This window comes from Onychostruthus taczanowskii, unplaced genomic scaffold (assembly GCF_017590055.1).
Source record: "Onychostruthus taczanowskii isolate IOZ18803 unplaced genomic scaffold, ASM1759005v1 scaffold24, whole genome shotgun sequence".
In the NCBI taxonomy this organism is placed as follows: Eukaryota; Metazoa; Chordata; class Aves; order Passeriformes; family Passeridae; genus Onychostruthus; species Onychostruthus taczanowskii.
The window spans coordinates 3,898,151-3,969,050 of NW_024499684.1; the positions used below are offsets into that span (position 1 = coordinate 3,898,151).

Genomic DNA, 70,900 nt, shown 5'->3' on the forward strand with positions numbered 1-70,900 from the left:
GTGGTAAGAAAGAACTGGATTTTTTGTAATAAGAGAACAAATAGCAGTGGATGTGATGAATATTAACAACTTGAAGTTCCTCTGTTTGTGTGCTTTAAAATATCCCATGACATGTAAGTGCCAAAATAAAGGTGTATTGTCTGATATTTCACTGACTGATAGTTTCAGTCTCCTGCTGTTTCTGTCTGTTTTGGGGGAGATTAAAGATCCTGCATGATTACCAGGAGAGGGAAGGACAAGTGTGTGTCTGGGGGTGAATTGCAGTAGTCCTTTTTTCCCAAAAACACACAGGAACTGTGAATGTGGTAGAGTCCTAACTCTGAGAGATGGATGAGGGTAGGCACGGTTTTAAGAGTCACATTTGTTAAAATTTGTGTGATCTGTTACTTAAAATTTTATATTGCATTGCCCAAAAGGAGTCACAGAAAAAGTGTTTCCCCTCATTACTGCGTTGATTTTGTGCCTGTTGTGCTGCTTCACATACAGTGAGGATGCTTTTTTCTTTGCAATGCCTTTTTCTCAGCAAAAGAGATTTAGCTCTCATGAGGAAGGTGTGGCTATGTAGAAATACCAAGTCCAGGATTTTTACTTCTTTCTCAATGTCTGATGTCAGATGCAGGCTTAAAAACTTTTCGTTTCTGAAGTGTGGAAACTCACACTCAGTAATTTAAGTACACAGGTGCAGGGTGGTGTTTTTAATTAGCTGCAGGCATTAACAGCAGCAGAGCTGAAGTTAGTGATTGGTGCTTTGCCAGTTACATACAAACAGAACTGTGCAGGGTTCTTGATGTCCATCTGGGACTGCAGCAGGAGAGTTTCTGGATTTTCTGAGCAGGTGGATCTCTGAAGGAGGACGAAGGTGAAAGTACCGAGGAAGGTGAAAATCCCATTCTTGCCAACAGAGAGAACTGTTGGTTCTAGGTGACACCCATCATGTTGTGCTGTGAGCCTTCAGGGGCTGATGGAGCTGCCTGCAAAGTCTGTTGTGCTCAGAGGTGGTGGGTGCATGAGTGACACCAGGAGGGTACATTGAACCCAGCTCTCACATAGCACAAGATACTGAAACACTTCTACTCATATGGGGAACAATTGTGGCAAGTTGTTTATTGTTAGAATGAGGTTGTTTACCACAAATCTCTCTTTAAATTGCTGTAAATCCATAAATGCATTCATGATATGTGTTGCCACCTTTTCCAGATAATTTTTTCCTAAACCATCAAGGCATGTGTGGCAGGAACTGAAAAATAGGGTGTAGTGGTTTAAATGAGGACTTCCTTGGTATTACTGGCTTCTGTGTGTAGCTGATACAGAATTAAGGTTGTTTGCAAATCGTTTTATAAAACAAGATTAATACCTGCTGTTGAAGTGCTGAGGTGAAGGCACTGCCAGTGAATTACCTGAGGCCTTGGCCAGAAGGTTTATGAAATGGTGTTTTATGTATTTTAGTTTCCAGTGTTTTATCCCTTTGTGCTGTTATTTCAGAGCTGTTTGGACCAACAAGCTCATGTGCGGCCTCACCATCTTACAAGTTGACTTTTAACTTAAAATTCTACAAGAGGCATGTAACTAAAATAAAATCCCCAGTTTGAGGGTCTGCAGACCCCACCAGACATGGACCTGCAGCTCAGGAATAACTGACATTTAGAGCCTTGTGGCACTTCAGCACCGAGAAATTAAATGTTGCTGTGTGTTCTTAAAGTTACGTTTTCTGACAGTACAACCCTTCTGCAGCTCTGTGTCTGTTTGCGTTACAGTTGGTGCAGAACAAATGTTTACTTTGTCCAGAATGTTTCACCCTAGTCTTGTTTCCTTGCAGCTGGAATGTTAAAGAGATTCACCAGGCTGCCGACTATCTCAAAGTAGAAGAAGTGGTCACTAAATGCAAGATCAAGATGGAGGACTTTGCTTTTATTGCTAATCCCTCTTCCACAGAGACATCCAGTATCACTGGGAATGTTGAAATGAACCAGCAGACCTGCCTCCTGACTCTCCGAGATTACAACAATCGGGAGGAGAAGGAAGATGCTGCTGCTGCAGAGCTGGTTCCACCACAGGCAAAGAAAGCAGCTTTAGAAAAGAAATCTCCTCAACCCAAAAAGCGAAAGAAGAATTTCAGCCCCCCCAAAAGCACGGAGAATAAATCCCTACACTATCAGAACGAGGTGGCTGAGAACACATCCTTTGAGATGTTTTTAGATGCAAATAAGCTGGCCACCCACATAACAGAGCAGGCTGCCCAGGGCAGCGATAACACAGAGCTGCAGCTGGCAGCGGTGGTGGAGAGCGAAACGCTGGCGGCACAGGATATCCTGGCCCAGACCATGGCAGCCAAACAGAAACGGGGAAAGCCTCAGCAGAGCTGTGCCCTGAAGGAGCACTGCATGTCCAACATAGCCAGTGACAAGAGCACTTACCAGCTGGAGAGCTCGGGGGAGGAGCTGGACCAGAAGTTCTCCAAAGCCAAGCCGGTGTGCAACACCTGCGGGAAGGTGTTCTCCGAAGCCAGCAGCCTCCGTCGGCACATGAGGATACACAAAGGGGTGAAGCCCTACGTGTGCCAGCTCTGTGGGAAGGCCTTCACCCAGTGCAATCAGTTGAAAACACATGTAAGAACTCACACAGGTAAGCCACTGGCCGTGTCTCGTGGGCTGTGGAGGCCTGGGATCACACACAGCCTGGGAGCGCGCGACTAGAAACATTCTGACTTCTTCCTCTTGAAATTTTGTCTGCTGTCGCTGTGCATGCAAGGGTAGACCCAGTATCCCGATAACATGAAATGTTTCAGCATTTTTCAGTACTAAATCATAGTTCCAGTAGCTAGAGAGAACTTTATTAGTCTGAACATCATGATTTGTGGAGAGACTTAGGAGAGCTGGCTGTCCTTTAGCTGTGTGGAGTGGTAGAGTCACAAAAAACTACTGTCAGTAGAGCAAGAAAAGCGAGCTGTACTTGATATAAGAATTTCTGTTGCTTTTTTTTAAACTTTAAAACTTAATATATGTTTGAGAACAAGAGTGGGGAAAAAATTCAGTCTTATAACTTGTCCCATAGGGTCTTCAAAAAAGGTAGGAGGTTGGTTGAATTACTACAACATTTGGGATTTTATTTCATAGATGTGCAGCTGAAATGTGTGATGGTGTTATAATCTCTGCATTCAGTAACATTACCAGGAGCTTGTGTCATATCAAACATCCAAGAGAAATCACTTAGGAGCACTGAAACATTTTAATCTAGATGTCTGACTTAAAAACATGATGAACAACTAATTCCTGGAGCCTGGGAAGATGCAGGGGGGAAGTTCTGTTTGTCTTTCCATATGTCCTGTATGTTGGAAAGCTCTGAGCAGAGATCACAGTTTTTCCAGGAAGCTGTGAAAATGTAGGAGATGTTGAGGAACAGCTGCAGGAGAGCACCTTGCTCTTCCTGTGACGTAGGGAGAGACTTTCAAATTCTGTTAGCCAGGGTCTAAGCAAAGATTCACACACGAGGTGGAGCTTGATTGCAGGATTCAGGGACAGTGCTGGTAGGAATGCTGGCTGTACTTTGTACCTCTGAGGGTATTGTCCTGGGAACTTTTGCAAGAGTAGGGAGAGAATTCCATGGTCTTGGTTGCTCAATGGCATGCTAGATGTCTTTTACTTTTGAAGTCTTTATGAACCCTGTTTACTCATGAGATTTGACTGTGCACTGCACAGAGTGGCAGAGAAAGGCATTTTTATACTTTCTAGGACTGCAAAGTTGCACAAGCCCTTACAGGAGACAATTCACCACTAAGAGAATGTAAATAGAGAAGTACCTGTAGCATTCTGTAGCAGACATTAATGAGAAATTAGGGAGCACTAGACTGTATGTTGAAGACCTGTTGCTGTTGGACAAGCCAGAAAAAACAGATTTTCATGTTAAATATTCAGAATTACAAACAGACATAATCAGCAAAGAGTCTGAAACTGAAGTGGCAGCGTTCTTAAAATAATGTGGAGAAGCTGGCACTATTAAAAACATTCTTACTTTTTTTTTTTACCCAAACATAATGTGTTAAAAAATAGTCCTGTTATCCTCTGTGTTCTAGCACGTTCCACTTCAGTGGACCGATTACAGGATTTTCCAAGATGTTATATGTAAGAAGTATTAGAACAGACACCTGAGCTTTGGTCAGGTCATGAATTGCAAAGCTTTCTTATGTAAATACAGAGAGCACGAGGGTGTTGTTTTTCACCAGGGGAGAAGCCATACAAGTGTGAACTGTGTGACAAAGGCTTTGCCCAGAAGTGCCAGCTGGTGTTCCACAGCAGGATGCACCATGGAGAGGAGAAGCCTTACAAATGTGATGTCTGCAACCTGCAGTTTGCAACCTCGAGCAACCTGAAGATCCATGCCAGGTAGGCACAAGTGAGATCCTGCAAGTGCTTATCCTTGGGTTTATTGAAACAGAACCATTTATTCCAGTGTGAGTAAGAGTTACAAATGAACGTGATTTCTGCTTCTTTTCTCATGGGACTTCTGTCACAATGCCTAACAGAATAATTGTATGGGTGTACTTGCTCATTATGGAGGAGATTTGTGCTGGATGAATGTACAGCCTGATTCTGGTTCTTCTTTTAAACTATTTGTAGCACCAGAGAGGAGAGAGTTCTGTGGTGGGAAGTGAGGGTTCTCACTGCCGTCTGCATGGGACTTTCCGCGATTTTGGCAGGAGCAGGAATGATACTCCCATGTGAGGAATCATCATCTTATATTTCAGTACCCTAAAGTGCAAAGCATGCCGAGTTCCCGTGGTGCCTGTCACCTGAGCAGGGCCTGTGGCTCAGTTCAGCACCCGTGGGAGCCACGGGTGCGCCGTGCGTTCTGCTCGCAGGAGCCGCGCGCTCGCGCCACGCTCGGCTGTCACCCGTCTGCTGTAGCCGGGAGCGGTGGCAGGAGCAGCGGGGGACAGGGCCCTCCCTGCAGCCGTCCCCGAGGCCGGGTGCTGCTCACGGCCGTGTTGTTGCAGGAAGCACAGCGGGGAGAAGCCGTACGTGTGTGACCGCTGCGGGCAGCGCTTCGCCCAGGCCAGCACGCTGACGTACCACGTGCGGCGGCACACGGGCGAGAAGCCGTACGTGTGCGACAGCTGCGGCAAAGCCTTCGCCGTGTCCAGCTCGCTCATCACCCACTCCCGCAAGCACACAGGTACGGGGCGCTGCTGGAGAGGGGGGCACGACCCAGGAATCCGCCTTGGGATTGTCATCCAGCTCCTTCCTCGTGTTGTTTTGCCTCTGATTCCAGTTTACCCACTCCCGCAAACACACAGGTACGGGGGACTGCTGGAGAGGGGCACGACCCAGGAATCCACCTTGGGATTGTCATCCAGCTCCTTCCTCGTGTTGTTTTGCCTCTGATTCCAGTGGGGAGCGCTTTGTCCCGTTGGACACTACCTCTGTTTCGTTTCGATTTGTTCTTGATGTGTATTCTGGTTTATGTATTGAAATAACAACATGTGTTTCCTTTAGGAGAGAAGCCATATATCTGTGGCATTTGTGAAAAGAGTTTTATTTCCTCTGGAGAGCTCAACAAACATTTTCGGTCCCATACAGGTCAGTTTTCAGACAAGCTGCTTCCTGCACCATAAATTATAATCCACTTTTACACTTTTGCCTTTAAAATACACTGTATTGGTCTGTACTTGAAAGTAGAACAGTTCCTTAATTTATGTATCTCTGGGTTAACATAATGTAAAGAAAATATTCATTAATTTTTTTAATTGCCTTCACAGTAGTATCTGTGCCACAGCGTAGGTGCTGATGTATGATCCAGGCTTTACTTAAGATGTTTGGGTCTTCTTGCTTTGTTTTAAACTATTATTCCAGAAATAATTTTATTCTAACAGAGGCACAGACAAAATAATAGTTGCAAAGTTGTATTTCAAAATAGAACATTGAAATTTGTTATCCTGTGTCTCTAACCGTATTTTTTTTTCAACATCAAGATTGTTCTCACTGCCAAACCAATTTTTTTCAGGTGAAAGACCATTTATCTGTGAAATGTGTGGAAATTCTTACACAGATATAAAAAATCTTAAGAAGCACAAAACAAAAGTTCACACAGGTGAGTTTGTTGTGCAAAGAAAAGTTAAGAAACCACATCAGGCTCTTTTGTCTTCCATGCTGAATAAATATTTTTGTTCATCCAGGGCTAAAATTGGAAAAGAAAGGAATTTTGGATAGTAGTTGTTTTTAGGGCCGAAAACATCTGTACCCAGGTCCTCTGTCCATCCTTGTGTATTGACCATAAATGCCTTGCCTGTGTCATATGGAAGAGGGAATAAATGGTGTCTGTGTACATCTGGACTGGGAGGGAGAGGGTGAGAAAATGATCCATGTGCAGAGACAATGTGGAATTTAGAAAAGCCCCAGTGCAGCAGGAAGCCAGTGCTGAGGGCAGGGCAGCACTGAGTGTGGAGAGAGCCTGCAGAGCTGGAGGGGTGATCTGGGAGAGCTGCCAAGGCAGGCCAGGTCTTGTGGAGAGACAGCAGGCAGCCAGGAGTGCCTCAGCCCTGGAATAACAGACTTTGGAGCGTGCTTTGGTAGAGGAAGGGTCAGATATCTGATGTGGCTTAGTCACAGAGCCATCCAGGAGCAGTGGCTGGCTGCGTTCCAGCAGCAAGGCAGCAAGGAACCCACTAAAAGGGTTTCAATTAGGAATAGAAGGTAATTTTTCAAGTCACTGGATAAAATCTGTAATGTATCCAGCTGGAGTGGAGTTAAGAAATGTAGTCTTCCAAAGAAGTTTACAGACAAATGTTACTTTGTACACTGCTGTTTCAGTTAAAGGAGAATGCTTGGATGTGGCTCTGGTTCTGAGACTTTCTGGGGTGCAAAATCTCAAGGAAACTTCCATGATTACATTTTTTCCAAAGATACTTTGTTCACTGTGATGTTAAGGGTTTGTTATCTTCTGTATCATGCCAAGTAGAGATCAGGTTGGAATGCATCATCCTTCCAGTTGTCACGCTATAAGCAGCAGCAGATGTGATTCCCAGTGTTTACACTGTACTTACAGCTGGCCTGGCTTTGCAGCACATGGAAGCACCAACATCCAGCTGCCCAGGCAGCCATTGGAAAGGGAATTCACAGAATCTGTGAATTTTGAACATTTCTTTCTGTTTTTTTTTGTTTTGTTGTGTTGTTGTTGTTTCCGCAGGACCTGAAACTTCTCCTGATTCTACTGCACTTGATAATTCTTTCAATGAACAAGAATCCATTCAGAGCCAGAAAAGTCCTTTATCAGAGTCCATAGATGTGAAGCCCTCTGAGATGTCTTTAGCACTTCCTCTCCCCATTGGGACTGAAGACCATCAGATGCTGCTCCCCGTGACAGGCAGCCAGTCCCCTTCATCAGAAACATTACTGAGATCTGCTGTGACAGGATATTCAGAACCTCAGTTCATTTTCCTGCAGCAGTTGTACTGACAGAACAGTGCAGAGCCATGCAGGTAGTTTGGTAGTGAACTTGGAAATGTTTGGTAAGATGAACAAAAACAACCAGTTGTGCTCTCTGAATTGGATGTGTTCTTTGTTTTTCTCTGTGTAAAGACACCTGTAAGGCATTTCCATTGTGCAGTGCTGGATTGTGCTAATCTACAATCAGATTTCTATTTGTGATTAACACTGATTTCCAGGAGATGATTCTGGCAACACACCTGCCTTAAGAATTCTCTGTTACATATGTTAATGTACTTTGGAGTTCTCTTCTCGTGTTCCTGCTGGTTTGATGTGTCACAGTGTCATTTGAGAACAGATACTTTAAGCCATAGTTGATAGTTTAGGAAGATTAACCCAGAGGCATAGGGAGAAATCATAATTCGGATGTATTAGTAAGCCTGCACTCCAAGATGCTAGAATGGTCCATGGTGAAGGCAGGTCAGTGCTCTGCTGAGGTGCTTGCATAGATTTGCTGCTGGCTGCCAGAAGTGCCATCTTCAGGTGGAGCCTGACCAGAGGGAAAAGTTTGGGTGTATTTTCCTGACAAGAAAGTAAAGGAGGGTTAATTTTTGTCTGAAGTGTAGCAAGTGGGAGGGTCCTAATGGCATAGATACTCCTGGGTCTTCTTTCCAACAAATTGCCTTTGTTTGATTGCTAGAAGTGAATCCAACATTGCTGTATCTTGTCCCAGATTTATTTTTCACATCCTTAAAACACCATGGGTTTGGCACAAATAGCAACAAAAGGAGAATTGGGACATGCATGTTGTAGATGAGGCGAAAAGATGCAGTGAGTTAATTAGTGAGGCATGAATCAGAGTTTGATAATCCTTTTTTTTTGCTGTAGTGCTGCTTCTTGTGCTAGACAGGAGGTACAAAAGAGGAGATAAATCCGGCCCTTCACTGTGAAAATAATAAGTGAACACTACATGAGGAGGCATTAAAGAATAATACAACAGAGCAGATTGATATTCTTCCAGGAAAGGTTTTGTTAGAGTTTTACTGATTTGTTTTAATTGAAGTTTTTTGTATTGCTTTACCTCTCATGTCACTTGTCCACAGTAACTGCACAAAACTAGTACCTAGCAAGGCCCAGGTAAAGACAGGCTTGATACTAGCAACAGACATATTTAAAAAGCAACATTTTCATGTCTTGGTAGGGTCATAAAAAGCTAGGTGACATTAGAAGTACTTTTCTACTCAATTTTTCCAGTTTGTGCCATTAACAGTTGTAAGCATTATTTAGGTAATCATCAAACAGTAATGAAACAGTCATGCTACTGTACCAACAATGCATTTAAAGCTGTCCTTTGTTGGTTATTTACTTGGTGCTAGCATTTATTTCCACCGATGCCTTGTGTCCAGACGCTGATAAATAGAAGAGCGTAGAAGATACCTCTGAACTGATTCCGTTCTACATGGAGTAATAATTAATCTGCACCTTAATTAAACAGACTTGTGAAAATTTTCTTGAAGGATTTCATTTAAAGAGTCTGAAAATTTTCCCTTGACTCCTGAGTGTGACTGTCTTTTTTTTTTTCTCTCTTCCTCCATGTTTGTATTTGTAAAGTAATAGCCCTTCTGCTGCTTTGTGTTGATCTTGGTCACATTTTATGCTTTAATATATGGTAGATCTGCTGATGAAGCCTACCATGGCCAGCAGGAGTACAGCCATGTCCAACAGGAACATTCCTAATGCAGGAATCTCTCATGCTGTCCCCACTGGAGGTAGTTATTGCAGGGCCTTTAATTTCCCTGCTTGTCTGTCCCGCAGTGCTTATGAACAGCTGATGTTCATAATGCTGGCAAAAGACGAAGGATAAAGTTCTCTGGTATTTTATTTTTGGCGTTTCCCTTTGTCTCCCCTCTTGTCTCTTTCAGCTTCTGTTGTTGGTGTAGCCCCTGAGGGATTCCTCAGCCTTTTAAGACTGAAGAACCACAAAATCGGGACCGTGACTGTGTGTAGCTTGTACTAAACTTCCTCTTTGCTGTCTCTCTCTGAAAGTAGAGCAGAAATCTTGGGATAGACGTAGGTTTAGTCATGAATACTGAGAAAGAAAACGCTGTACAACTGATAACTTGCATATTTAAACAGCTTTGGAAGACAAATTAATAATATGCTGCTGGTACCTGAGGAAAAGCAGCTCAGGATAAACATCCAGGATAAATGACCAGGAGAGAGATTAGCTCTGGAGGGAAACCTAAACAATAACTACATTCCTACATAGAAAATGCATTCCATAACAGTGTTTGTTTGGACTGGTTTTATATTTCTAAAATTATAGCTTATTACTGTATTCTTAGATTTCAGACTTTTTTAAAAAATACAGTGCTTAGATTTATACAGGATTTGTTTAGATACTTATAACAGTAACAGTTGCTTTATTAGTCATTTAGTTTTCTTTATAGACAAGAAGATATTCATTATTTTTTACAAGACAACAATTTTAACCTTTCTTAATAGAATACACAGGCTTGTAGTTTTGTCTTGGAGCAATAATTTAGTAACCTGCACTCTTGAGTCCCCATCTGAAAATCTTGATTTTTAGTCTCATCTTTCGTGAAGATATCTCAGCTGCTGAGGTATGATCTCTACCAACTGTATTCATTTACTAGAATATAGATTTTAAATAAATAAATATATATAAATATATATATATATATATATATTTGTAGGTGTGTTCAGGCTGTAGGTCTGAACCTACACCTGTACCTTTTGCCAATAGATGCATGGAAATCAGCTGCACATGTAAGTCCTAGGCTTAAGGGTTCTGGGTTCATTTTGAAGTACAAGGCTTGTAACAGTATTGGTAATTTCTGTAAGGGATTAATATGGGAGAGCATGAAATCTTCTTAGGCATGTGTCCTTGCAGAAGAAAAGAAGGAATTTCAATAATTCTATGAAGAGTAATACAAAGAATATGATGTTTTGTTACGCTGCTGTTTCAGTCAATTTTGCACTGAAGTTGGTGCAAGTTTTGCCTGAATAGCTTATGTCTCTGAATTGACTGTTTGGAAATATTTAGGTGAGAATAGCTCCTTGTATCACATTTACTTCTAAATTAGTGCCTCTAAGTAGGCACAAAGCATGACAACCTTTCTGAAATCACATGCTACAAAACAATGTTCAAGTACAGACAAGTCCCACATGAAGGATTTCAGGACTGTGATCCCGGAGAGGCTCAATAAGCCTTGCAGAACTAAGTTCAGATAAGGACTAATAAGTGATGTTTTGGTTAAATTATTTTTAAAGTATCTGCCATGTATATACAATTTTTCCTCTGTTATTTGTATATACCTCAACTCTCAATTTTATAATCCCCTGGGAAGGGAGGGAGTTGTACATATTTAGCCTGAAGTGTTTTATGTTAGACTTTAATAAACTTGTTTTATAATTTTCCCTCACCTTGTGTCTCCTGTTTATAACTGCAAGGGGTAGCAACAAAAGCAGGAGGGAACCAGTCAGACACAACCCCTGTCACTACCCTGGCTCAAGGACCATGGGGGCCCCTGGAGCACACTGTAGGATTTGGGGGACTTCTGCAGCACCCCTGCCCTGATGGATCATTCACTTGCCTTCATTTGCCCCCCCTCTAAAACTGGGGGCAAAATACTGCCTTTCAGCAAGGTAGAGTGAGGTCTAAAAGCTGGAAAAATGGTTTTCAGAGCAGGATTATGCTTGCTTTAGCCTTTGAATAACTCAGAAGAACACGGCAAAAAGAATCTAGCCCATGTAAATTCAGTCATTCCAAAGAACACAAGATACATCTTTTAAGAATTTCAAGGTCAGAGGAAGGAAGAAATAAGTCTCTGGCACGGGCTTCTTTAAGCAACACAGGTTTTGCACAAATAATTGTTTTAGTTTCCAGGAAGCTGTTTATACAGAATTTGGTAGGAATTACTCTGCAGCCCTTTCTTACAAAAGAATAGCAAAGAAAACTGTAAAACATGAGCTGTTTTTATGGATGTTGTCAGTAATGAAGAGGGCTTTATGGGCTGAACAAGTTGCTGTTAAATAAGGGTTCAGATAGAGTGCAAATACTTCAAACACATACACCAGCACTTTTAGATGCCATTTTACCTGATATATTTTGACTGTGATATTGTTGCCATCTTATCACATCACTAAAACCAAAATACTGCTGTTGGTAGAGTTGGGTACCTGTTACCACCTCAGATTAACAGATGTCATTCATAAAAGTAAATTAAGATGTAATTTGAGCAGTGAAATTAGACTGAACTTCATATATCTGACAGGGGAAAGAAAGATAATGGGAAAAAAATACCTGCCTGAGTCTTGTAGAGGTATTTTTAGCAGGAAATTCTGTCATCAGTGTGTCAGTACTGACACTATCAGAGTGGCACCTGCAATGATCCAGAGCAGCAGTGCTCAGAAAAGTACCAACACAGGCTTGTCTAATTATTTCAAAATTTAGGAATTTGGAATTATTTTAGGAATTTAGGAAAAATCTAAACATAATAATCTACATAGCAGATTATTCTCAAACCATCATGTTTGGAGTATCCCCAATTTTAGTTCTTGTTGCTGCATCCTTGCTGCTGAACAAGAGTTAAAATACAAGGTCCTCTCTAGAGCTGGGTGTTCACAGGGTGATGTATGGACTTTGTGCTCAGCACAGTGACTGCAGGCTGGGAGGGCCCTGTGCAGGTGTGCAGAACAAACATTCCTGCTCTGGGCTTATCCCTGAGGATACCAGGAGCTCCTGGAGCAAGAGCCTGAGTAATTTATGTTTGGGGTTGAGGGCAATGAAAAAAAAAACCAAACCACCCAAACAACAACAAACCTCCACCTACACCTGCTCTCACAACTGCCCTGGTCATTTCAACTGGGGAAAAGGTGTCCAATGTCTTCCTGTTCCTACACTACCACAGTGATAATGCAGAGTCAAAACAGCAGCAGTTACACTGCTGCTTCCCAGCTATTTGTGCTGAAATTACTTTCTTACGTTTCCCCTCGTGCTTTGATATTGCACATACAGTCACAGATCATTCTGGTACTTTATGCTAACATTTAACAGGTACATTTAGAGGGGCAGAGGATTGCATTCACGAAAGGCTTGCAGCAAACCTCTGCTGTCCTGCTAGTTGACTTTTTCTGTTTAGGAACATAAACTAAGTCACTTCTGCAGGAATGAGCACTTACACAAAGTCTGTCCAAACCATTACACAGTGTTTATCATTACATGCATATGTTGTTTTACTCATGTGTAGGAATTGCCACAGGGCTACAATGATACAAATGTTTTTAGGCAGTTTTCATGAGATGAGAAGAAATTACAGCATCAGATTTGGTGGTGGTTTCTATTTGTAGCATGAGAAACAAGTACATGCTACAATTTAATCAAAATTCCATGTATATCCCAGCAAACAGGGTTCACCAGCTTTAAATTCTAGCATGGCTGTGGCTTAATGCTTAAGTTCACTTACCTTGGTTTAAAAAAAGTCACTGCTGGAAGATCAAAAGGATGCAATTGCTAAGCAAAAGGAAAGTTCATGGAGAACAATTCCAACAAATGGATTTACCCAAAGCTCTCAGCTGCAGCAGGAATCTGTCTCTGCAGGACACCTGATCTGCTGCCCAGCAGGCATCCTGGGTGTTGCTTTTGTCAGTGCGCTCTGCCTGGCTACAAACCTTTTCATAGTTACAGACTTTTAATAGATGGAGCATGATTTAGCAACAAAGTTTGAGGTCATTTGTTTGATACTTTCTCTCTGTTGCATTTCAAGCAGGGGTACATTCCTCCTAGACTCAAACCCCAGAGAAACAACACGCAGCGAGTGTGATACTGACATAACCTATTTTACTAGAAACCAGGTAGGGAAAGCTCAGGCTCGGGGAGTGTCCCGGGGCGCAGCCTTGCTCACAAATACTCCGAGACCGCGACGATTTCCAGGCTGGCGTTGGCGGCGCCGGGGGCCACGGTGGCGGAGCGCGGGCTCCAGTAGCGGTGCTTGGCCAGCCCGTGGGACAGCTCTGCCAGGAGAAGCTGCCCGTCCACCTCGTAGGGAGCCACGTCTGTGCAGTCCAGCTGCAGCCGGCCCACCATGATCAGCTCCGAGAATGCCTGGAATGGAGGAAAGCGGGGATTATACGTGCGGTGCTTCCTTTGGCCCTTTTGGTACTTCATCCCTTCAGAGTGCTGACCTCCAGGGAGTCTCATCCCAGCAACACCATATTATAAGCACATTAAAAAGCCCAAATAAATCAAGTGTCTTGTTCACAAATTACTGTAGTCTTCCCAACAATAGAAAGATAAATTGGAACAATCAAACCCCAGCCTTCTCAGATGAGTTCAGAGCTGAACACTTACCACACAGGTGCTTCTATCAAGTTTGTTCCCCCAGATGTAAATATGGGAAAGTGTCATGTTGGAATGCATTGCCTGTGCAAGAGCTACAAGTCCTTTGCCAGTTATATTATTGCTTACAACAGACAACCTAGAAAACAGAGAAAATGTGTGCCAAACCATAGAATTCCCATCTCTTAGTTAAAAATAAGAATCTAACTATGATTTAGTCTTATTGTTATATTTCATACATATATAGAACTTTTTAATTTAAAATATAATAATTTATTTGTATCAAAGCCAGTCCTACTCTAATATCCTCTTCAGATTGCCAAAGGCAGTTGGCTTCTGGATTTACTCTATTTCTCAAAGCACTTTCCTGACTCTTGCAGCCAGGTTGTTCACTACTGAGTTCTTCAGTGTCAGTGACTTTGCTGCATGGTGGCCAGGTCTCATCTCTAGTCTACTTTGAAGCCCAAACCTTGGCATTTATCCAGGCTAAGCTTTGATCTTTGTGGAGTGGCAGTTATTTTTATATTAGTGAACCTGCAAGGCTTTCAGAGGCACCTCGCAGCCGCCACCTCCTCAGTCTGCTACTTAAAACTAATGGCTTCAGGTAACACCTTTGATCAGCTTTCATGTCCTGCCGCCGGGGGTTTAACGCGGCTGCAAAAGACACCCTGATGGAGAGATTACAGCTCTTCTGGGTTCACCCGGAAGCGAACTTAAACAGAGGATTTTCTTAAGTGTTGGAAGATCAGAACCAACAAATATAGTGCCTTATCCCAGCGTGGAATCTGATTATCTCAAAATTCAGAAGGCCTACAGCTCTTGTTTTCGTTTGCGCGCCACAGGGACCTGCGCTTCAAAGAGGCAGAAGGAATGAACAGATCAAGTGCCTCACCTCTCGCTCTCCCAGAGCGACTGTGAAAGCTGTGAGAGCTCTGAGCACACCTGGGGCTCACCTCCAGCACCCCAGGGCGTCTCACAGGTCTTGGAGCACCTCACATGGCAGCAGACACCGATACTTAATAAAGAAATCCCATCCAATCTCTCATGGGTTTTTTTCCCCAAGAAGGAAAAATTGTCTAAAACATTTGGAACTTCCTGACTTTTCTATTTTGATCAAGATGAAGACACAGAGCTGAGATGCCTTTCAGCCAGTGCAAAGTGCAGGTTGCTTACCTGCAGTGTGCAAATACTTACGCCTTCAGAGTCCTGTTCCGCATTGCCAAGGCCTCGCTCAGGTAAATGGCTCCAACATCTTCTATTCGGTTTGCACTGAGATCCAGGATCTCCAGGGTTTGGTTCTTTTTTAGTAGCTCTCCCAAAAATTTAACACCATCACAGATTATGTTATTACTGAAAGAGAGATGCACCTTTTTTTTGTTTTTTTTTTTTTTTTTTAAGTTGCTAAGAAAATGAGTTTCTAATGTGCCACATTTAAGCACTCTCACCAGCTAAGGTCAAGGTATCTCAGGCTGGAGTTTTCATACAGGGCATCACACAGTCGCTCTACACCAAAGTTTTTCATTTCATGCTTGCTCAAATGTAGTTCCACAAGAGAAGAATTACTCCTCAACATCCGAGCTATATGAACTGTGGTCTCTTCCTAGAAACATACACTAAATTTTATTAAGCTGGACTTTAGGATAAGATACAGTTGTGCCTCAGTAAAAGAGAGTTATGCAACTAACTGCAAGATCTGGTCATCAGTAGTGTTCTATTCTGTATATTGTATAAAAATAACCAAAAAACAACATGTTATGATAAAGCTAAAAATGAAAAAAAAAAAAAAAAAAAGGAAAATTACTTTAGAGATATTTGCAGTTTTACAATACTGTCTATATCCCTGCAAATATAAGTGAAGCATCAACATTTAATTATGTCTAATCAGTTTCCCTCTCTGCTATTGCTCTTTAAAAAATGGAATATTTGAGTCAGTCTTTGCTAACATTAGAAAGTATTTTGTAATGATGCTAATTATTTCATACAAGAATGAATTGGTCAAAGTTTTTACTTGATCTTGGAGATCTTTTCCAACCTTAAAGATTCTGTTAATTGTATGCAAAAGAAACAGGACTTCTATGGCAAAAAATATGTCCTGCCACTCTAAGGCAAAGGAAGTTTGTTCAAAGTTGTCCTGTTTAGTTGAGAAATTAACTGAGTGAATACTGTGAGTCAAAAATAAAGGAAAACCCAGAAGCCTCAGAAAATGATAGAGCTGAAGGTAGAAACAATGACAAATAGAGTCTCTGACAGTCCAGACCAGGTCCTTACTGTTTCCAATAGCAGTAGTTTAAATTGACTTCCAGTGCTGGGTTTAGGCAGATCAAGCCCAGCCTTAGAAAAGAAACAACTAAAATCTGTTCAAACTGTGAAATGGACCTTTGGGAATTGAGGAGGATCTGGTTTTCATAACAGTTTAATTTCATTATCCTGCCATCAGGAAAGCACTGATCCTGTCCCAGACACCTGAGAACTGCTGCCACCTGTACCTAGCTCTGCCATGCACACAGCCATGCACACAGTGAGACAGCAAAACCACTCAGCCCAGAGAATGTGGGAATTGCTGCAGTGCCTTTCTTCTTTAGGCTCAGGTAAGCAGCATCCTTTGTGCTCCCCCTCGTTTCCTGCTACACAGCATGGCTCCCTCAGTTTGCTGAACAGTGCAGGAAATTCCATTTTCTAACAGCAGAAGGAATACTTGCTTCTCCAACACCAGCCCCTCTCTATCAGCCCATTTTTTAATAAATATATCAACAAAGAAATTGTTAAACATTTAACCTTCCAGTTAAACAGGTGCGGTCAGTGACTGCACAAAACTTGTTACAGAAAAATATTCCTGCAACCATTTTCTCCAGTTTGTAAGGAATTCCAGAGAGCTGATGTCCATAAATATATCAGTACTCACTTGACTTATGCCCCTCTCTCTGAGCTGACTCCACAGTCACTCACATACCTGTTGGCTGGATAGCAAAGGACGATTTAGGTTTATGGCTTTGAGTGATTTGTTCTGAGTCAGGGCTATAGCTGTTGCTACCAGACACTGCAGGCCCTGGAAATGAAAAGAAACTCTTTAGAGAAACCTGTTCACTGTATAGATCAAGCTACCAAATTGCCATTGCTATTATTTCTGCCTTCATCTACTCTGGAGGTAGAGAGATGGGACTACAACAGGCAACTGCTTACAGACACTTAACAGATTTTCTGATAATACCAATGCCAACTGCCTATAAAATAGCAGAGTGAAATTAGACTAAGTAATACAAATGACTTGGCAACTCAGAAAATAAAAAGCAAGAATAATGGATCTCAAAAATACTTGTCCATTCAGTTGATCCTATGTTTTGATTTCCCTGATTCATGAAGCAAAATCAGCTTATGTGTATTTCCCTAATATTTATCCACCAGGTAAATTCATATTTAGTATGAATCAGGCAAATTTAGATTTTTTAAAATATCCTTCTAATTAGCCCCTATTTTATTTTTATGCTACTTTTCAAGTAGGCTGGGCTGTACCCAAAGCCATCTCATTTTAAACCAACCCTATCAACTCCCTACCAAGCACACACATACCAAGCTTTTGAATAAATCCTACACTGCCTACACTTCCCTCATTCATGTATTCATGACACCTTCACACTTTCCAAGGGCTATCCCCCCTTCTGGTTCAGAAGCAAATTCGGAATTTCCAGGAGAAAAATATATGCTTTTAAAAGCAATCCACAACATCCTGAGTCTCCCTGTGCAGAGTGTAGGAAGTCTCAGTGCCTAGGTCTAGGAGGAACCACATTGTCCAAGAGTAAATTTGGTGCTTTTCTACTCAATTCTGCACTGCTGTGCTTATGTCCTTTATGGGTCAAGCTCTGAGAGAAGCAGCAGAGCTATGGGATGAGTGACTTTCAGGGGTTTCAGCACTGCTCACTTTAGAAGGAAAAGATTCTCCAGGGAATGAGAAGTCCATTCTTCAAAATGAATTATAGAGGACTTAGCTCAACAGAAATGAACAGCAGAAAACCTCAGAAAATGTGCAAGCAAAGCATTTGAATTCCTAGAGAGACACAGTGGCTCTAAAATATCCCCAGTTCTGGCTTCACAGGTGCTTTGTGCATTGTGCCTTTCCAAGCACACATTGCAGTATTGTATATTCTGTTACCTCTGGCTGTCACAAAATCAATGACAACAGATGGCATTTCCCCCTAATTAAGCACTGCAGGACCCTTGTAATACCCTTGAAAGACTTATGTCTTATTGCTGATAATTTTACTGGGTTACTCACCACATCACAGTCTCCAAGATCCAACTTCTCTAAGGTTGAATTAATTTTTAACATTGAGGCAAAGAACATCCCACCTTGGTTTCTTATTTTGTTTCCAGTCATTCTCAGGTGCACAAGACTTTGATTGCTCTAGACAAAATTTAAAATATATTCCTTTAAGATGGCCTGGAAAACAACATTGTCCTGTTTTTTTTTAATGTGAATTCTGCTGGTTATCACACAGAGACAAAACAACCTTCCAGAAGAATTGTGTCCAAGTGATAACACTGGTTCAGCTCTTGGCTCAGGCTCCCCTCAGTGGCACCACATATGAGAGTCTGAAAGCAAAACTCCTCTGTTTGAAAACTTTTGTTTCTCCCAAGTTCATGAATTTCATCACACTCATGAAAATAAACCAGGCAAATATTTCTTCTTAAATTGGCATCTGAGATGCAAGTTGCCTTAATACTAATTTAAATCTGGTAAGCCTTGTATGAGCCCAGCATTGTACATCTACTGCACAGCCTTAGTGTTTTGGAAGCCTGTCAAATTTAGTTGAAATCAGTTCAGGGTTCAAAGACTGTGAAGGAGGAAGAAAGAGCTCATGTGGGTCTCCTTTCACAAACACAACAAATCTTACATACAAGCCTCATTTCCTTGGGAAACCACATTAAAAATAACAAACTTGGGTTGGTGGTGCTGCTGTAAGGCAAAGTTTTGAAAACATGTCTCAGACATCTTGAATCAAGACAAATATTGATGTCAAAGTACAGGCAAATTTAATTTATTTTTTGGGGGGAAAAAAGGAAAAAAATGATGGCATTATATATCCTGTAGCATAGTAATTTTCACACAGAAAAACCCATCTGCAATAGTTGTGCTTTTTAGACATAGACAATTATGCCTTTTTACAGATAATGAAGTGTTAATGGCAGCACAGTGCAACTTTCTCTTGTGTGAAATCTGATTTCTGAAGTGTGCCTTGGGAAAGCAGGCAATCCCTGTGACACAGCAACATGCTGAATGGAGCAAAGACAGAGGCTCCTTTCAGCCAGCTCTGACGTTGGCAGCACAGCCAGTGCTGGTCATCAAAAGCAGAAAGATCAAAGGAGATGCCATTGCCTAAATCTCCCAGGCAAATACTCACATGGAGTGCTCCTGCTATCAGCTCTGCCCCACTTGTGCCAATGTCATTGAACATCAGGTTCAGATACTGCAGAGAGGAGTTTTCCTTGGGAAGAAACAAAGCAGGAAGCAATGAGATATTTTTGTTGGTTTTTTGGTTTGTTGGTTTGTTTTTTTTTTCCCAAAACACAGCTGTATTTTCCAAAAAGAAGATATACATATATCTTTGCAGCATTTCAGGCAGTTCATGAGTTGGAGAAGTAGTTAAAGAATGCCAAATTATGTCAGGTGGTGAGGGCAAGGCATAAAACCTGTCATGGGGAGGGCCCTTATGGGGCCTGGGGAACCACCCAGGAACCCTGTGCATGAGGCAGGTGGCCAAGCTCAGATGCACAAATTCAGGCATTTTGTGAACTTAACAGTGCCCCTCAAATTCTAGAAACACAGGCACAGGGTGACAACTCGCTATTTATCACCTATATCCCAGTGCTTACAATGACAAAAAGGTTGCATTAACATTCCCTATGTTTAGACCTATAAAAAGGCTAACAGAGATTATAAAATAGCTGAAACAAAGGCCCTGGCACACTTGACACAACCATTACCCCCTTTGTTGAACTGAACTGTGAGCCTAAAAGCCCCACAGTTTATTCCATCATTCTTTTCTCAGGACCCTGCAGCCAAATATCCAAAGGCCTTCTACCAGAAATTAAAAATCTCCACAGAGAATACAATCTGAGGTTCTAGTAGGACAGATTGGGATGTGATAGTCAAAGTTATTGGAATTTTGCCAAACCAGCTCATTTTTGTCACCAATACACCACATATAAATATTACTATAGACAAATAAATTACAAGTTGCTGAAAGATAAACATCTCTTGGCACCTGGAGGAATGTTGCCATGGTCTTTGCTCCAGCATCAGTCAATAAATTATAGGCAAGATCCAAACCTGAAAAAGGTGAAGAATAAGGAACATGACAGATGCATATCTACATTGAACTGATCTCTGAACAAAAAGAAACAAAGATGAACTAAGGCTGAAATCAAGACTGCTCATGTTTTGTTAGCACAGCCACGTCAAACACACAGGGAATAAACCTTACCTGTGACAAAGGCAGCTTGGCCTAAGACAGAGACAAGAACTCCAAGATCATCGTCTGTAACTCTCGGCACAGGCACCAGATGATTATTTCCAGCTAATTTTAATGTAATTCCTTTTGTACTTCTGCAGTAACACAAAAATGTAAGCACGTGGGGAGAAGTAAAATGATAGAGACAAATGAATTTTCTCTCCATATCAGAGGTGTGCCATGTCTGCCCTCCCTGTCTCTGCTTTGGTAGCACCAGCACAGGTGATTTGATCCAGGCAGTACCTCAGCACTGCCCTTTCTGAAAGCATTGCTCAGCACTGAAACAGGAACCACCAAGATGAGGGGAAGGCAGATGGAAATAAAGATTATGTCAGAGGTTACCTCATCATCTTCATTTTACTTGCCCTCTTTCCTTTATTTACTTTATCCTGCCCTCAGGATCAAAACCTGACACAAACCATTTCACTTGCTCAGGTTTTTTCCCCCTAAAGGGCAATTACTTTGATCCCAGCACCGTCCATGAGAAGAAGCAGTACCCAGACCCCTAATGAGACAGAATTTAGTTGGTTAATGACTTGGCAGGATTCAGAGACAACTCAGGGAAGCATGACCAGCTGGAAGGTAACTGAATGCAGCTGAGGCTTTTTAAACAGGAGTGAGACACAAAGAAGGGAGTTAGGATGACTAAACACTGGGTTTGGCTTCTTTAGGGGACAGAAAGGCACCGTCCTGTGTATTTTTCACTTTTTTTTTATTTCAATGCTTGTAAAGCTGCCCAGAAAGGATGTATAGCTACAAGCTTCTGCCAAGATGATGTCAAGATGAGTCAAACCAGAACTTCAGCAGTAAATGTTAAATTTGATTTGCGTTTAAGCCTGAAACTGTATGAACTTTGCCATTTTTCAATTCCTCATCCTGCTACCCCATTTAAGGCTTTCAGAAACATCAGAAACACCCCGTTTGTTATTTTCTTACATTTCTTCATTTTTATCAGCTTCTTGAAGCACGCGAGCAATGAAGGGGTTTTCAGGCTGGTTCAAATTTTGACAGGCCTGCACATAACACAGGTGAAGATCAGGAAGAACCGACATGACCTGCAGGAAAACAAAACCAAGTGTTATTGTATCTTTTTGGCAGCCTAGCAACCGGGAAAGATCTGCATAGCAATACAATGGGCTCCGTCTGGAAAGGGTTTGGAGTAACAGATACATAAAAAGCATGAGGAAAACGGCGGGTGTGTTTTCTATGTGCTGTAGTCAGTTAGAGCACCGTGCTAATTATACCGAGGCAAGCCATTCACTTCAGAGTTTAACTTGATTATTCTTCTTCCAGCTCAGCATATTCTGTAATAAACTCAGAGACAAAAGTATCTGAGCTAACAGAGAAGTGATCCTGTGGCAGCCGAGCCCCGCAGGCCTTACCTCAGCAATGCCCACCTCTCCTCTGTCCCTAGCTCAGCCTGCGGTGACCGGCCCGCGGTGAGTCCGGTAACCGGGCTGCTCCGAGCCGAGCTCGGTAACGGAGCCCGTTCCCAGGGAGGGTGTCCCGGAGCCCGTTCCCAGGGAGGGTGTCCCGGGCCCGTTCCCAGGGAGGGTGTCCCGGGCCCGTTCCCAGGGAGGGTGTTCCCAGGGAGGGTGTCCCGGAGCCCGTTCCCAGGGAGGGTGTTCCCAGGGAGGGTGTCCCGGGCCAGCAGCAGGAGGGAGCCAGCGGGGGTTGCCAGGAGCCCCCCGGGATCCCTCCTCAGTGCGGGGCTGAGCTCCCGGTGCTGCCCAAACCCTGGGCACGGAGTTGGTCTCCGAGGAGCCTTTGCAAAGCTGTCCATGGTTACACGGATCAGCTGTTCCTTCAAAGATTCCTGTGCTGGCACTTTCCAGCAAATAAATCCCTCTGGTGATTTCACCGCCGCTCTCCTGGGCAGGAGGGGGTGGCTCCATTTTCCTGAGCTGCAGCACTGCCAGGAGCTGTCTGCGCTGGGTCTGTCTCGTAATCTCCTGCACAAACTCCCCCCAGGTTTGAAGAATCTCCCTGACACGAGGGCGCTCAGACTGTCTGGACAGCCTGGAGGAGATCCCACACCAGCTCTGCTGCTGGCCTTCCCTTTCCCGTGTTTGTGTGAGGAACACCACATTACACACTGCACCCGCATCCTCCACCAGGTTAATCAGAGTCAGGATGCTAGATCTGAGTGAAAAATGCTTTGATGCTTTTCCTAAAGGAATGCTCACTATGAAAATTGTATTTCTTCCTTTGTTTTACTTTTTATTTGATTGATACCTCCCTTTTGCACAATCCAAGTTCTCCATTACAGCCAAGTGTCACTTTTGCCTACACAGTGAGAAGGGACATTGCACTGGTGCACACCCAAGCCTGGGTTCCTCATTATTGCTGGCATCTCAGTATTCAGGCAGAAAAAAGCAAGAACGTGGAAACACTAACCTTCGTGTTGAATCATAAAGATGGAATCCTGACTGGAGGGACTGCTGCAGTTTTTCCACATCTTTGTTTTTCTGTGTACACTGGGAAAATAAGAGCTGCATTTGCACAGAATCAATATGTCACAAAGTGAGCAAAGGGCAATTTAAAAATGGATGTGATATTGTTAATATCTTTAACTCCATGAACATTTGCTGTTCATTTGATAATGAACAATTATGCACCCTTGGGCTACGGTAAGTCCAAGAGTATTCATAGACATCCTTACTTTAGGGCTCAGAATACACTTTCCTTTTTATTTAATGCAATGCTTTTTTCCCAAGCATTTTTTTTTCCACTGGTGCAGTTTTCTTCTTGAAGGTTGCATTTACAGAAGTAGTAATTTATGCAAAAGACTCAGATTTCATTAATTTAAATTGCTCTCTGCTGCACTGTGCATACAAAGGAAATGAAGAAGCAGACTAATGTTTCTGCTAAGAAATAAAATTAACCCATAAGAAATCTTTCCAGCACAGGAAACAACATAGATGTCTTTGCCAAAATTTCTGCCATACTGTGAGGTATAATGTGACATTAATGAGCAGAATATTCTGTGCTCATCTATCAACAGTAATGCAGCTCCACAGAATTTTCTTAGGAGATTTCTTCCCTAAAAACAAAATTCCAAAGATTACTATTTAATTGACGTAATATATCTTTTTAATGACTATGTCTAGATACCTGTGGAGGTGAAGGAACTGAACATTTTAAATGTTTTAGCCTTTCTGAAAATAAATTCAGTATCTTTCAAAAGGAGATCTTTCTCCTGGAGTCATTAGAAATATTACAGCTGGGACAAGATAAAGGAATTCAATGTCTGCCAGAAGACATAAACAAATTGCAGGCAGGAGTAATAGAAGGGGCAAGATCTTGTTCTGCTGCTACATGGAAATTTCATGGACTTCAGCTGATCCCAAATGCAGGACTGAAGGGACTCTTAATCTCTTTAGGTACATGGTGCAGCATCAGGCCAGAACTGTCAGAACAGGAATAATATCAAAGCTCAGCATGTAAAGCTCATATTGTCTCTCTGTGTTTAGAAATGATCCCAACAATATCACAGTTTATAAACCTTACTTATGCACTTTAGCTCCAGAAATGATCAGTACCTTGTTTAGGAATATGGAGTAGGATTCCAGACAGGCCACACACTTCTACCAGGACCTGCATTACCATCCTGTCTTACAGAGGTGTAAAAAGCAGTTTGAAAGTATCTTCACACTTTGGCAAAACTGTTCACTGATGTTTCAACAATCTGCAGTTCCAGCACTTTGAATGACTGCAAGCTTCACTGCCTCAGTGGTACTGCCCATCTCTGACATGGCTTGGTGACAGTTTGGGATGTGTCTGGGTATGGCAGGCTTATTTGAAAGCAGTGGGGTCTGCAGGATGCAATTTCTGCCAAGATTCTGGCTCTGACACATCAAACACCTTTGTTATTAAAAGAACCATGACAAACATAATATTGCTGTAATTATTGCATGTCAAATTTATGTGCAACCATGTCTTTGCACAGCACTTGACAGGCAGATGGCTGTTTGTCCTAGACACAAGATGTCCTTGTCTAGTTTTTATTCTGTTCTGCTCAGCTACCCTTTAAGCCCCTGAGTTTCATTTGCAGTGTACACAGAGCACCGAGCTGGACTGGGGCCAGCCACTGTGCAGGTTAAAAATGCAGAGTGGGTGGGAGCAGAGCCTTTTGTTTTGTTCAACTGGCTGGAGAGAACTGCAGTCCTGCTCTCCCTCCCCTTGCCTCAGGGAAGGTGGTGAATCCTGAGGGAGTTGATGAGGAACGAGAGTTCCATCTCCAGGTAGTGCTCTCTGAATCTGCATCCAGGGCATGGAACTAATTTCTGTTTGGCTCTTGATTGATACTGAAATCTCATTAATGTGCTCTCTGGCAGGAGAGAGCTGGGACTGCAGCAAAGTGGGATGGCTCTGTTCTGATTTTCCATTTCACTGGATAACTGAGGCTGTTTTGATTGTTTGGAAATGTCTAACGAAATGTTTTCACCCTAAGTGAAGGCAAAGAGGAACAGAGAGAAGGATGAATCAGAAACTGCCAAGGAAATCATTGGAAGAGAGATTTCTGGGCAGATTGGCAGATGCACAAGATATTTAGAGGAGGTGATAAAAGAAACAAAAGCTTTTTAGTGGCACAATTATAATGACAGAATAATAAGAGGGCAAAGACTGAGCAGGGGGATCGGGGCAGGGGAGAGTTTGCCAGCAATGGGTCTGTCCTGGGCTCTGGAGCTGAGAATGAGGAATCCAGCTATGAAAGAACAAGAAACCCTGGCACTGAACTTGAGTTCAGTTAGGAAGATTTCAACAGAAAGTGGACATTAAAGGTAAACTGGAGAGAGAGGTTCAAGAGGCAAAGGATTAATTCAGAGAAATTCTCACGGAACAGATAAAAGATCAATTTCCCAGTTGGATCAAAGGTGGATTTGAGGAGGAAAGTCACATGAAGACAAGTGATAAAGAGAACAGGTTGGTGAGATGCTGTTAAACAGACATGATGGTTTTTCCTCATTAGAACAACTGTCCTGGCTAAAGTCACTGCTTGAAAATCCCTCTTGTTAGCCCTAAATGAAGCAGGGGCTCTTTGCTTTATTTCAGAGGTTTAAGATCCCACACAGCAATTCCTTGCTGCCCCTGACCAAGAGATTCTGGTTCAACTCACATTCCTCAAAGCTGGAGGAGCCAAGTGCACTTTTCAAGTGGAACCAGGAAGTCCAGGGTGACTCTTGCATGAAATCATGTATTAAATGATCAATAGGTACCAGCACAGTCAGCTGCTGGTTATAGCCCTGAACAGGAAAAAGCTGATGTTGGAAGGGTTGCGTGAACTGAAAGCTGACGATTGATCAGCATCTGCAGGGGAGAATTGCTGAGGGGGGCCTTAGCAAGTTAGGAGGGTGCCACTGAATGATCCTGTTGTGCCTCTCCTCCAGGAGAGTGCTGCAGCATGTAGAGATGCTCAGAGCTAATTGAGCAGTACTTTATCCCTCAAGCTGCCTCAGGATTTCTCTAAGACTCCTCACTCAGTGGGCAGATCTAATATCTTTACTTCCTAAAATACCTTACCAATGAATAATCCCACTGCAGTCCTGGAGCTCACGTGTGGGTTAACATGCTCCATGACACAAGTGACTGTGCCAGAATTTGGCACTCTGTAACCAAAATTCTTGTTAAAGTAGCAGGACATGTCTCTGATTTAATGTACCATAGCTTTTTCCTTGCCCCTAAGACTTGCAAAGACACCAAATAAGTGTTTCTTACCTTGATTTTTTGCTGATTCTCTACACAGAGATTCATCTGATTCACCTACACTATGAGATGGCATCAAGGGCCAGAGCAGAGACAGAACAGCTCCTTCTATATTCTCCTTGCTGGACCAATCTATAATGTTGAGTGGTTGGGATGGACTCCAAATCACCCACTTATGATTTAATTAATTCACAAAGAGGCGAAAGTTTCCGGAGAGAAGAAACTAACATTTTAAACATGGAGGTTTCAAGTATTTTCACATTAGAGGTATTTTCTGAGGCCACATTCACACTGCCCACCCACCTGCATTAACACAAACCTCAGCCCTGCCCTCCATGGCCAAACCTGCAGCATGTCCCTGTGAGCCAGCACTGCTCTGTGAGCAGTGGCCTTGGCAATATTCACAGCATGAAGATTGAGTAGTGTAAGCGTGGCCCAGAGAATCTGAAAGAACATTATGAAATGGAATGATCTATGTTGCAGAAGGTCAAATAACAGCTTTATATAACTGTGAAACTGTTTCAACAGATTATTAAAAACTGCAGTATTCTGAGACACACAATGCTTGGTTCATGTGCTGCTCCCAAAAGGCCTTCCAGACCCCTCCAACCTTCATCAACAGTCAAAACGAATGTTTCTTTTGTTGTCTTGATTAAAGCCTTCCATTTGCTTCCTCTGGGACTCTGAAAGGGCCCATCTTTGCATGGCCAGCTCTGCCAGGGCTGGCAGCTGTGTCAGTGCTGCCAACAACTCCCCAAACCATGGCCCACAGTCCCGGCAGGACGATGGCCGGAGGCTCACATCCAGCTCTGAGAGTTCCTTGAATGCTCCTAAACCTTGGCAGAAAACAGCCCAGCCTTCGTCAGAGATGTTGTTGTTATAACTCAAATCCAGCTTCTGCAATCTGGCTAAATGGCCATCTTGCCTCAGGGATGCTGCAAGAGATGACAAATACAAACACAATTAATAAATCCTGGTAACTGCTTTAAAAGCTTCTCAGGAAAGAGAATGGTATTTTCATACCTCATTTCAGCAGTCAAACAGCAAGATTTAACTCCTCAGCAACATAAAACCACTTGCTGCTGATCTCAAAAAGACAGTTTTATAACAGCTGAAGGAGTTTACAACATGTAAAGCACAGGCAGTTCAAAAAGAACAAAGTACTGAGTGTCAACCTGAAAACCTTGGAGTCAGTTGGAAGGAGGTTACATCAAGTGCCAATTGTAAGAGGCAGACAGGCTTTACAGGGAAATTTGGAAAGAGGAAAGCAAAACTATGTGAGGCTGCATGACTGACTACAACAGCCACCTCTCACTGTGGGAGGGCCAAATATACCTTAAAGATGTCCTTAACATATGATTGGCAAAGGAAACACCCATCAAGGATGATGGTTTTTAAAGCCAAAAGTATTTTGGCTTCACCTCACCAGATTTCACATTCCAGGGCCTTACAGTTGTCACACAGCTATTGCCAGTGTCAGACACTCAAACCCCTGAGTCAGGTCCACAGAATCATGAGTATAAAATCAACAAGTTTTTGAAAGGATCTTAGAATTTATTCCTTTCTCAGGTTCCTGTTTTCCAGTATTTTTTAGCAGCTGCTAAGAGGTGGGTGAAAACGTTTGTGGTTTAATTCTCCCCCAGTAGTCTGACTCCAGAAACAAACCTAATGGTTGGGAGCTGGTAGTGCCTGTATTCCTGGCTGTCAGCACAGACATTTTCTCTAAAGTACTGAGCCATAAAACAGTATCCAAGCAAAATAAAACTCCTCAGATGCAGCTTTTAATATTTGATATAAAAAACTGATGAAAACCCTACATTTTCTAAATTATGCTATTTTTTGTTGGTTGGGTTTTTTTCTTTTAGTATTAATAGATAAAAGTGCTTAAATATTCTTTGCATTTTAGCCTTTTCAGCTTTTCCACTGGGCATGTCCAGGACACACAGAAAAATGAAAACCCTTTTTGGGAAAAATACTCCTGTATTTTCCATGTTTTCATTTGATTCATGCAAAAAAGTGCTCAGCCCGTGGAACAAGCCCCTTCTGAATTGTGGTCTAAATGCCCCAGTTCCTTGAGTGCTAGTAAATACCATGTTATACTTACTGAGAAGTGCCAAATCTTCAGCCACCAGGTTACAGCTGCTCAGTCTTAACACTTGAATCTCCGTTGCAAGCTTTAGTGCTCCCAAAAGCAGCTTTAGGTTCCCACCAACGCACTTATTCCAAGAAAGGTCTAATATCTCCAGTTCAGGAAGGTGAAGGGCAGCCTCAGCTGAAAAGATTAAGACCAGCAACTTCTGCTTACTAAGAGAAAACAACATGGCCTCAACAGACACCTCACCTGCAATTCACCCATAAGATCCTAACAGCCTGATTGCTTGTGCTTAAAATGAATTCTTTTATCCCAATAAAAGTCATTAAAAAAAAAAAAAGGCTCTGCCTATAGAATCTATCAGGACTCTATGGAGAGGGTTTTTTGTCTTTCTATTCAAACTATTGCCTTGGCCTGTTGCACAGCTTTCTTTTAAATGATTTTATATCAATTTAAAGACAGTGATTTTTTTGCTGTGAACTCACAGTTTAAGGTGAGATGCTTTGTATCTTTTGACCGCTCTGATTTCCATGGTGTCACTCTTACATAACTGTAGTGATATAAACATAATACTCTTTCTGCAAGGTCCTCTAAGGACCAGCTTAGCTTGCTGCTGCTTCTGCTGGAGGCAGTCAAGTCTTACTCCAGGTTTAATGTCAGGAGTAAACAGTAGGAAAGAGAAGTGCACAAGACACAGTAACTGAGAAATCCCTCTGTACTATTTCATGTGCCATATGGAACACCTATCAAAGGCCACTAATCCAGAGATTTGCAATAAGTAGGCAAAAGAGGCTGAATTTACATATCCTGTGTTAGAGTGGACTTTTCTTCACAGCTGTGCAATATCTTTTCCACCCCTGCAGTCATTTCCTCCATTGCCCCATGCTGAACTCTACCCCAGAAAAATTCTACTGAAATTTTCACCTGCAGTGAGGTAAAACACCCTCGGTCAAAACTTTACCCCACTGTGTGAAGTGTTATATCCAGACTATGATTACAGCATAATATAAAATCATGTTTTTCTTTTTTCCCCAAAAATTAAGGAGTATATAAAAGCTCACTATCAGACAAAGGACTAAGAGAACTTCATCCCCTCAGGTATATTAGAGGAAGACATACAATTCTCTTCTCTTGCAGCCTGGTCCCACAAAGCACTGATTTCATCACAAGTTTTTACTCAGGACCTGAGGTACAATGTAACCATGATCCTTGGAGTTCAGCCAAAGGAGAAGGGAATGCTTTGTCCTGCAGGGATACACAGAGAATGGGCACACTTTAAAGAAACATTCTTACCTAGTGATGAAAGGGACTCTTCACCTAAGCCACAATTGCTGACGGTCACAGATCTCAGCTTTGGTAAAAACCTGAGCTTGCTCAGAAGAGGATCTGATGAGAGTCCTACATTTTTATTTGAGGATAAATCCAGCTCCTGAAGATTGGAGAGTAAAGGTATCACCTGGGCTACAAAAACATGAAAGATTTATTAGACAGTCACTGATCCATAACAAATATGTAGTTGTATAGCTTGACATAATTGTTGTGTAGCCTGACATGATTTCTTTTCTTTATAAATCAATCCAAAAGTCAAGGCCAGCCAAGTTTTTACACCCAAGTTCATGGTGAGTAATATTTTAGACCATAAATAGCCTTGTCATTTTCAGTAAAACTGTTTCAGAAGTATTCCATACTGTGTGGAAGGTTGTCAGAACATGGCTTCCTGGAAATTTTCTAGGTGAAGTAGGGAATTTCCAAATCCCTTCATTGTTAACTGAAACTTCTTTGTCTTAATGTTATTCTCTATTATAAAATAAATTAAGAATAAATTGTGATTGATATTACTAATACCGATTATTTCCTAAAGCTTCATCATCATCATCAAATCTTCAAGTTATCTTCTTTGTCATGGAAAACAGGAGGTGGGCAATATAGGCTTTGAGTCACGGGATTTTTTGTTGTTAAGAGTAAAAACAAAGTTATGATAACAAAGAGAGAGAAACAAACTGTCTCACAAATTGATTGGGAAATGCCTTTTTCTTCATAGTAGTGTTTATAGCTGCATCAATTCAACCTGGAGAAAGCACACAGCATCAGCAATGCAAGATCTCCTAAAATCACCCTCTTCTTGGTGTGCAGCTCACCAAGGAGGTTTTAGGCAGTTATGTTTCCATGCACATACCCACCATTAATCCATCCAGCTTATACCACTAGGGGCTCTGCCCCTGGATATTTCCTAAATTATTGATTATCCCAAAAAAGCAGTGTTTGGTGGCAGTTCCCACATTCCCACTGTGGGTCTGAACCACTGCAGATTCAGGTCCTCAGTCCCACATGGGATCAGACACTCTGAGATTTCCTTTTGTTCAGCAAAAACCCCATTCCATATTGATCAAGAAAGCTCTCACCCACACTGCATTTTCAGAGCTGCCTAACAAAAAATGTACTGAGCTCAGCTCTTGTGCCAGGCAGAATCTTTTATGTCTTTGAGATATTTTCAGAAGACAAAACCAAGATCCTTAATGAATTTCCTCAACATGTCCTTACACAAAACAGTCATGTCCTCTTCTGTGACACAGCACTGGTGAAGATCAAGGACTTCCAGATTTTTCAAGCTGGCCAAATGAGCTGTTGATGCTTTAAAGCCACCACCAATCTCTCTGTTACACGAGATGTCTAATTTCCTTAGCTCTGCAAGGTGCTGCAAAGCAGTGTCTGAAATGCAAAAGGGAACAGGTTGGTCACTGGCTGCCACAACAGCCCAGGTCAGGGCTTTGGCATCTATTTACTTCAACGTCAAAGTCTGCACAAGGTATTGCAGGCAAAGCTCCTGGGCTAAGCTCCAGTGTATAATCACAGCAGACATTCAGTAATGCAGCAAAGCTCCCTGTCCATGCAGCTCCATTCTTCTCCGGGAGAGCAGGTGAAGGTGAGGCCAGCTCATCCCTCACATCCAGTCAATCCTCAGCCCATTGCAGAAATTACTGCTGGATGTGCTCATTAATGCCAGTTGTATTGCCACATCCACTAGGGAGAGACACAGATAACAAGACCATTTCATGTGGCTTCACTGGACACTTTAAGTGGTAATGGTGAATTTGGATTTCCTTTGGAAAGCAGGATTAGCTTGTTAAAAGTTAGCTGCCTGTCTATGTTCTTGTCTATGTTCTATCAGGGGAAAGCTCGTCCAGGGAGCCACAGCCCTGAAATGTGTCTCAGATAAATGGTGTGGACAGTGGCTCTCCCCACTGAATTTCACAAGCTTGAGCTCAGGGAAGATAAATTCATCTCCTGCTGAAAGGCCCTGTAGACTTTTACCAATCATCAAACAGCAAATCATGATTGCCCATTAATACTGCCGAACCATCAGCAAAATCCCACCTCATTGCCTTTCCTAAATGGTTTTCAGAGGTACAATCTACTCAGAATGAAACTTTTCTGAACATAAAGTCTAACCTAAGCCCTGGAGGCTGTCTTGCTTTAATCCACACATGTGCAAGTTTAACTCTTTCAAGCCTGGCACGTTTTTCAGATCCTGAGCAATAACCTTCATGCTGCATCCAATGTTTTTGTTGATAGAGATATCTAATATTTCAAGGTTTGGGATCACATTTAGAAGTTCAGCTGGGAAAAGAAAAAAAGAAAAGAAAAGAAAACCAGAATTGGTAATTGTCTAGAATACATACAAGATGAACCCTAGAAAAATACAGCACCATGATAAACAGGAAGATGTGGCCAGGGTTTGCCTGTCAGTGTGGTTTAGACTTCCTAATTTTCTGCTCTACCTAAACAACACAGTAAAATAAAGACTGGATAGGAATAATGAAAATCTGTGAAAAATGTTTATAAAAATAAAAGTGGAAAAAATACAGGGACTCTTAGAAAAATACAGAGGAATAAAAAGCAGAAATACAAGCACAAAAAAAAAAAATTCTAATGAAAATACAGAGGAATGTCTGTTACATATGGGGCTCCTCCTGCAGTGGAGATGAGAGTCATGGGGCTTCTCTTTACTGAGCAAAAACCTTTTAAACACACAATGAGATAAAAAGACCACACAGGATTAAGCTACAATGGTGAGAGGACTGAAGGGAAGGATGGGCAGTGCTTGCCAACTAAGCCTAAATTCCCAATCCTCAGATCTGCTTTCCAATCCCATGGCTAATTACATATTCAGCTGCTTAATTTTGAGCAAATTGTGTTGGAAATTCTGGCACACATTTTTTGCTGAAGGTCTCAAAAGATACAGAAACCCTGGGCCACTGAGGCAGCCAGACTGTGGTTTAGGTCTTCTCAACCCTCCCTCATATGATTAGAGAGAACAACTTTATTCTTTGGAAGGAAGTGCACTAAATCCCCACATCATAAATACTGTTATAATGCAGAGATTGAAATAAATTAACTTTTCACTGATATTGAACTCAATACAGTCATTATCTAAGTCAAATAAGTTCCATTTTTGTGAAGCCAGCCTCAGTCCTGCTCCATGGACACACCAAGGGATTCTCCATCCTTTGCCGTCAGGTTACAGTCTGTAATTTTCAGACATTTTAATTTGCATCCTTCCTGAAGTTTTTTTGTCAGCAGTGATAGTTTTCCACCTATGTTACTGTTCCATGATAAATCCAGTTCTTCAAGCTGAGAAACAATTTCAAATGCCTCTCCTGCAACAGAAGTCCAGAATGAGTCATCCCATGTATCAATTTCAATGCAAACAAAAATACAGGTTTGGAATATATTAAAGAGGAAGGTTAGCTACTTAATACTCAAATTACTTTATGATGAATGTGTTTCCAGGAAAATTGATAAATAAATGAATTATTGCTTCTGCAGCAATGTTGTATAAAATCTCACATTGTCTGAGGAGCAACATAGATCACAAGTCATTGTCACAGTGCACACAAACCTGAAATTTATTCAGGTTCCCAAACCCTCATGAGGCTGTTTGGCCTGTGCTGGGACCAGAAAGACCAGCCTAGAGGGAAATCAATACAAGTGACAAGTCTGAATTTACTGTCCTGTAGAGTTCTCCTCTGTTTTATTTGGCAAATTTCCAACATCCTCTGTACTGCGTCCACAGGTCATTTTGGAGGGAATGAAAGAATTCCTCTCACAACTATTTCTGAAACATCAAAGTCTCATTTCTGACAGGAATTTCTGACTCACTTCATAAGAAACCAAGATGAGCATTGTTTTGACTCAAACTAACTTTCCCATGATTTCAAGGCAGACAGAACTGACTTTTACTACATTCAGAAATATCAGCCTTGGCACACCTGCCAATGTGAACTGTGTTAGTGCTTATTTGAAGTACTAACATCCTGCTGTAAAATCCAGCTTCCTAACTTCCTTTGTAGAGGAGGGAGGCAGAGCATATTTGCATAAACTCATTCCCAAAAAAGATCAATTAATCAGGCCATATGCAAATGCAATTTCAAAGTGTCATACACAATTTTTTGATCTAAAGTCTAATAATTGACAATTATATTTTAACAGTAATATCCTTTCATGTCTGTGTGGTTTTCATAATTAATTTTTCACAAAAGATTTATAATAGAAAAATAATTACTTCTGTAAGTGAATATCAGGGTTTGAGAGGAAAGGCCACATATTAATTCTTATTTTTGCATTTATTTTAAATTATTGCCTCAGTGTTGAATACTGAGCAATGCTCTACAGTTAAGAAGTGCAGCATAGCCTGTTTCTGTTTGACATGAAGACTATAGCTTTCCAGACACATTTTCCTCCCAGAAGATAAATAAAGGAATATAACTCCAGGAATTGTTTCCTATCACCTTTCACAGTCAAGCTCTGAGCAACACATAGAATAGGTTGATATTATGATTATACTTCAGACATTGATTTCTAAGCAGGATGTGCTGAGTCCACAAGAGGCCACATTTCTGCAGAGAAATGTGGACAAGGTCACACAGCCAGGATTGGCTTAAATACACAAGTTGTTTTCAAAATCACAGGCAAAATCAATGCAAACTGACTGTTGCTATTCCACGTGTCAAGGGCATCGCATTTTGTCTGGAAATTCAAGTTCTGTGATCAATTTTTTGTCTGTTCCAGCAGAAGCTAAACTGAACTGGGAAGGAAACAGCACTGAAGAACCTGGCAGAAAGAATCAATTGGAAAAATAATCAATAAAATTCAGAAGGAGAAAAAAAACCCCAACAAACAAAAAAAAAATCTATGAGAAGGGTTTGGAAAAGAATGAAATAAATTTGAAAATAGAAAATTAAATACAGATTTCACACTCATCAGAGACAGAGCAGTTATTTTCACCAGCTTTTGTAGAAATGCTTATTTCCTCCCCAAGAGATTGCATGACTCACTTTTGATCTACCACCATATATGTCACCTTATTTCTGAACCTTTCCTGGAAAAGGCTTGGACATGAATGACATAAACAAAGCCCAGCTTCACAACTCAGACCCAGTTTAGAACTTACAAAATAAGCAATAAGTTTTATAATTTCTAATTGATTGTGTTTGCCCTTCTTTTAAATACAAACCACAGATCCATTCTGGAGTAAACTCCAGGCCCAGAGGTGACTCTGTGCCAGAACCTGACTGTGCAACACCACCTTAAAAACCTTTCCATCTCACACTTTGCAGAAAGCAGGGTGCAGGCACTCCAAGCAAAGAAGCAAGCAGAGGAATAAGCTTCTCCTAGACTTGAAAGAAACACCAATTCATAAAGCTCTGAGGTAGCACTTCTGGTTTAATTCTTCTCCCAAAAGACCACTGGGTTTTCATGATGAGCACTGACCTGTCCTGCAGCTCCAAGATCTAAGCTGACCCTATTGTGATTGACCCTGCTTCTAGGCAAAAAAAAAAAAGCAATCCAAATTAAAAATATTCTTTCCTGCAAATAGGACTGGATTCTCTTCCCTTCTGAGTATGAAAGCTTCACACCCTGTGGAATGAACTCTGCAGAGCTACCTAAAGGTGTAAGGTGTAAGCCCAAGTTTCTACTGTTTCACAGCAGGAGTTTACTTTGCCCAGTGTGGAAGCAGCAGGAGTAGGATGTAGGAAGAGATGAGATGGATTACATTAGCCCCAAGCTGTCTGGAAGTAAATGTGCATGAAATCCTGTACCTAAGGAGATGACATCCTCAGCTGTCAGCCTGCAGTTGTTAAGTCGGAGGATTTTTAACAGGTTCACGTGATGAAGATGGGCAGTGAGAGCTTTCAAAGTTCCTCCAACACAGCCATTCCAGGACAGGCTGATCTCTTCCAGCTCTGGGAGAAACGGCAGTAAAGAAGCTGTAAGGAAAGAAAAGAAAAACTTTTCTGTCTGCATGTTTCTGCACACCCTGGATATCACTACATCTTAATATTGAGAAGTTTTCTACAACCAATGCAGAATTATAAAGCCATGACAATTTGTACCTCACTTTTCTTATCTGTAGCTCGAGCATAAGGACATTCATCTGCTTCACAGACCTGGATGATTTCTATATTTATATATATTACATAATTGACATAATTTATTAATTAATACTTCTCAGGGACCAAGGACCATTAGATGAAATGTCAATATGGCCTGTATAAAAGACAGGGAAGGGAAAAGAGGAGAGGGAATAATGGAACAGGCAAATAAAAATTAAAGAAATACATGAAGTGATTAGTTGAATAAAATATGCATTTACCCAACTCTGTTATATCTGCTGCACTTAGTGCACAATTATTTAGATCCAGATTCTTGCTGCTGGGTTTCTTTCCCAGTTTCTCCATGAACTGGTTAAATCTCTGCTCACCAGATGATGACTCTGCTTCAGAAGTGAGATGTGAAAGTCCATCTGAGCAACAAAGAAATAGGGCCCTGGTTATCTCTACCAATAAACACAAGGTGTAAAACCTCCCTGAGGCTGCCAGGTGAAGACTTTAGGAAATGAATTAAATCTGGCAATGAAGCAGGCTCTATTTTTCATCAATGTGGATCAACATACTGACTGATAAAATCACTATAGATCAAATCAATACAAAAGTCCTCTTGCATTTTCATACATCTGTGTAAGGTTGTTCCTGCTTTTCTGGGCTTTGCAAAGCAAAAAAATACAGAAAATAGCAATCCACTCTCAGTAGCTGCCCTCTTATCATTTCCCCAAACTAATCCAGACCTCTTAGGACAAATGATGGGGTTCTAAGCTTTACCTTCCATATCCCTTTGAAAAATAGTTCCATTTTCTCTGGAATGGATGTAAAGAGTATCCTTGTGTGTGCAAAATAATATCCATGAGGTATTCCCATTCCCTTCCCCTCCTCCTGCCCAATGCCAACTGATAGGAAACATCTGCTCCTGCTGTCTTCAGACTGCTTTAGCAGGACAGCAGGACAGAGACCCATCTTAAATAGAACAGGCCAAGCTACTGCTCAAAACTTGGCTCTGAAACCAAATAAGCTCTGGAACTAATGAGCTGACTTCAGCACTGACTCTCACATTGCAGACCAAGAGAGAAGTCACCCAAAGCTTTATCCTTCCTCAGCAATGTGGATCTCACTCCTTGCTTAGCATCCATCAAATCAGAGGGTATATCCTTGATAATGTTCTAATCAGAAGTAAATCCTGGCTAGAGGATAAACTGCAGGCAGGAAACACAGGATTTTGGCTAGCAAGAAAACAGCTGATTTTCTATGAAATTAAAATATATACACATACACACGTGTTTCATTATTGTACCAGCAATACCTTCTACAGAGAGATCTTCCTCTTCACTCGGATCATCAGCTCCATCATTGCTTATTTCTGTTTCTTCAATTTCCCTTCTGTCCTTGCCTTCAGATTTCCCAAAGTCAAAACCTTTGAAGAACTGTTTGATGGCTGAAGGCTGCTCTTGCCTTTTTTCAGGAGCACACTTCTTTCCTTGGAACTGTTTTATAACAAAGTCAAATGGGGAACTCTTTGGGTTGTTCTCTTCATGTCTATCCTGGCAGTTCTGGTCATCTTTCAGGGGATCAGCAGACAGAATTAGTGTGAATTACAATTAGAATTTAGTAATGTTTACTCTTGCTTACCTTTTTTCATAAGGGCAGATGCACTGAGAATTTACCACCATTGCCTCCATCCAACTATATATCATAGCCACAATACAAGAGTTCAAGAGCAGAGCACTTACAATCACAAAAAGCTGAGGCAATGTTCAAAATCTGGCATGAATGTGTTGCCACAGCTGCATTCCTTAGAAATACAAAAATGGTACAAACCAATGTACCTTGATGTGCATGCACAGTTACTGAGCTGTAGAGCAATCCTGCTTTCCCTGGCTGTGATTTCCTGCTGTAGAGAGGCATTATTTTAAACAAAGACATACCTGTCTTTTCCATTGGTACACCTGAGGTTCCTTCTCACACTTTTCAGTTTTTACAGCACTTTCAGGGTTTGTGGGATAGGTGAGCCATGGTATGCAAACAAAACCTCCCTCCTTTCCTTAACAGGAACTTTCCGTGCAGTTTTCTCTCACAAGTTTCCGTCTTCATCAGTTTGACAGCAGCAGCTCTGCACAAGTGGTTTGTGGGCTCTTTCCTGATATCTCTATTCCTCTGTACTCTGTCCCAAAGTCTGCCGTTCCTGGGGCTGAGAAGTCCACCCAAATGCTCCGATCATGTCCCAGCTTAGATCGCTCTCAAGGCAGAAATCAGGAAGCGGCAGCAAAATCTTCGCTACTGCTCACAAACCACTGCATGCCCCGGAGACAGCTGTTGTTAGAAGAGGCTGAGTCACCGCAGAGATCAGATTACAAGAGTACCTGAAGAAAAGCTCTTTGTTTTCCCACCCCTTTTGTCCATACTGGTCAGCAATAGTGCTGAGGCACAGCTCAGTAAGAAAAAGAGAGGAATGACACTCCTGATCATTTTAGGAGACCCAAGAGAAGTCACAATCATCTTCTGGGCAACACCATGATACAACTTTACAATGCAATCATTGGACACACCTTACGTATACCTCAAACTCCAGTACACTTTTTTTGTCTGTCTGTCCTAAAGTCTGATTTCCTCAATGGTGAACATCACAATTTCTGTCTTAACCGTATGCATGGCCATTTATGCTGAATCTCTTTAGCCTTGATAATCTTTTTCAGTCTATGAAGTCTTGTCTTTTGCAGGCTAGACCAGCCAAACCCTTCTCCCCTCCTGTGGCAAACTCTCCATTTCCCTTATCATTTCCTGCTTACCTTTGTCTGCACCTGGTGCAATATAATTTATACTTCCTCAAACACAAAGGACCATCCACTGTCTGTATACAGTCTGTATACACTACAGACATATGCAAACTGGAATGATTCTGGTGGGGAATGATAAAGCTGGTAAACAAAAACAGCCTGAGGAAGAGCTTGACTCAGGGTGAAACTAGACAAAGGATTCAGACAGGGTGGAATGAGGCACAGGGTGCTGCAAGGAGTCAACAGGGTAAGATGAGAAAAAAAGTGAACATCAAGAAAATCCTCTTGTATGTGAGAGGAACCATGCTGGGAAACATTTACAGCAGCTAGAAATGCACAAAACCATTGTGATCAACCATCCTTCTCTGCAGAAAAGGAGGGCACACTTCTATTCCCAAACAGAAAGGATCTCCAAGTTGACTTTAGGGTTTTCTGAAATCAGCATCTCACTACAGAGCTGTATCCCCATTAGGAATTTATACTAATTCAGGTGTCCAGGCACCTCAGCTATGCAGACAATGGAAAATCCCAGCATTTCTGTTGGTGAAGAACTGAATTTGTCAGTTCTTCAACTGTGCTTAACAGCAGAGTGACTGGGAATGAAGCAGAGACCAAGCAACCAGTGTTTGTGACCATGTCCTGGGCTCTCCTGGCCCAAGACTTCTCAATGCCCACTGCAGTTCAATGACAACAAGGAATGGGAATATTTGATAATCTCTGTTCTTTGAAACTGGGGAAATATTATAGCATGTTAAGCACCAATTACAGTGGTTAGGCTAGGCTAACTCACACGCTCTGATATCAGTATTTCAGGTGATGTGCTGCCAATTCAGAAGTTCTTTCACCACTTGAGGCTGTTGAGTGACAGTGACAATACCCCAGGGCACTCTGACAGCATCCCTGTAATTCCATCAGAAGGGAAACACAGTGACCTGGTCTCCTCTTCCTAAAAAGCAAATCCTTACCTTTTTTTTACATCAGCTATGAAAGAAGAAGTGCCAACAGGATTATCCCCCCAAAAAAGCAGGCTAACAAGAGCGAGGTGGCTGCACTAGGCTGCAAACATGAGCAGCACTTTGCAACAGGCCCGGGCTGTGCTGTGAACATGCGATACATCACAACAGCCAGGCCCAGCCATGCCCTGTTTGCTGCTCTGTCCATCTCCTCCCTCCCACACTTCTGAACAGGTGTCCTGCTCCTGTCAGAGCCCTGAGTCTGCGTCCTGCAGCGTGTCATGGACAGCACAGGGCAGGCTTAGCTTTTGGAGTTTAAAAATAATAGACGCCTTCCCCTTTCTATCCAGTTAAATGGTCTGAGACCATCTGCCGAGCGCTCAGTGTCACACTTGTTTATATCTACTCTTCCCTCTGTCTAGACCTGGGGCAAGGTTAGGAACAGAACCAATTTTGGAACAAAATAGTTTAAGTTGCATCCCACAAACCATCCATCGGGGAGAGATTAATGTGGATTTTTGTACTTTGCCTCATTGTGACTCCTTAATCCGGCATATATTCCAAAGAAATAATGCCATTAGAGGATTAGTGCCACAAGTTCATTTGAAAAAAAGGATTTGCAAACACTGAAATCCTATATTCTATGTGCTTAATCACCGAGTATCATTTTGGGGATTTCCTCTCCCTTTAGCAGTGTCTCTTTCAATGAAACCCAAGCAAATCAGCAACTCTGTTTTGGATGGCCCTTATTATCCACTAAAGGAAAACAAACCCCAAGCATTTGGTTAAAATAATACAGAGTCTAAACACCCTGGACTAAACCCATCCTTGGTGTTGTACAATCACAGTTACATCAGGGAGGCACTCGGCCCAATATTTATACAGAATGTAATGATTTGGGATATTTATCTGTCAGAGATTTTTGATTATCTGAGTGCTGCAGCACTTAAAAACACTGTGACCTTTGATTGCTTCCATGGCAGTTCCCTTCCCCAGCTTTGCCTCTGCAGGATACTCTTGCTTGGCCTGATTTGTTGGGGAGCGTGGAGCAAGGAATTGGTGGGGCTGGAAAAATGTTCATTGCCCCATGGTTGACTTTGGCAGTTCCATGTGTCACACTCTTGGGCTGTGCTGACTCAGAACACACTTGCCAGGAGCTGCTGCCAAGGGAGGGTAAGGAAGAGTGGCTTGGTCCAGCACCAGGTTTGCTGCCCTCATCTTTCCACAGCTCTCTCTATCCTCTCTCTCCTGCTCTGTCCCTTCCATTCATCCTCTGACTTTTATCCCTCGTAACTGAGGCAGGGGAATTCAGCCTTGCCCATACAGCTGGGAATCCCTCAGCTGACACTGATGCTGTGCTGTTTGTGCCAAACATCTGTATCACCCACTAATTTGATGCTGACTTTCTTTATAGCCAGGTGATCCACAGAACCACAGGGATTGGCTTTAGGACCAGAAAAATCCTTCAGAACAGACTGCACACACAATGGGCTGGAAGGACCATTCCCCAGGGAATGCCTGCCTGACCTGAAGGGGCTGCACACTTGGCAGGACAAGGCCAGGTTCAAGGCCAAGTTGGAAGGGCTTGGAGCAACCTGGGAGAGTGGAAGGTGTCCCTGCCCATGGCAGGGGGTTGGGACTGGATGAGCTTTGAAGTCCTTTTGAACCCAAGTCATTCTGGGATTCTGTGATAGTCTTGCAAGGTCTAGTGCTGGATGAACTGGTTGTGTGCAGAGCTGTGTGACAACCCCTGTTGTCACTGATTTATTATAGCTGTAAGAATCCCAACCTTTGCATATTCCAGCATAAGCAGCTAAACATGAACTGTAGAATCCTAAACCATATTTTTTTATCAAAGCCAGAATTTACATTACTTCCTATTAAATATTGACAACAAGTAGATTTTTCCAACTACTAAGTCATATTGAATTTGCATTTTGAATTCCATAAAAAGCAAGACTTATAGATCTATTGCACAAAATGTACATTTATGCACACAGTGCAGATACTTTTAACATTCAGATATCAAGTTACTCCTTTTAAAACTGAGCTACACAAATGCAAACTTAACTTTCAGTCTCTATTACAATGTACTAGACTGATAGAGAAGATTTTCAGTCTGGAAAATTCTTTTTGGTTGAACTTCTGCCAGGATTAATCCCCTTTCAGTTAATCATTTACATGAATGGGCAATCTGCAGAGTTCATGCAAGGCCTGCAAACTATATTAATTACTAGAAACCTAATTACAAATCAACAGAGTCACAGGATCAGTGGTACCTCCATACGGTACCATCTGGTACAATGGAGCTGGATAGTTCAGCAAAACTCCCCATTCCATTCTGTGGAACCTCAACCTGAATGTGTGTTGCCAGAGAAAGCAAGTTTATGCAGATATAGGAGCTGGTTATAAAGCATTTTTAGGGCCATCCTTAATGACAGCATCCAATCCCTGTATTCTGATTGCTGTTTCAAAAGTGACTTCCAAAAAAGTATTTGTTCAACACTTTTCTTTTTGAATGTGATACTAATGCTGTCATTACTTGCCTTTGCACATCCAAAAATACCCTAAATTCATACAAAAGATAATGAAAAAAATACTAAACAAGCAAATATGAAAATGTGTCCACCATAAAATCCTTAAAGGTAGTACCTTATGTGTACTGTGATTTGCTTCACTAATTATTACTCCAATTTAAAAGCTATGTTCAGAAATTCCGTAAATGACAGGAACATGGGACAGTGCAGCTTCCATTAAAATTTAATTTTACCAATGTATTTTATCTTTCAGCAAATGGCCAGTTTGAAAGTTTTGAACAAAACCTATCAGTCTTGTTTTATACCCTGTTAGCCAAACAAAAATTCAGGTCTTTAAAATCTCAGCTTTTATGGTTTTACATCCAGACTTTCTAAGCCATTTGGATGCAAGGTCACAAAAAATCCAGTATTCTTTCCACAAATAATGTTTGATCAATTGACTTTTCAAAGGAATTCAAAGGAATTTTCAAGGGTTAGCCATATTTCACCCCTGAGGTTCACTCATTGGCTTTTGGAATTGAGATCAGCCACACTAAGTAAAATTGAGTAGCTTCAGTTTTACCCAAAGTTTGGCTCCAATTCTCCGTGATTAATTCCCAGATTTCCCTTGGGAATGAGCGAGCTATGTAATCCACCTAGTCTCCCCAAATTCTCTCAAGAACAGTAGTAAATACAATGTTTTTCCACTAAACAACCAATCATGTTACAACCTGTCCCCTTTGCAGTACCTGCTGACCTTGTCAGTGTGATTTAGTACAGGACAACACCAAAGGTGGGCACTTTTCAGGGTCCTGCAGCTCAGGAAGGAGCAAAATCATCTACCCTGCTACCAAGGGATTGGGGAAAAAATTAACTCCCAAGGAGTGTTCCAGCTTGAAGGACATTCTGCACAGCCAGTCCATTACAGTGACACTCACACAGGTTTGCCTCTTCCCTTCTCTGGTTGGTTTTCAATTTCATGTGGACCAAAATCCCATTTGTAAGGCAGTGTGTCACTGTGAAGTCTGGTGTTTGTTTCTAATCCTAGGACACAGCTTCAAGATCATTCTTGACCTGGTCCCACACTTACTAACCCATCCATCAGACCACCCCCTCTTTACTTTGCTTCTGGCAACTGTGCTCTTCTAGATTAGACCTTTCTGGGGGAAACGTGGAAGGAAGCAAGGTTTAGCAAAAGAATCTGCTATGTCTGAACACAGATTTCATGTTGGAAAAGGGCTGACCTGTGATAAATAAGCCATTTATCAAGTTCTGTCCCTGTCCATTTCATGAAATCTCTCTGTTAAAGTGCACATAAGTAGATTTTTATCTTGCTCCAGTAAACATGATAAGAAGAAACAGGGATTGTCACTCTTTCACAGATTCCTCACTTAGGACAAGACAGCATTTAGAAAGAATGGATTAAAACCTGCTTAGGCTCTAGTTTAGCAGGTTCTCTACTTCTACAAATCCATTCCAGCACTGCATTTTGGTAACCAACATAATTCTTGAACTGTCTATTAATTATTAGACAATAAAATTGTCTAATACAATTTTTACCTTCCATCTTGAAGACCATAAATCCTGTCAGCTAAGCTATGTCTGCCATAGATTTTGTCAAAAGGGAACAAAAGGGCACATCCTGGTACTTCAGGAATTGTGAAAGATGGGTAGCAGTTGACATTTCTTTGGAAATTAATCGAGAGAATATCTTTACTCTTAATTCAGCTTTAGAGTAGTACCCAAACTGCCCAAAGCTCATTAATTTCTGTTCATAACGAATTCCCTACATGTCTCTCTGTCCCTCCTGTGGTGCTCTGCCATTTTTCCTCAAGTGAAGACACCCAGCAGGAACAGGAATGCTGAGGGATCCAGACATGCTCTCCTGCCTCATGCCTGCAACATCCAGGCAAGAACAACTTGCTCTTCCCTGCAGAGGGACACTGAAGCATCTTCATGAACTGTGTTTGTCACAGTTCACTACAGCACACACCAATCCTGCTTCTGTGCCAGAATCCAAGGGCTACGTGCCAGAGATCTTGTGAAGCAGAGTTTCTCTCTCCAAACTTCCCTCACTACGTAAAACAGGAAAAAAATAAATATATAACCTTATTATATTGGGTTTGTTTCTACCTCAGAAAGTATTTTTTTTCTGAGAATTAACTTTTTGAATCATGTTTTCCTGAAACATGACATACATGGACTAAATCATCTGATGAAAAATGGATGCTGATGCAAGTTTTTACTTTTATTTATTTGGCCAACCCCACATCTTACACAGCATTTGCTGCAGCCTCACCCAAACAATCTTGAAAAAAATTCCTGTAAAAAAACTTTTTTCAAGACTATCTACTATTACATTTCAAGTCATAGGCAGTTATGAACTGAGTGGACTGAACAAAAGGTGAAAATGGTCTTTAAACTTAGAATGCTCCTTTGCTTCCTTGTCTGCTTACACATGCAAAGATTTGGACAACCACATGAAAACTATTCTCAGTTCATTTTAACTGGTCTCTAATAATTTAATTTTTTTAAAGGAAGATCTAAAATTATTTCTAAAACCCAGTAGTGGATTTTTAAAGCAATATTTCTGGATGTGATTTTTTTCTGTATAAAGAAAGTCCAGGTAGCAACAAAACAGACACAATGGAATTTAAAACAAAAATATTTAGAGTCACAGTCACTTCAAAAAATTTAAATAATTCCACATTAAAACCAATATATTTTGTGTTATAAAAAAGATTTTGTTTTCTGTGGGGTTGTGCAGAGGTAGAGCAGAATTACACCCCTTTGCTAATGCTAACACTTCCCTGAGAGTGATTTTCAATAGGAATGAGCCTATTTCCCCCAGGTTTAGGCACTGTGTTAGTGTTTTAGAGAGAAAAAGGGGCAATATTTTGTTGTTGTAATGAGCACCTGATGAATTTTAGGCAGGTGATCAAGGATTAACAAACACCCCACCAGCTGACACAGATATTGGAAGAAACTAAGCACTCCCTGACATTTCCAAACTTGCCATTTCTAGGCATTGGTTCTGAGAGCCAAGTGATGGCCAGTGAGAATTAAAGAGTAAATTGCCGGCTTGAGCAGTATAACCAACTGATCCCTGTGTTAGCCTCACAATATGCTTAACAGGATTTCCACCTTGCAGCTCCCCCCAATCCCATCAGGTACACAGCTCTGGGGTGTCACACTTCTGGGATGACTCCTTGCCAAGTCAGAAGCACACCCTTTCTAAAAATCAGTATAAATAGGTAACACAACAGGGGAGAGCCAAGCAATTCCAAACCTTGTCTTGTATTTCTTGTTGGAACAGGAAGATTTTAAGTGAATGCATCAAGCATCTTAAAAGCTAACAACGGCTTAGCAGGTTAAATGTGAAATAGGTTTATCAGCTCAGTGCAGTGCTCTTCGTGTAATTATGTTTTTACAGCCTGGTTAGGGGATGGTATTGGAGAAGAGCTTGTGATGTCAGAGTGGGGAGGGCTTAGGAGCAGGGATGAGAGCTAATCAAGACAAGTTCAGTTTGTATTTAAAGTAAAGTCAGCGTTAGTTAAGGCAGTTTTTGACACGTTAATCTTGATGTGTTTTAAAAGCTGCCAAACACATTAGTGAGGCAGCCTTGAAGGAAGACTCATAGAGAGGGGACACACTTGGATGTTCATGGTGGCTTCACTGTACCCAAAACTAAGGTCTGCACGATAGACGTAAGTAGACACGAAATAAAAAGTGCTGGGTTTTTTATGTAAATGGTGATGAAACACCTGTTAAGTAATACCAAAAGGTCAATGATTTTTCAGATTAAATAGGAAAGACTTGTCTCACAGCAGAAATGGAACAGATCAAAGCAAACTTACTTGTGGTGACTTAATTTAAGAGCAGCACTTGAGTGCAAAGAGCAAAGTTAGGAATAGGCAGGATGGTATAGAAGTAAATTATGTGATTAACTCAATTCTGATTTTTCAGCAATCTGCTATAGGTATTCTTATGGGAAATAATTCTGCAAATTCAGGTGCAAATACCATATTTCTTACAACATAACTTGATCATTCTAGAAATATTTTAAGACCTGTTTCACAAACAGAGGATTTTACTTTGGGAAGGTTTGTCCTTGCATACTCAGTATTTTTCTAGAAGACTTTGAATTCAGATTGCATTGCTTGTTATATATGTACAAATGTTTCCCTGTCTTGTCAGTCCATAAAATAATATTCTTAAAAGCTAAGTGGTTGTTAATATATTTATCTTAATCTTTGTGCTAATTTAAGTTTTAAAGTAAATCCGAAAAATCTCAACATTTTATAGTTATTTCCTGGTGCAGTGGATTTTCCAAATCAGAATGCAACCAGAATTAATCAAGGCAATCATCACAAGATGTATTTGGCTGCTTTAGTCTGATGTAACTACATTAGATTTAGCCAGTGAAAATTTTGACTATATGTGTGTAGACATCATAACAAACTCCAGTGCTGGCAGCTTTGTAGAACACCAATGTACACAGTGGGACAAATTTTTTAAAAATATCTTAAGGTAATAAGGGTTCCTTACGTTTTATTATCTGACTATGTGGGCAGAATTAGCTGTAGACTGAGAAAGGCTTGGGTACTATTGCATTGTGTATGGAGTGAAAAATTCAAGTTCCTTAGTTAGATAACATGTGAATTTCCAGATCTCCACAGTGCAGCAGAATATGGAAAGAGTAAGAGAGGGAGGCAATCCTAACTCAAGTAATTCTCTCATGGTCTGATCTTGAGACTGGAGCTGAAGATGTTCAGTCTGTTAGAGATGTTGATTTCTGAGCCTGTTCACAGGGCCAGGTGTGCAATTTTGCTAATCTCACAAGGGACAGAAGTTGTATTAAAACCTGTGACTTCCTACATGAATTTGGATAATAATAGTGGGTTTAGTATCTGACATCTGTGTCAGATATATATTCTAACATACCCGCAAATATTTTTTAAGATGTGTATGTGCTGTATTTTGCTTTGTAATAAAGAAAGCTGACCTGAAATGATTAACGATGGAAACCCACATCATCTTGATTTACTTTAGTAGCGGAAGACGCATCAAATGTAGGATTTTGGAAAATTCAAGTGATACTGTTGCAGTATTTAATATCCTGACTGAAAAGGGCATGTATCAATGATTCAGTACAAATTTTCTAGATTCAAACTTTTAGTTAGCCAGTTGAGTTAAAGAATTGCTAAATTAAAATAGTTTTAAATAGTCTAACTAAAACTTGTTCCTCTTCCCACTACCTGGTTACTTTTGGCACTGAGAGAGTTGTCATTTGCACTGACATTTCATGTAAAAGTAAGACACAAATCCCACTAAAATTCAGCTGTATTTGGAAATACCAGCCTGGTCCTCCAACGATCAGAAAGCTTTCTGTCCCACAGTTTCCATTTCCAGTACTCAAAAATCAAATTAAAAAGCAACACATTTATTTTTAATGCTTTAAAAGTAATAAAGTAAAAACCACAGAGTTTAGTTTCCTTTTAACTGACCCTGCTTTTGCCATATTTTGCAATCTCTAGGCTTCTGAAAGAGTCTAAGAAAGAGGATAATGTTTCAAGTGTCATCCCTAATTATGAAATAAATCCACAAGGAAAACAAATGACATCATGCTTTTATCTCTGTGTATATAACTGATGTAATAGGAAGACCCATCCTTTGTAAACATCTCCCTGTGCCAGTTTGCCAGGATCCAGGGTGGGTACACAGTGTTCTGAGTGCATGCACACACTTTCTCCAATATTTTCATTAGTTCTTTCTTAGCTATTACACTTAGTTTTTTAACAGGAGTTGTTAAAGCCCTCAGAGTGATCCCAGAGGCGTCTTTGTGTGCTGCCACAAACACAAATAAATCTCAGCCTTGTGCTGTGCAGAGAGCAGTCCTGCGGTCACAGCGCCGAGCTGAGAGGGAGAAGCGCCCGGCACAGTTCCCACCTCAGCTGTGGACTGTCCTGGATCTCTGTGCCTCCAGTGCCACATCAAACAGCAGGAATTTGGCTCCCTTTTCCTCCACCATCTGCCTCTGTCACCTCGTAGCCTTTGCAGACCCTCTCTGTGTATTTGTGCTCAGCACAAAGCATCTCCACCTCTGGGTTTAGCCCATGCCTCAGCCTGAGCGCTGCCTCAGTCTCCCCTTGCCCACAGCGATTCCAAGGGGAACAAGATGAGCTTTAGTTGTGAACCCAGCTTAGTTCCTGAAGGATTGAGCTTGCCAGCACTAAGCCTTGACTACTGGCTGAGAACAGCATGTTTTAAAAAAAAGAGTGACTTGCTGCTCACAATTTTACCAATCAGCTGGCTCAAGAACGGGCAGGTCCGTGTCTCCCAGCCAGTGTGAAGGCATGCAACACAAACTCTGCTGCCTGACACACACAGTATAAATAGAGTTATTTTCCTTTCTTTAGGGAATGTATCGTTCTCAATCCAGTTTTAGGATTACACTCTAATCTCAGTCTCTGAGCAGTCTGTGCCCACACATCTAGGATTAGAATTTAGCCCCACAGCCTCTCCAATGGCACCTCACTCCAATTAAGAAGATATATTTCATGCTCCTGTATGACATAATGATAGTATAACTACTGTTTTCCTTTCCAAAAGTTATTTATTTTGCTGATTGTGGATTCTGGAACAATTACAATCTCTAGTTTTATGACCCTCAGCATAGATTCAGAGCAAGAACCCTTAATCCAATAACTAATAACATTAAGACTATTAATAATATTGGAATATTTATCTATTTTTTAGAACAGCACCTGATTTCTCAAACAATCAGGTCATTTTCTAAAAGGGAAGCCAATGGAAATGCAAATGAGATTACTTATGTCTTCATTCATAAGTTTCTCTCATAAGCATGAATGCATGTTCATATTGCGTGTTTGATTGACTCAGCTGACACAAATTTACCTGAGCATTTTAAACAATACTCAACTTCTTCCAGTCTGTGGAGACACTGCTGTAGTTCACTAAACATGGATTTTAAAGAATGCTAATTCCATGTGTTTGATGTAAATAAAAGCAGTATTTGTAGATGAAATCTCAATGCATTTAACTAAAAAAACCCAGTCTTCCAACAAGTCTATATTATATACGACTAAACCATATTTTGCCAATGCAATTGATAACATCAAGACATAGACTGCTACAGACATTTTTAAACTGTTGCATGATTAGATTTGCAAATGCTTCTGGTTCATGAAGTTCGTGTCTTGCCACTTCTTGTCTAATAAATTGAGACAGAATTAGTCCTGGGTGAGTGGTTCTGCCTGCTGCCAAGAAGGGTTTGCTAAGGGTAAGACTCTAAAGGCAGAGATTAACTTGTCTTCATCCCTGTAATGTGCTGTACAGCCAGGATTTGTGCAATAGGATCAGAGCAGAGCCATATATGAATCTAACGCTGGACAGCTGGTGTGTATGAATTTATATGAACCCTGATGCCAGATTTTGAGCTCCTCTCAAATCCCAGCTAATAAATGTATCAGAAGTGTACTTTCCCTGTTCCCTCTCAGATCCTCCTCAGCTGGTGTGGTTTCTAATATGTGAGTTGTTATGAAAATAGTATGAACCTAAACTACCCTAAATTTGACCTGCAGGTCAGAACCCCAGCTAAGTAACTGAAAAAGGTGTTTTTCCAAATGGAATAACATGGATTAGTCAGGTTCAGTACTTCTTCCTGACACAGAGTTACATACAAATCTTTATATTATGTTATTAAGCTATTTATCCCACCTGACTGTTTCAATACTTCACTAACAGGAAATTCAGGAAAATAAAGAAGTAATTTAATACAGACAACACACACACACACAAAACATGTCCTTTAAACTAAGTTTGGTCCATATGGATATTTTGCCATTCAACTTGCAGAAAGAGATTAGAATTCTGGCGGAAATAACATCTCAACTTCATATCACAAATACCAGAGTTATTTTTATGTATCTGAGAAGAAATTCGATATAAGTTAGATAGGATTGATTGGCACACTAATGAAAACACCAGAATGATTTCATGAAGCAACTCCAGTGAAAACCTCAATAAGGAATCAAACTTTCCTTTTGGCTTATGATGATTCAAAAACTGGGTCAGTGGAAGCAGTAAGCTCCAGCTTCAGTGGAAGAAGATACCAAAGAACTTTTAAATCATATTATTCCATGAGTTTTTCAATACTGTATCTTTTCCATGTGAAAACAAAAGACCACACTGTCTGCCTTTGCAAGGATAAGTTTTTTATCTGATGCTTGTTGTCTGCAATGGTGGTCTGTGAATCTTGGTCATCTGGTGGATAATAATTATCAGTAAATATGGATCACTTTGCTGTGGATGCTGCTGTAATCAGTACCCTACATTCTGGGAAAAATGCCAACATTTAAAAGAAAACATAATATTTAAATAGGAGTTTTAAAGAAAGTTCTTACATAGTTTCTGCTTCATCTCTGAAAGAAGGCAGTGTGAGACTGCCTGTCAACAGCCACTGTATCATCCTTCACATCCAACACAAAACCAAACTTATTTTGGGAACAACAGACTACACAGAGAACAGCACAGTAATACTGGTGCTACTGGTTTCTAACCACTTACTGCTGCTTGCTTTTGGATGGATGTCTGTTAGAACAGGCAGGGTATATGGGATCCTACAGGAGGGATTTGGGCCACAACAGATGGCTCTTTTCCCACCAGGTCTTCCACGATTCTACAGTTCAAAGTTGCATCATATAATTTTAGTCACTGGTGTGATTTTAGGGGGAAGCGTAGAAGTTCTAGGAAGGCCTAAGGAAGAAAGTGTCATTTACTTGTGTGCCTTTTTTCCACACAGGGACATTTCTCCAGGCAAAAAACAAAACCAAACACATCCACAACTTTGATTTAGACAGGATACTGACATATTCTAGCAGTTCCTAAAATGCAAAAGTGGTACAACTTGTCAGTCATCTGAGAGACAAAATTGCATCAGTATTAAAACTCGCTATTAATTTTATTTTTTCCCTGATTTACTAGAATAAAAAGGTGAAAATTTCCTGGGTCTTTTTTCCGTTATGGCTATCTGAACCTCTCATGGTTTCTTTGCACCTTCACAGAATCACAGAACAGTTTGGAATGGAAGGGACCTTTAAGGCCATCTAGTCCAATGCTCCTGCAATAAGCACTGACATCTTCAGGCAGACCAGGTTTCTCTAGTGAGGTGCACCAGACAAAGGCCAAAGGCCAGGCTGTAAGAAGGGCAGCCTGAAGTTTAACATTTCAGTTTGTTTTGCAGAGTGTTCAATACAAAGTCTCTATACAAGAAAGAAAAACACCTAAATGGCTCACTGAACAATATGGTGGCAAATACAACCATCCCAGTTACCACCTATTTTTTGAGCTGTTGAAAAGTTTAGTCCAGCACTAAATCGCTTTAGTCCTGAGCTTTAAAATGCTTTAGCAGCTCAGAAGCACTTTGGCAGCTCAAATGCTCTTCATGAGGCACCCAGCATCCTAAATCGCTTTAAGTCTAAAGTATCCTAAAAAAAAGGAAATGGAAACATGTTCAGATAGAAATGTCAAGAACAAAGGCCATGGTGCTGGTCTGGGATTTGACAGACTTGTCTGTTGCCAGGAAGATCTGAATCTTGGCCAGCACAGAATCCAACATCTATTCTTACAAATGTAAAGCACTTGTTATTTTGAGGGAACAACAGTGGTGTGGTCTAAGTTCAGCTACTTTCAGTATAAACGGCTGAAATCACTCACTTGTTCACTTTTGGGTAATGAAACACAGGACTTTGCTTTTATCTCATTTTTGGATAAGGAACAGTGCTCCTGTCTTTGCATTTCCCTCACTGTTACCTCTACCAAATGCTGGCTGAACTCCTGGAGCTGTAACTCTCTATCTGCAGGATGAGAACACTTCAGCATTACATTTTCCTTCTTTCAGAAGACAGAAAGAATCCATTTCATCAGAGCTAAATGGGAATGGAAATTCAACTTTGAAAAATTTCAAAATCTAACCATTTGCTGTGCAAGTCTAGTGTGAGATGAATATACAGATACTCTTGATGCTGCCTTCAGAGCCAGCCTGCTCCCTCTGCCAACTCCTCAACTCAAAGCATTCCATACAGGATAGCTTTTTAACACCTAAGTTACAGGACTTGCTTCTTTTACAATTATTAATTATGTATATATTAATTACATATATTAATTTAATAATTAATATAAACATATAATTAATCTGAGTCTTACTGATTTTATCACTGTTTTCATCACTACAAAACATGTTCTTTTACCTGTTTTACTTCAATTTGGCAGACTTAAGGGGCTGATATCATTTGGAATAGATAATTTCTACAATTTCTTTCCATCTCCTTCACTTAGTTTACAGTAAACAGGGCTCCAAACTATTACAATTCTGAAATTAAACCAGACACCTGCCTTCCTAAGTATGAGCACATCACTGCTCTCAGACACACCAGGGGCTGAAGGCAAAGGCTTGGGCTTAATTACCTCCTTTTGAGCAGGTGTTATTTTCCAGCACCCTGATTTTCCTTGTCTTGTAGGACCCAACAACTCGGTGCAAGCAAGGGCAATATTTGCATTGTCCTGAAAACTGGAAGTTTCCACATGGAAAACACTAAAACCCACAGGCATGGAAGGGTCCAGCTGTGACCTGCTTAGCTGGGAAACCACCTGCACAACCTTCTCTGTTTCTCATTGTTGAATGTCTTATTCCTCTCTTTGGTGCTGCTGCTTCAGCTCTTTGCAGCAGCAGAGTTGTTGCTGTCTCCCTGCAGCATGACTCCCCGGGAGCACATGAGGAAGATGTCCATGCTGGGGGAGCAGGGATCACTGGAGGAAAAGCACCTGTACCGGCTGGCAGGCGGCATGGCAGCAGGAGGTGAGCAGCAAGAACCCCACTGCACACGTGCTTACAGCATTGCTGGTATCTACAGCCTACAAGAAACAGCCAGCAGCAGGTTTGATGTTTTTAAAAGGTTATTTCAAATTTATCGTAGGAGTGACTGCAGAAATATTTTGCTTAAGGTAATAAAAAATTAACACAGAGGGCTCTTGGAATTCAGTATTTGATTAAGAGATGCTGAGCATCTGGAAGACAAGTAAATGGCACACAAGAACTCAGAACAAAAGCCACAGCTGGACATTATGATGTTCTGGCTCACCATTGTGGGCTTTTTTTTCTAGAGCTGCTTTCTCATGACAATGCAGGTTCCACCTAGTATGATTTTTCTCAAAATGAGCCCATATTTGAAATTAAAACCCTCTCAAGCAAAGAACTTAACATCCATGGCTATTTTCTGTTTCACAGTACTATGTAAATTATTATTCATTGTAATTTGTCCTTTGATACACTTGACTGAGCACATCCTATTTCTTTTTACTGCAGTTTGATTGAATAAATCTACATTACTTAAGCAACGTAGTTCAGGTGTCAGGGAAAACATGTTTTCAGTTGCTGCTATTAAAAAAAAAAAAAAGTGTGAATTGCACTAGAGGAAACAAAACAAAACATTTTTTTCTGGTAAGGTTATACCGTAGCCAGAATCACTTCCCCACTGAGAGCAGAACTGTGTGTGCCTTGCAGAGCTGCGGCAGCGGCAGGAGATGCTGATGAGGAACCAGCTGATGGCAGTAAACCCGCAGCTGATGGGGCCGGGCCAGCAGAGGATGCAGGCGATCCCCGCCCAGTTTGAGCCGCGGCTGGTGGACAGGTACCGGGCACCAATTCCTGTTCCAGCACTGCAGTTAATGGCTCTGTGTGTGCTGTCCCTGGGGTTATTATTTGGTTATTATTTGGTTATTATTAACTAAACGATCTCCTCTGCGTATCTGAATGGGTTTTTTTCCTCTCAGAGATCTGCTACCTTCAACTGAAATGATGGCTTCAGGTGACCCCAGACAAATCCACATAGCATCCCACCTGGGACCCACAGTCCCGCAGCACCCCAACATGCCAAACCTGCTGTCCAACCGTGTCTACCCAGGCCCGCTCTGTGTGTGCTGTCCCTGGGCTTGTAAAGACCTTTGGTTATTATTAACTAAACGATCTCCTCTGCGTATCTGAATGGGTTTTTTTCCTCTCAGAGATCTGCTACCTTCAACTGAAATGATGGCTTCAGGTGACCCCAGACAAATCCACATAGCATCCCACCTGGGACCCACAGTCCCGCAGCACCCCAACATGCCAAACCTGCTGTCCAACCGTGTCTACCCAGGCCCAGGTAACAGAGCACCCTCTGCATCCTGAGAAGTGGGACCATGTGGATCAGAAAGCCAGCTGCATCTGCTAGTTTTCCATAGGTTTATAGGTAGTGTCAGTAACAGTTTATTTTATTTAGAAAAACAGTCTCATTAAAAAGAGGCAGCCTGTGCCAGTTTAGGTCTAAGCATGTCCATTCTAGCCTTTGTTAAATACAGTTTTCAGAGTTTTTGTATGTTTTTGTTCCCCCCTTTTCTTTTTGTATTTTCCAAGCATTGTCACACCCAAACAAAATACTGTAGCTAAAAAAATAGCTCCTCATCAACACTTTTACACTACATTTTTCTCTTGCTCTCATATGAATATTGGCTGCTTTATACTGAACATATGCTCTAATGGTAATACCACATGCCACTTAATTCATGTAGGGCAAATACAAGTCCTTTTTAATAAAGGCTCAAAATTAGAGGGCACAGCTCCAAGGGGAAGGCTGGACATCACAACTATGACACTCATGTCATGCTGCACAAAAAATTACTTTATACAAAATGAGCTCAAGAGTTTTTCTTTGAGATGAGTGAATGCATTTTTAATGTCACATCAACACACCAAGAAAAAAATTCTGATTTCAGCTTCTTTCCCTGCCTTAACATGGATCTCAAGAGGAAATGTAATTTAAAATTACACAGCCTCCAGGCTGAAAGCAGTCTTGAAGGAGCAGGTTTGCTTTTCTCAACTGAGGGCTATTATTTTCTGAGCAGTCATATGTATTCAAAGGCATATGTCACCAAATAAAACCACCCTTTGTGGTTAATGGCAGGTATCCTAACTACAGATCTGACCCTGAAAACACCTGATAATGGACTTCATGTTCTTGCTACATGTTGCCACCAAAACAATGACAACAAATAGGATTTAACTTGAAATCCTATCACCTTCCTGGTGAAGCCCACAGTTGAAGACTTACAAAGTTTTTTAAAGTGTCTCTGCATTGCTTTGGGGGTTGTGCATTTGCATGAGGAAACCAGTGAATTTTAAAGATGTTTTTATTCCCCTTCCCTCTAAGGATACAGCTTTCTGCAACAAGAATCCATGGAAGCTGTGGCCAGAAGACAAGAACTGGTTCAGAAGCAAAATATTGCCAGGTAATCAATAGCAAGCTTTGCTCTGAGGTGAATGCCAGGATTAAAGCAGCAAAGTGATTGAGATTGTTTTTCAAGTCACCCAAAGAAGGAGAAGGCCCCTGACTATCAATTAAGGCCTAAAGCTACTGACTTTCTGCTTGCCCTATTTTGCTTTTATTCTTAAAATAATGCCACAAAAATAAACAAACCCCTTAGCTTAGTTAAAGAAAAGAACAAGCTGCAGCCACAGCCCTTGAACTGCAGATCCAAACACCCTGAAGTTACAAAAGTTCAGAAACAAATTCAAACTTTGCAGCTGTGTGATATCACACACAACACTTTAAGCCTGTAGCTGGGCCCTTGGGACGAGCAGCTGTCTCCACCCTAGCAGGGTGGGCAGCTTTCCTAGTTTGACCAAAGAGCTGGAATGGCAGAGTGACTGTAGGAAGTCCAGTTATTTGTAGCCATTTCAGTGTAGTCAGTAGCTGGTTAAGAGAGCAGTAGTGCCCTCCCTCATGGCCACACCAATTCCACAGAGGAGCTCTAACCTCAGCCACTCCTGCACTGGGCTGCACTACTCGGTGCTAGTGCCCCTCACACAGTGAGAGTAAGAGCAAAGACAGCCAAGTTCTGTACATTCACTGGAAAATTATTATGACAGAAATGTTTTAAACTCTTATGTCAGCAAAACTTGATTACTGAACTCCTCCAAGCACAAGATTTGCATCAGCAATGCATTTCCTATAGCTCTTGCCACATGGCAAAAACCCTGAGAAAAACAAGTGAAATAACAAGCAGCAAACATGGCCATCTCATACACCCACAGCCACATCAGAGCTGGTCCTACCTGTTCAGGCTCTTCCCTCAGCCCATCAAACAGCAAAACTCCAACATGAAAGAGCTCACCTACACCTTAAAAACCTTTTACCCCAGTTTTTAGCCACCCTCACAATTTCCACCATGCCCACACGGCTCTCTGCAGCACAGGTCACCTTTAGGGCTGCACTTGCTCCTTTCAGCTGTTCCAGAAACCAGGTGTTAACAATGTCCTGCACTTGGGGCAGCTGTGCTGCTGAGCACCTGGCTTCAAGTCCTTGTTCTCCAAGGGACTCTACCTCATCCTAAAGCTCTGTTTGCTAGTCCTGACAGGAACAGACTATCTCAGCTGGAGGAGGAGACAGGAATGTAATGCTTTCTGCTGTTTATTGTCAACTCAAGAGCTGGGTGGGAGTAACGACAATCAGGCAAAATGTACAAGGACACTGTACATAGACAAAACACTTCTTTTGTATCTCTGAAAGCAGAAAATCAATAAGTTGGAGGTTGTTTCAAAGATTAAAACAAAGCAGAGAAATAAACCTGAATGATGTGATCAAATAATTCCTCCTCATACCAAAAATCCTTATAGATAGTTTTTACCCAAACTGTTTTCCTGACAATTTTACACTCTTCTGAAGATCAGACTCTCACAGACTTGTCTGTGACCTGTTATACTCATTGCAGTGTTAAGAAAGCTATCTTGATGCACTTTAAAGTGCTTTACTTCACAGGGTCTTTTCCAAAGATGCAGAAATCCCACTGAAAGTTCCTCAAAGCCCCTCTAGGATCTTTACCTTTCTGTTTGATCACTGACCTGGCTCCAGAGGAAGCTGATGCCAGCAAAGGTTGGTACAGCAGGGACAAATACTACTATTACAAATACAATACAAATACATGTATTCTCTGTATCCCACTGGCAAACCCTCCCATCCACTATTACAGGAGCAGGAAGCTGGCACAGACTCTGGAGCATTCATCCAGAAGGAAGGAGATCAGCTGAACACTTCCCACCAGGATCTCACCCTTTCACACTCTCAGAACCATGCTCAGGTGCCAGGCACAGTGGAGGGTTACTCAAGAGACTTAGCATTAGCTTTCTCTGAATAGATGCACAGGTTCCAGAGATAACAGGTTCCATGGTATCGATAGATGTCATTCTTGTTCTTTATAATTTACAATATCACTAGAATTCTGCAGTTTTCACTACAAATTTTTGAGTGATAATAAATCACTTAAATAAATTGATAATAAATCAATTCTTTTCTTTAGTCTTCAACCCTTATGACTCTGGAGACTGTTTTCCAAATGTGAATATAATCCTCATGTCTGGATTGCCAATGTGCAAGTAATACTTTTTTGTCTGAAGCATTTTCCAGAGCCATCACATGGAAGATATGTTTTCCATTTCTTTTAGCTTACTATCTGTATCTGACAGTACACTAAATACAGCCAGGTTTGCCATTCCATTTGCAGTTTGTACCCTCTCACAAGGTAGGGGAGAGACAAGACAAGCAGTACTCTTGCCTGATCGTTTATCTGAGTTTTATTCTGCTGCTGAATAAAAAAAAGGTGATGAAGGAACCGAGCTGCCCTAACTGCTCCTGCTCTGTGTGTCTCTTAGAATGGAAATGGAGATGAGTGCTATCTTTCAGCAAAAGGAAATGGAGAAAGCCCATCGGAAAGGACTCCTGGGCCTGGAAGCCCCTTTCCTTTACCATGGGATGCCAGCGAGTCCCATGGCTTTCCGTGGCAGACACAGACTCCCTGAAGGGCACCTTGCCAACGACCTGTATGTCCATCGTACCACCCTGGATGAGATCCATGGCAACACCATGCTCATGGCAAGCAGCCCGTACCCGCCAGTCAGCACCCTGCAAAGGGAGAGGGGGCGTCGCCCAGGGAGGAGAGCTGGAAATCACAAAACTGCCGAGGGCAGCGCCAACGGCACAAAGAACCAGGCTGATGACAAATCCACAGACTCTGCCTCAGCTGCAATGGAAGATGAGAAAGAAGACAAGAAGGAAGTAGAGGTGGAGGCACCAAACAAACATGAGCAGAGCAAAAACCAGCCTGAGCCAGCTGCAGTTGCCAAGAACTGCAAAGAGTTTGAACAAGGCTTGAGAAAAAACTGTGCTACTCACGAAATTCCTACCGAAACGACCAGCTGCAGCAACACAAATGAGAAGGAAGCCAACAGCTCCTGTGCTGCTTTTGATGACAAGTACCTGTACCCTTCTGCAATCCCATTCTCAGCTTTACCATATGGATTTCCAGTGCCCAACAACCCATTGCTACCTTCAGGTTTGTCAGATCTCCAGATTAGAGTGACATGTTGATATAATCTGGTTTTATTGATTTGGTCTCTCAATTCTTCCCTCTGTTTTAAGTGAATTTTTGGTAGGGTAGAGTCATTGCAACTACAGTTCTAATGCTGCAAACAGTAATATCTGTATTCAGTTCATGTTTTAAAAAGGAGTTTCAATTAAAATAAACAAAATTGCTGAAAGAAGTTGTGAGTTAGCCTCTCTCTTCAGCCCACAACTTTCCCATATGTCCTAACTCACAGTAGGCAGTATAGACTAGCAAAGGCTTGGATCCATTCTACTGAAATATTAGTGAAATTAAAGTAACAGTAGACTCTAAAGAAGAAAAAGCACTGGATAATGCACTCATTAGAGGAAGTCTTGCAGCATGATTTTATGTGTAGCGACTGGTAGGTACAGTGCCAGCAGTAAACAAAAGAAGCCACCAAAAAAAAACCCTTCAGAACCAGGTTCTGCTCATTACCTGGTGATTTTGTGTCTAGGACTCCTCTATCTGCAAGTGACTACACCCTGCTGTTAATATATTAGGTTCTGAAAAGGTGTAAAAATTCTATGATAACATTCATTTTCTCCTGACATGCCAGCAAAATTCTACCAAGATAACTTCTGTGTTTCCTCCTCAAAGGAGCCCATGGCCTGATCCTGAATGGAGAAGACCTTTCTTCTGTCGAAGACATTCGCAAGTGGACAGTTGATGATGTGCACAACTTCATTGTCAGCCTCCCAGGCTGCTCAGATTATGCCCAGGTGATTATTAACATTCACCACATTTTCAGGTTTTTAGGACCATCTAGATTTAAATATGAGCAAGCAAATGTAAATGCGGGAGGGTAGTTGATTGTCCCAAAGTTACAAATATAATAGTAATTTTCTTTGTGCAGTTAGGAGATAAATACAAAGATAAAACAGTAAAATTATTATTTCTTCTTTTTATGCCTTTGTTTACGCCTCAGGGTTATGCATGAAAAATAACAACCAAAGTCTATTTTAGCACATTATGATGTGTTTTATCATTTCATCAGATATTTAAAGACCATGCTATTGATGGAGAAACCCTTCCACTGCTAACAGAGGAACATCTCCTGGATACAATGGGATTAAAACTTGGACCAGCATTAAAAATCCGCTCTCAGGTATGACCATTAAATGTATGCCAAGATGATGAGTCACAGAGACATGAAAATGCCAGAAGATGACAGAAGGGAATTTTTTCAAAATTTAGCACTTTTCAAAATAAAGCACTTTTTTTTTCACTGGTAACTGCCACAATATTGGGAGAAAATAATTTACTCCAACAAAGTTTTTTTTTTTTTTTTTTTGCTTCCCTGTATGTTACCACGGCACACAGGGAGACAGTAAGGAATATAACCATACATTTTTCAGGAGCAGACTGTCCCTCTCTGTTTGCAGTTTTCTGCCCTTAATTTCATCCACTAGTATCAGCTCTCTCTGTGTTTCTGTTGATGGTTCTTTTCATTTTCTTTAACCCCTTGTACTCTCTCACTCTCCTCTCATTCCAGCCACCTGTCCCACTCCTGGCTGGCAGTTTGCCTCACCTCTGTCCCTGGGTGCTGCAGCACCTTGGGAGCAGGAGGATCCTGCTGTCAGGCCCAACAGTCCTAAGTTGGGTATTGACAAGCTCCTTCCACAACCTGGGCCTAGAAAAATATAAGAGAGTGAAAATGGAAAAGATTTTTTTCACAGGAATTTGATAACCCTTTGGGATGCCTGGGACGTCCCTGGTGCTGCTGCACCAGAGTCAGGCTTGATGTTTAATGGCTTTAACAGGAAGAAGTAATTGCTGCAATTGTGCCTTTGTCTTTAAAGGTGTCCAGACGTCTGGGTAATGTGTTCTACATGATGAATGTCCCTCTGTCCGTGCCCCTGCCTCCTGCTCCAGGAAAACCCTCAGAGCAGCCCTCTGACATGGCCTCCCCTCTGCACTGCAACAGCAGCGGTGACACCCTGGACAGTCCCTGCTCCCAGGACCCAGAAACTTCCCAAGCAGTGGAACAGATGGTTTCAGAAAGCAGGGAAAATCCATGTGACACAGCTGGATCCCAGGCTGACTTCCAGATGATTGCTTTCCAGAAAAGCTGAGCTAAGTCCAGGACACAACATGTTTTTAATAATCGAGGAACCTCTAGTTACAAAGTGTATGAGAAGAAGCTACAGCCTGAAACCTCTGTAAGGCTGAGGCTGAAGGAAGTAAGTTGCCAATGCAGCATGGGGAAGTGTTCTATCTGAAAGGCATTCAGAAGTGCAGCTACAGGTTAGTGCAATTACTTTCAAGTGCAATTCATTGAAAAGAATACCAGTAGAGTTAACAGGTAAACTGAATTTTTCACTGAAGTCCAGGGTTATCACTGAAAGCTGTCAGAGACTCAGAGTGCACTGTATGTGTGTCCAGTGGGCAACTGAGAAACTATATGGAAAGGCCTCAGCTTCCAAACACAGCCGACTTCTGCTTCTGTTGAACAAAATTTATACAGAACATTCATATGGAATTCATTGGGACAGTATGGAACTGCCTACAGAATGTAGAGAAATATACCCTAGACTCAGCAATTTGAGTTAATCCATTGCTGCTCCAGAACTAAGCCTTTCTAAGTGCCTGGCAAGGATATACAGCTTATAAAGATACACAGATTGAACAGGAAAATACCATGTGTGACAGCAATTTTAATTATTCCAAGGCACTCTTATCACCAGGGCTGGAATTTGCTTTCATGACTGCAAGCTGAGATGAGTCACAGCCTCAGCCAATAAGGCCAGTCACTGGGACAGTGACATTCCCTGCAGACATCAGGATCAAAGCCACCTGGTTCCTGCCAGCCTCTGCCAGAGCACCCTTCCCACTGGCTCACCTGGGCAAGCCATGGAAAGCCCTTCCCTCAGCAGCACGTTCAGTGTTCTTCACTTTGGAAGAGGCCATCAGTTTAGCCTCAGAGCTCCCTGTTCTCTGGAAGAATATGGTTTCCCCTCACTTCTGCTGCTGATGAGTCATTATCTCGCAGCAAACAAGGATATGAAAAAGAGCTTTTAACTAAGGACAAACCCCCAACATTTATTGTGATTCCTGTGTGACTTATCCTTGTTCCCTTTTTAGGGGTTTGGTCCTACACTGGTTTTCCATGCAGACTTTGGAAGTCAGTACACTTCCACTCTCCCTGCTAAAGAACTCTTCTTTACTCCAGAGGACACACAAATATTTTTGACAAAATCTAGTTCTGAAACTGAGGGTTGATAGATTGTGGACTTCCTGTATGTTGCTACTTTAGATTCTCTCCCCTTAGTTTAGTTTGTGTGGCCTCAAGTACTGAAACCCAAAGAGGTATGAAGCTGTTTAGATGGTGAGTGGCTAAACACGAGGAGGGGAAGTATTTCCATATTCTATTTTTTCACTTTAGCCAGAGATAAATTATGTCTTTTTTACATTTGTGCACTAGATAATGTGTGATTAGATGTTTGCAACAGCAAACTTGGATGTCCATCTTACCATACTGTCCAAACTTTGCAGCCTTTGGAAAAATGACAAATATCTATATTCTTTTTAGCATATGAAAACAATTTCTAACTTATCTTTTGTACAATTGACAATCATGTTGACAGTGTCACTTATCTGATTAAACAGAGTTAATGACTTGGTTTTCTAATGGCATCCTACCTCTTCTCTGTGTGAAATATTCGACTCAACCCACATGAGACCTTCTCCACCCTGGAGGAGGAATCTCTGACACTGTTCAGGGGAGTCAGGCCAGGAGATGTCGCTGCAAAGCCACTCGGTCACCTGCTGTCCCTCCGAAGGAGAACGCAGCACACCTGAAACACCGGGGACACGTTAAGGGCGAGGATATGAAGAAACTTTGCTTGTTTTTCTAAAGTAACAGCAGAAAAGCTTGACTTCAAGTCCCATATGCCAGGGAGGAAGGATTGAAATGTGGTTCTGAAGAGTGTGATTATTTTTGTAAATGGGTCAGACAATGCCAAAAGCTGAGCAAGTTGGGATGCAAAGTTTGCAGTCTTGCATTACTTCTGCAATTAAAAAAACCCCAATACCAAACATAAGATCCTTTGCACATACTGCCCAAGATGACAAAAGGAATTACTTCATAGCTTCCTGTACTGGGGCAGATGTGCTGCAACAGCCAAAATGCAATAAGCCCTGAACAGTAAACAGCTGTGAAGTGAAATAGGAAGGAAAGGGATTTACCTAAACAGACATAATAGATTCTATTTCTAATGGAGGAAATACCACTGGTAATGAATGTTTCCTGTCCTACAAACACTTCTGAGAAAATGAAAATAACAGGTGAAAATAATTTAAAAGTACACAGAATCAGTAGACAGACCAATATTTCCAGAGGTTGATGTGTTTTCAGGAATTGTGCTTATATGTAAACATTGAGGCCTTACTGATTCTCATGTTCTTTTTGGACATTTATTGTTTATTCCAGCTGCAAGGGAGTTCAGGTATCATCCACAAGTACCTAAGAAAGGTGGCAGAGCTCTGCCTCCTAATAACTTTCTGGTGCCTGTGCCACCACTGCATTCATTTTTTCTGCAATGCAACTAAAATCACAGTGGGATGCAGATGATGTGTTTCAATACACGTTGCATCATTAGAAATGTTTCATTTAACATCTATTGCTGTATTAGTCCATAGCAGTGATGCAGTTAACAAAGAAGAGAATGTTTTTATGAGGTTGTAGAAGTTCCTGATTTTGTCTGTATCTACAGTAAATGTGTGGGCTCCTAGGGAAAGAGACTTAAATTTTTACATTTTTTTTAATAGTGCCAATGTTAAAGACAAGATTAATAAAAAGGTATGACAAACATAACATGCAAAATGGTCCTGTATCATAAATAACAGATTTAGAAAAGTCCTGAAGAGGAAGAAATGGCTTGTCTTTCCTACAACAACCTGGGTTTCTGGTCTCGTGTAGGTTGCAGATGATGATGATGTGGAACAAACTCACATGGATGTAAATAGATAATTCTCTGATCAATTTCCCAGGTGAAGAATCTCTAAAAAATTCTATAATATTCCAAAATTCTTGCAGAATTCTCACCAGGTCCAAGTCAGGCAGTCACTTGAATCCAGCATACAAACAAAAGAACAGGCACATAGGTTCACAAGGTGATGGTATTTCAAACTGACCCATACCCATGCCACCAGCTACCATATAAAAGTTTATATTCCAAGACTTTATGAAATTGTGATTCTGCCAGAGAATAGTTTTCAGAATGTTAAATTACCCTTTGAGGGTGAAACAGAAAAAATAACCCACTCTGGTTTTTAAAATCACCTCTACTGTTTTTAAACTCTAGAAATTTCTTGTATTTTCAACTTTCCAATTACCCTCATACAATGTTGATTGGTTGTGCAGTGTTTTGAGTCACCTTCAACATCAGAAATTTTACAGGAAATCATCTAAAACTAGATACAGCTCTTGTTTTGGTACCTTGCCATGGTAATGTTCTACCTAAGCCCTTTATTATTCACTGGAAAATAACAAGTATACTTTATGAGGCTGAGTGTTCATAGAATTACAGAATGGTTTGAGTTGAAAAGGACCTTAAAGATCATCCAGTTCCAACCCTGTGTTCATCAGGGTTCAGCTGCCTCTGATGGTTGCTTTTGATTAGCTCTTCATGCTATAATAAATAGTTGTAGCTTTATTGCTATGGTAATTTCAATGTAATAATATATGCTATATTGAGAGAAAAGCTCACCTCTCCTTTCTCATTTGTTTGGGCTTTGGGGGGTTGCTGCAGTTGCCAGGCTCCTTTCTTTCTTTGGGAAGGCTTTGCTCCTCCTATCACCTGTACTGATGCCACAGGAACTCTCTGTTGATTTGGCCCTTATGCTGTACTTTCCTTTGTCCCATTCCCAAGTTTACCCAAGTCTGTTTATTTCCAGACAGACATTAGTTCTGCTAAGAGTGTGTATCCCCTCACTCTTCTTGAACCACTAATTTCCCTGTGGGTAAGGATGCAAATCTTTAATTCAGCCCAGAGTAAAGAAGAATGTGTTGTCTATGTTGTATGGAGAATCATGCAGTATTTTTCCCTATAGCTCTGCAGAGGCATGAATAGATATTTTGATTTATCAAAATTTAATATCATTAAAATTTAAATTCACATACAGCATCTCTGTGTGTGAATTACTGACATACAGACCAACAACCAAAATGGCAAAACACAAAAAGCACCACTGACACTGGAGAAAAAGAAAGCACCAAACCAACCTGGTTCTTTGCTGCAGCCTTGGCTCATCAGCCAATCTTTGCTGATTACCTTTCTGTTCCAAGGTTCCAACAGCTTTGCAGAAGGAGCACTGTGCAGCTGGGATTTGTGGGACTCCAGCAGTCCCTGAACACTCTGCAGTGGCAGGTGGTCTGTAAAGCACTCCCTGGCTTCTAGTTCAACCTGTTAAATGGAGGGATGTAAACTCAACACTTGCATCCTTACATGAAAAGTATTTTTAACTCAAACACTTGTAATCATAACAACAAATTTGTGATTTTATAAAACAATTGCCAGATAGGTTTTTTAAGGCTATACCTTAAATATGGTAATCCTTATCCTCTTTTCCTGCCACTGGCAAAAACAGAGATATAAGCAAGCCTTTTTTATACAGACTTTTTCCTAAAACTTCAGCTGGTTCTTCCAGAAAATATATTGATGTATTTTTCATTTATGTGTCCATGTACATCCTCACTGAGCTCCAGCATGGTCTGATTGACAGTGGTCTTTCTAAAGAGCTGATGTGCCAGCCCATATCAGGAGAGATGTATCCAGTTACTCACCAGTTACTGCTTAGATGAAATTATATTCTTACTGTGAACAAAGCTGATATTAGAAAGAGGTGCAAATTACAGAAGAAACAATGAAATTAGTTTTTAGTTCAATTAGAACTTTTGTCAGTTATATGTACCTAATAATTCTGGGTTGTATAGAAATGAAAAGGAACTTGCAAGAGTGGAAGTATTTAAGAACTTTCTTAGTGAAAGACAATTATGGTGATTTGTCTAATAAACCTTTGTTGTTCTGCTAAATTAAAAACTAAGTGGCTAACTAAATATTTATAAGCTTTTGAGATGGAAGTGACTCAGGATATGTCTACACTGGAATATGTTTCTGAGTTATGACTCACGTATTTGTGGGTGGATTTTATCTGAACCTTCCTTGACAGTATGTGATGCTGTGCAGTACAAGACCCATATTCTTTATATTCTGAGCCCATTCTTTGTTGAAGCTGACTGGATGAAAAGGGAGGTCACTCCACAGCCTGCAGCATGCCACCATCTCTAGATATTCAAGAAAATGGCTTCCAACAGGTTGATGGGGAATTTCCTTCCTTCCTTCCTTCCTTCCTTCCTTCCTTCCTTCGAACTGACACTTACTTTGACTTTGAGCACTTACTTTGACTTAGAGTGTCTCTCCAGTCTGTTTTGCAGAAGGCCCTGTAATTAGTGACATGCTTGCCAGTAATTCTATTGCCAGCACATGGCCTTGTCTTTCTGGTGTAGCTGTAGCTGTGGCAACCCCACATCATTTTCTGGATCCAGGATGAACTGACACTTACTTTGACTTTGAGTGTCTCTCCAGTCTGTTTTGCAGAAGGCCCTGTAATTAGTGACATGCTTGCCAGTAATTCTATTGCCAGCACATGGCCTTGTCTTTCTGGTGTAGCTGTAGCTGTGGCAACCCCACATCATTTTCTGGATCCAGGATGATTGAACCCAAAGCAATCAGACATAGCACAAAGGCCAAAAAATTGACAGAAGTAAGTGAATATGTACCACAAAGAGTAAAACACCACCTAACTCAGTATCCTGCCCCAGGGGCCAAGAGAGGATACCTAAATCAGAGTGCAGGAACAAAGCAATAATGAATTCAGGACAGTTCCTTTATTTCCAGGGTCCTATCTCCCAGAAAAACAGAGGTGTTGTCTATATTTAATGGTAGCTCATTAAGTATTTTCATTCCATCAATGTATCCAGCTGGATTTTGAGCCAAGCTTCCAGCATCCACACTGCTGTATTAGATCACACAGCTGAGATAAAGAAGAGGGAAAAGAAGTTAATGAAATGCTGTTGGTTTGGCTTCAGTTGACAGAGGAAACCACTGCACTTGTATGCAACATCCTTCTCAACAGTAATTCTGAACCTACAATCACCACGATGGCAGTTGGCCTTTTATGGGCTGTGTCTTCACTGCCTGATTCTGCAATGTTTTTTTGCTGCCTGCCCCACAGCTACAGACATCAACCTTAAACACAGGCTGTTTGAACCTTCACTTCCACTCCATGGCTTTCTTGGAATTCAGCCACTTGCTTCTCTCCTGCTCTGTCATTTTTATGAGTGAGAATAAATTTGTTCCATGTGCAACTCAGTCATGATCTGCTCTGTACCCCAGAGTGGCAGGAATTCACCATCCACAGCCTTACTCATTCTCTTGCCCATTTTCCATCCCTCAGTCCTTTCTTAGAGATCTGCTTGAAGTGATGGGTTTGCTCCATGTTCTGCTCCATGGGAAGCTGTCCTGGGAAGAGCTCCTGCAATTTAGTGTTTCACAAAGATGAAATAAAATTTCTGTAGGAAAAAAACAAAAAAAAAAAAAAAAAAAGAGACACATCAACCAGATATCCAAGGTGCTTTTCTGGCAGCAAGTAGCTTGGTGTACTGCAGAGAACATACCATGCCAAAAAAAAAAAACAACCTGCAAAATGAAGAGCTGAGCATTAAAGGTGGGTTTGTGAATCAGCAACAGATTCAAAAAGAGCATAGAGGAGTAAGACCTAAAATCTTAAAAGAGCCCAAAAGTAGAAGTATGAGGGATGATGACCCATCAGGTGATTACAGCCTTCAGGAGGAGGCCAGAGTGCATCTCTCACGGAGCAGGGAGAGTTTCACAGCTGAGGCTCTGCTTGTGCCTGTGCAGGGAGGGCAGAGGGGTCAGAGCTGCACCATGCCAAAGCCCTCACTGCAGCCATGGTGTATTATTAGCATCTGTAAGTTACAGATGGCTGAAACTTCCTCTGCAAGAAAGCCTCCATGTCAGATGTGCTTTTATGTTACTGTAAGTCAAGCACATGAAATCACTGCTAAAATTATTGCTAACTTAAAGCATGTATTTTTTAATAAATGCAGTCTGCCTGCTTTTTACGAGGCATTGTTTTATTGTAACCATAAAAACTTCAATTCCCTCTACCTAGAAGTTCATCTTTTGAATTACACTTTTCTAGTTCACTTACTCTGCAGTCAGTCAGCTTAATTTGTAACTTGTATAGATTTTCTGCCCAGCAACAGCAAAAGGAAAACATTCAACAGAAAAAGATGTCGTACCAGAAAAAGCACAAAACCTGGCACTGAAACTGAGGGGCAAACATGCTGCTGGAAGCGTTTTTAGGCTCTTAGTTGCCCAGGTTTCAATCTGAGAGTTCCAAATCATAGGGACAGAAAGGGGCAACAAGATTTGAGGGGACTGGACAAGACAATGCAGCACTGCACATACTTTTTCATCCCAAAGTGCCAGGGTGTGGTTTGGAAACACAGAGACAGGATAAATGATTATATGCTTTGCTAACTCCAGTGACCTCACAGTACAAGTATGTGGGACAACCTCTGGCAAAAGGCCCTTCTGCTTTATATAGGTTGCTTTCTGAATCTAATTCTGTAAGTATATGGGGTCTGAGTAATGAGTTTGTTTAAATAAGTACCAGTTAACAAAGGTGCTGTATTGAGCATCTTTAAGGCCTTACATCCTGTATCAAAACTTGAACAGATTTTTACAGCCAGAGCTGGAGCAAGGTCAAGGGCTGAGGGGGGAGAGGGGCTGAGGGGCTCTCAATGGTGCCCTGTGACAAGACAAGGAGCAATGGCCATAAAGCCAAACACAAGAAGTTCCACCTCAACACGAGGATTAATTTCTTCACATTGAAGGTGGCAGAGCACTCGAGCAGGCTGTCCAGGCAGTTTGTGGAGTCTCCCTCTGTAGAGACATTCCAAACTCACCTGGACGCGTTCCTGTGTCACCTGCTCTGGGTGACCGTGCCTTGGCAGGGCAGTCGGACTGATGATCTCCAGAGTCCTAACAATCCTATGATTCTGTTAAGGGAGGGCGCCGAGGTGGGGGGTCGGTGAGGGGCTAGGGAACCGAGGCAACGTGGTGAGGGCTGAGGGGCTGGGGCGGGCTGAGGGAGATGGTGGGGCTGAGGGAGATGGTGGGGGGTTGAGGTGGGATTAGGTTTGGGGGAGGCGCTGAGGCGGCATGAAGAGAATGAGGGACCGAGGCGGGATGGAGGGGACTGAGGGACCGAGTCAGGGTGATGGACCGAGGCGCTGAGGCGGGACGAGGCGCTGAGGGAGCGGGGCGCGATGAAAAGTTGCGGAAACAGAGGAGAACCAAGATGGGTCGGTGAGGGACCGAGGCGGGTCGCTGAGGGGCGGAGGGGGCACTATGAGGGACTGGGGCACGACGAAGCGTTGCGGAAACAGGAGGGAACCAAGATGGGTCGGTGAGGGACCGAGGCGGCTCGCTGAGGGGCGGGGGGCGGCGATGGGCGGCGATGGGCGGAGCAAAATTTGCCGCGCCCCCTTCCCGCCCCTCCGCTCGCTCCCGCCGCCTCTCGCGAGGCCGCCGCCCCCCCCGCGCGCGTCACCGGCGGAGCGGACGGGGACAACATGGCGGAGCGGCGGCGGCACAGGAAGCGCGTCCAGGTACCCCAGACTCCCTCTCTTCTCTATCTCTCCCTCCCCGCCCTGTGGCTCCCCCTCTCCGTGCTTAGAGCGGCTTTCCCCGCGGCCTTCCCGCCCGACGCTGTTGCGATGTGGCGGCTGCGGGCGGCCCGCGGTGAGAGAGCCCCAGTCTCGGGGCACCGGGCGCCCCTCAGGCCGGGGCCGGAGCCCGGGCTGGCAGCTTCTCCTCAGAATTTTCTAGCAGATTGGTAAAGGCTGTGAAAACAGAATGGTGGAGCTCAAGCAGGAGCGTTTCGGGGCTGAGGGGCGGCCAGCGGGGCCCCCCGGCACATCCGAGGCGCCCCCGCTTCACCCCCATGGGCTCTGCGCCCTCAGAAGTTCTTCGTCTCTCCGTGACCAAAAAATGACATTCGGAGCTGTTCCCAATTTTTAATCGCCGTGTTATACTCAGAATCTGCCCCGTTATCAGTGCCGAACAATAGCTTAGTGCGGGTAACACCAAAACACCCGGGAGCTGCACCTTCACCCGGCGTGTCCGGCCCGGGGACCGTAAGCAGAAGACGTGGGACAGATGGTAAAAGCATCTTAAAAGCAAACGTGCCCCAAGCAGGAAATGATGCGGGAAGGAAGGGAAATTTGTGTCTGGAGAACATAAACAAACAGGCACGCCTATAAATAGACCTAATCAGCTTTGAGATCGTGTTAAAATGTAGTGATAATTGTGTGGTGGCACTGAGAGGCAAACTGAGGGCTGCTTTGGTGTTTTCACTAACCTGGGAGCCTGGTACGTCGAGGTGTAATTTTTACAGGGAGTTTTCAGAGTTTTTAATGCATGTTTTGGGCGAACTTACAGTGTCAACGACCATAACACTCGTTACTGTTATGTGTTATCAACACTCGGCCTAAATAGTGTTTGTTTGGGGTTTATTGCTCCGCTGTAAGAGCTGATAATATTCACGGGAGAGATCACAGAGCCATTCAACAATGCAAGCTTCATATGTCACCCTTCTGCTTGGCTGCCCTCTCCTTTCTCAGCCTTCCCTTCTCCAGCCCACTTTCCCTTCCCCCAGGAAGATGGAGATCTGCCTGTAGCTGCAAAGGTTTCTTTTTTCCCTTTAATTCCAATTAGTGAGGCAGGGGGAGAAATGCAAGGAATCGTTAATCAAAAAATCTTGTTGAACGAGCCCTATCCATCACAGCATTCAATGAGTTATTGCAAAACATCACAGAATTATTTTCCCTTTAAGATTTTTATAGGCTGTCCCTTTCCAAGGATGACAACAGCTCAATAAAGCACCCATCAAACCAAACTTAAACGTAATTTAATGTTTGTATAACACCCAAGGCTGTGTCTTGCAGGCAGTTAAGCACATACATAATTTCCAGCCTGTTAGCAGTAAAAGTATTTCCCAGATTGTTAGTAATTAAATCGATGTCTGGGTTTTAAAACTTAAGGTCGTGGCCTAAATTTGTGATATAATTATGCAAATAAATGTGTATTGTCACAGGTTCCTAGTGTAGGTCAACAACAATGGGAAGACAGGACAGTGGACAAAGAATACTTTAACAACACCCAGGGGGTGTTCTTAATTGGTCAGTGAATAAAGCAATTCATATTTTTCTTGGTAGTGGGTTTTGGATTTCATTTTTCTTAAGCTTTTTGAACTTTACTGGCATATTTGCAGTATGATTATCACGTTTTTCAGGCTCATGGTGCAAGTGTCTTCTTTTAAAATCAAGTGTGGGATTTTTAGTCATAGGTGCTTCAAGTGTTTTAGCAGTTTGTACTTAATTGAAGGTGATGTTGCCCCCTGAAGAGATTATTTATTGTACTGCACGCAAGTCTGACATCTGAATACCCTGGATTTTTTGGCAGGAGTGAGGTTCTTGGGAAAAGTTGGTGTTTTTGCTGTGGATGAGGCTGATGTAATGGAGTTCAATTAGAAAAACCATGGGTGCACAACCTGGGTTGGGAATGAATTTTTGTAGGACTTTATGCTTGCCATCAAGA

General features: G+C 41.8%; 5 protein-coding genes across 5 annotated transcripts in view; 3 read left to right on the forward strand and 2 right to left on the reverse strand.

Annotated features, from left to right (window-relative positions):
- Window positions 1–10,864, forward strand: part of MYNN (myoneurin) — an 11,759-nt gene extending 895 nt beyond the window's left edge. Inside the window, exons 3-8 of the mRNA XM_041405945.1 lie at window positions 1,817–2,622; window positions 4,220–4,379; window positions 4,991–5,169; window positions 5,490–5,573; window positions 5,998–6,084; window positions 7,180–10,864. Coding sequence (XP_041261879.1) covers window positions 1,817–2,622; window positions 4,220–4,379; window positions 4,991–5,169; window positions 5,490–5,573; window positions 5,998–6,084; window positions 7,180–7,448 — 1,585 coding nt within the window. The 3' untranslated portion in view covers window positions 7,449–10,864. The remainder of the gene's footprint in view (window positions 1–1,816; window positions 2,623–4,219; window positions 4,380–4,990; window positions 5,170–5,489; window positions 5,574–5,997; window positions 6,085–7,179) is intronic.
- A 2,477-nt stretch (window positions 10,865–13,341) lies between these two features.
- Window positions 13,342–21,337, reverse strand: LRRC34 (leucine rich repeat containing 34). Its single transcript, XM_041405948.1, has 10 exons — window positions 21,222–21,337; window positions 20,259–20,380; window positions 20,040–20,104; window positions 19,176–19,259; window positions 18,050–18,178; window positions 16,730–16,825; window positions 15,225–15,379; window positions 14,974–15,129; window positions 13,792–13,918; window positions 13,342–13,545 (listed from the first exon to the last, which is right to left on the reverse strand). The coding sequence occupies exons 1-10, from the start codon at window positions 21,335–21,337 to the stop codon at window positions 13,342–13,344; spliced, it is 1,254 nt and encodes a 417-aa protein (XP_041261882.1).
- Window positions 21,338–26,606: 5,269 nt separating this feature from the next.
- Window positions 26,607–37,422, reverse strand: LRRC31 (leucine rich repeat containing 31). The gene is made up of 10 exons (XM_041405959.1): window positions 37,400–37,422; window positions 36,778–37,032; window positions 35,738–35,887; window positions 35,184–35,351; window positions 32,574–32,741; window positions 31,534–31,701; window positions 30,625–30,792; window positions 29,377–29,544; window positions 28,096–28,263; window positions 26,607–26,926 (listed from the first exon to the last, which is right to left on the reverse strand). The coding sequence occupies exons 1-10, from the start codon at window positions 37,410–37,412 to the stop codon at window positions 26,607–26,609; spliced, it is 1,746 nt and encodes a 581-aa protein (XP_041261893.1). The 5' UTR covers window positions 37,413–37,422.
- Window positions 37,423–52,493: 15,071 nt separating this feature from the next.
- SAMD7 (sterile alpha motif domain containing 7) lies at window positions 52,494–60,283 on the forward strand. The gene is made up of 8 exons (XM_041406043.1): window positions 52,494–52,596; window positions 53,302–53,428; window positions 53,802–53,938; window positions 54,983–55,061; window positions 57,481–58,160; window positions 58,809–58,930; window positions 59,206–59,316; window positions 60,011–60,283. Exons 1-8 carry the CDS (start codon window positions 52,494–52,496, stop codon window positions 60,281–60,283), a joined length of 1,632 nt encoding a protein of 543 aa, XP_041261977.1.
- An 8,526-nt stretch (window positions 60,284–68,809) lies between these two features.
- Window positions 68,810–70,900, forward strand: part of SEC62 (SEC62 homolog, preprotein translocation factor) — a 17,304-nt gene continuing 15,213 nt past the window's right edge. Inside the window, exon 1 of the mRNA XM_041405865.1 lies at window positions 68,810–68,910. Within this exon, the coding sequence (XP_041261799.1) occupies window positions 68,875–68,910 (36 nt within the window). The 5' untranslated portion in view covers window positions 68,810–68,874. The remainder of the gene's footprint in view (window positions 68,911–70,900) is intronic.

Coding starts and splice junctions, on each gene's coding strand:
- LRRC34 (XM_041405948.1), bottom strand. CDS start 21,337: ATGTCGGTTCTTCCTGATCTTCACCTGTGTTATGTGCAGGCCTGTCAA. Junction 20,381..21,221: donor GCTGATAAAAATGAAGAAAT/GTAAGAAAATAA, acceptor GTGTTACTGCAG/AAGTACAAAAGGAATTACAT. Junction 15,130..15,224: donor AGATACCTTGACCTTAGCTG/GTGAGAGTGCTT, acceptor TCTCTCTTTCAG/TAATAACATAATCTGTGATG.
- SAMD7 (XM_041406043.1), top strand. CDS start 52,494: ATGACTCCCCGGGAGCACATGAGGAAGATGTCCATGCTGGGGGAGCAG. Junction 52,597..53,301: donor AGGCGGCATGGCAGCAGGAG/GTGAGCAGCAAG, acceptor TGTGCCTTGCAG/AGCTGCGGCAGCGGCAGGAG. Junction 53,429..53,801: donor GAGCCGCGGCTGGTGGACAG/GTACCGGGCACC, acceptor TTTTCCTCTCAG/AGATCTGCTACCTTCAACTG.
- LRRC31 (XM_041405959.1), bottom strand. Junction 35,352..35,737: donor AGCAGATATAACAGAGTTGG/GTAAATGCATAT, acceptor CTTTCCTTACAG/CTTCTTTACTGCCGTTTCTC. Junction 32,742..35,183: donor TGAGGATGTCATCTCCTTAG/GTACAGGATTTC, acceptor CTTCTGTTGCAG/GAGAGGCATTTGAAATTGTT.